Source organism: Phacochoerus africanus, chromosome 7, assembly GCF_016906955.1.
Source record: "Phacochoerus africanus isolate WHEZ1 chromosome 7, ROS_Pafr_v1, whole genome shotgun sequence".
NCBI lineage: Eukaryota > Metazoa > Chordata > Mammalia > Artiodactyla > Suidae > Phacochoerus > Phacochoerus africanus.
In genome coordinates, this window is record NC_062550.1 from 46877346 (window position 1) to 46938293 (window position 60948).

Sequence of the window (60948 nt, forward strand, 5' to 3'; positions counted from 1 at the left end):
GGTCCCCTCCTCTTGGGAAATGTAAGTCGTACAAATCTCTTGTCATGTTGATCCTTTCCATGTTGATACTCAGTCACCTCCATAAATTAAAATCTTGAGGGTACAAATGAGACAGTATCCAATTTTGAAACATAAACATTTTTTTTTTTTTTGCTGGGAGAGGATTGCAAGTGTAGGAGAATTCAAATTATCTTAGATGGTCTTCTAGCCCAATCTCTTCCTAGGAAGTCTGAGAATCTATGATAAACTGAGAAAGTAAGTGAATTAAGAAAATGGAGAGAACAAGATTGCTTTGTTTGTGGCCCAGTTACAGAATTAAACACAGGTGGGAGAAGGATTCCTGAGAGAAGGAAGAATAATATACCTAGAATAAATTATCTGCCTGGCAGCGAAGACAATACATATGCAATAAAACATAAGTTCATGTCCCTCAGGAGACATCTGCATGGTTAGGGCCTTCATTTGTCTTCTGTATATCCAGTGCTCTCTACCACAAGAGTATATAAATTTCCACTCTGACTGAACTAAACCCAGAACCCTTAAAAAACAAAACGAAACAGAACACCTTTACTAGGATATAATTCACAAATTATATGTTTTAGTTTCCTAGGGCTGTCATAACAAAATTCCACACATGAGGTGGCTTAGCACAAGAGAAATCTATTCTCTCAAAGTTCTGGAGAGTAGAAGTTCAACATCAAGGTGTCAGTAGGGGCATGGTCCTTCCAAAGGCTCTGGGGAAGAATCCTTTGCCTCTTCCTAGTTTCTGGTGGCTGACAAGCTTTGCCATTCTTTGGCTTGTAGCTTCATGGTTTTAATCAATATCTCTGTCTTCATAAGGCCTTCTTCCTTCCTCCCCCCGCCCCCGTTTTATATATATATATATACTTTTTCTGATTATTTTCCATTATAGGTTATTACAAGATATTGAATATGGTTCCCTGTGTTATACAGTGAATCCTCGTTGCTTATCTATTTTATGTATAGTAGTTTGTATCTCCTAATCCCGTATTCCTAATTTATTCCTCCTACATTCCCTTTCCCTTTGGTAACCATAAGTTTGTTTTCTAAGTGTGTGAGTCTATTTTGGCTTTGTAAATAATTTCATTTGTATACTTTTTTATATTCCATATGTAAATCATAGCATATATTTGTTTTTCTCTGACTTCACTAAATATAATATCCTCTGATCCATCTACATTGCTGCAATATTTCATTCTTTTTTATAGCTAAGGAATATTCCAGTGTGTGTATATATATATATATCTCTCCACACATCTTAAGCCAATCATCTGTTGATAGGCACTTGGGTTAATTCCATGTCTTGGCTATTGTAAATAGTCCTGCTATAAACATTGGGGTGCATGTATCTTTTAGAATTAGAGTTTTCGTCTTTTCTGGATATATGCCTAGGACTGGGATTGCAAGATCATGTGGAAATCTAATCTATTTTTAGTTTTTAAAGGAACTTCCATGCTGTTTTCCATAGTGGCTGCACCAATTTACATTCCAACCAAGAGTGCAGGAAGGTTCCCTTTTCTCCACACCCTGTCCAGCATTTAGTATTTATAGACATTTTGATGATAGCCATTCAGACTGGTATGAGCAGACACCTCATTTTGGTTTTGATTTGTATTTCTAATTATTAGTGATGTTGAGCATCTTTTCATGTGCCTGTTGACTATCTGTATGTCTTCTCTGGAGAAATGTCTATTTAGATTTTCTTCCCCTTTTTCAACTGGGTTGTTTGTGTTTTTGATATTGAGTTGTATGAGCTGTTTGCATATTTTGGATATTAACTCTTTGTTACTTCCTCATTTGCAAAGATTTTCTCCCATTCCATAGGTGTCTTTATTGATGGTTTCCTTTAGTGCGCAAAAGGTTTTAAGTTTGGTTAGGACCCATTTGTTTATTTTTGCTTTTATTTCCTTTACCTTGGGAGACAAATCTAAGAAAATATTGCTACAATTTATGTCCAAGAATGTTTTGGTTATGTTCTCTTCTATGAGTTCTATGGTGTTATGTCTTCTATTGAGTCTTTAAACCATTTTGAGTTTATTTTTGTACATGGTGTTGACTTACAAGTAGCTGTCCCGCTTTCCCAATGCCACTTGCTAAAGAGACTGTACTTTCTCCATTGTATTTTCTTACTTCCTTTGTTGTAGATTAATTGACAATAGGGTATATAGGTTTACTTCAGGGCTCTCTCTTCTGTTTCATTAATGTATATGTCCATTTTTGTACAGGTAGCACACAGTTTTGATTTCTGTAGCTTTGCAGTATAGTCAGAAGTCTGGGAGGATTATACTTCCAACCTTGTTCTTTTCCCTCAGGATTGCTTTGGAGATTCTGGGTCTTTTGTGGTTCTATATAAATTTTTGGATTATTTGTTCTAGTTTTGTGAAAAATGTCATGTATATTTGGATAGAGGTCCAAACCTGTAGATTGCTTTGGGTAGTATGGCCATTTTAATAATATTAATTCTTCCAAGAGCATGAGATATCTTTACTTTTCTGTGAATCATCTTCAATTTCCTTTATAAATGTTTTATAATTTTCAGTGTATAGATTTTTCACCTCCTTGGTTAAGTTTATTCCTAGGTATTTTTCTAATGTGGTTTAAATGGGATTGCTTTTTTTACTTTCTTTTTCTGATACCTCACTGTTGGTGAAAAGAAATGCAATAGATTTCTGTTCATTAGTCTTGTATCCTGCTACCTTGCCGAATTTATTTAGTAGTCCTAATAGTTTTTCTGTGGAGACATTAGGGTTCTCTACATAGAGTATTACGTCACCTGCAAATAGTGATGTTTTATCTATTCCCTTCAAATTTGGGAACATTTTACTTATTTTTCTTATCTGATTGTTGTGGCTAAGACTTCCAACACTATGTGAAATAGAAGTAGTGAGAGTAAGCATCCTTGTCTTGCTCTTTAATTTATCAGGAAGGCTTTCAGTTTTTTACTCTTTAGTATTATGTTGGCCATGGGTTTGTTGTAAATGGCTTTTATTATGTTGAGATATATTCCCTCTATATCCACTTTGGTGAGAGTTTTCTCCTCCTCCTCTTCTTCTTTTTGTCTTTTTAGGGCCACACCCATGGCATATGGAAGTTCCCAGGCTAGAGGTAAAATTGGAGCTGTAGCCTCTTGCCTACAGTACAGCTACAGCAGTGCCAGATCCAAGCTGCATCTGTGACCTACATGAAATGTCATGACAACACAGGATCCTTAATCCACTGAGCGAGGCCAGGGATTGAACTTTCGTCCTCATGGATGTTAGATTTGTTTCCACTGAGCCATGACAGGAACTCCATGGTGAGAGTTTTCATCATGAATTGATGTTGAATTTTGTCAAATGCTTTTTCTGTGTCTATTGAGATGATCATATGGTTTTTGTCTTTTCTTTTGTTGATGTGGCTCCACATTGATTGATTTGCTCATGTTGAACCATCTTTGTGACCCTGGAATGAATTCAACTTGATCATGGCATTTGACCCTTTTATGTATTGTTGGATTCAGTTTGCTAATATTTCGTTGAGGATTCTTGCATTTACATTCATCAAAAATATTGGCCTATAATTTTCTTTTTTGGTAGTGTCATTGTTTGGTTTTGGTATATAGGTGTTAGTGGCTTCATAGAATAAATTTGAGAGTGTTCCTTCCTCTTTGATATTTGGGAATAGTTTGAGAAGGATAGATATAAGTTCTTTTTTGTATATTTGGGGGTCGAATCGGAGCTGTAGCCACTGGCCTACACCACAGCAATGTGAGTTCCAAGCTGCGTCTGCAACCTGCACCACAGCTCATGGCAATGCAGGATCCTTAACCCACTGAGCAAGGCTTAGGATTGAACTTGTGTCCTCATGGATACTAGACCACTATATGTCTTTTGATTGGAGAATTTAGCTCATTGATATTTAAAGTAATTACTGATAGATACGTACTTTTTGGTATTTTAAGCTTTGTTTTTCAGTTATTTTTGTAGTTCTCCTTTCTTCTTTTTGTTTTTCCTTTTGGGGTTTAATAACTGTCTTTTGTAGAATGATTGAGTTCCTTTCTCTTTGGTTTTTATGATTCTAATGTATGTTTCTGATTTGTGGTTATCCTGGATTTGAAATATTTTGACACATAACTGTGTCTACTTGCTTTAAACAGATAGTAGTACAAGTTCAAACACATTCTAAAAGATCAATATTTTTATATTCCCCTCACCCACATTTTGTGATTTTGATGTCCTATTTTACATCTTCATGCTTATCCTTTTGCTGTTAGTTGTAGTTAAAATCACTTTTATAAAAAACGTTTTAGGGAGTTCCTTTTGTGGCACAGTGGAAATGAATCCAACTAGTATCCATGAGGATGTGTGTTCAATTCCTGGCCTTGCTCAGTGGGTTGGTGATCAGGTGTTGCCATGAGCTGTGGTGCAGGTCACAAATGCAGCTCAGATCCTGAACTGCTGTGGCTCTGGCATAGGCCAGTGGCTACAGCTCTGATTCAACCTCTGATCTGGGAACTTCCTTATGCCACTGGTGCGGCCCACCAAAAAAGAAAAAAAGAAAAAACAGAGTTCCTGTCACGGCTCAGTGGTTAATGAATCCAACTAGGAACCATGAGGTTGTGGGTTCAATCCCTGGCCTCGCTCAGTGGGTTGAGGATCCGGCATTGCCATGAGCTGTGGTGTAGCTTGCAGATGTGGCTCGGATCTGGCGTTGCTGTGGCTGCCGTGTAGGCCAGCAGCTGTAGCTCCAATTAGACCCCTAGCCTGGGAACCTCCATATGCCATGGGTGTGGCCCTAAAAAGACAAAAGACAAAAAACAAACAAACAAACAAAAAAAACAAGAAAAAACCCCACAAAACCCCAAAACCTTTTTATTATTTTTTAATCTATGTACGGGCTTAAGTGATCTTCAATGCTTTTATATATTTGCCTTTCCAATTGTAAATTTTCCTTTCTTTTTTTAAAGAAAAAAGAAATAGAAAAATCCTTTTTAAAGAAAAAAGAAATAGAAAAATCCTTTTCTATTTAAAGGAGGCCTTTCAATATTTCTTTTTGGTTAGTTTAGTATTGCTGAATCTTTTAGTTTTAATTTCTTTGAAAAATTCTTTATCTCTTCTATTTTAAATGATAATTTGGGGTAGCATATCCTAGATTGCAGGTTTTTCCCTTTCGGGACTTCAAACATATCATGCCACTCCCCTTCTGGCCTGCAAAATTTTTGCAGAGAAATCATCTGAAAGTGTTATGGAGGTTCCCTTGTAACTGACTCTTTGTTTTTCTCTCAATACCTCTAGAATCTTCTTTTTAGGTTTGCCATTTTAATTATATGTCTTGGTGTGGGTCTTTTTGGGTTCATCTGTGCTTCCTATGCCTGGATATCTGTTTCCTTCTTTAGGTTTAGGAATTTTTCAGCCACAATTCCTTCAACTACATTTTTGATTCCCTTTTCCCTCTCTTGTCCTTCTAGAATCCCTACTATGTGTAGGTTGGCGTGCTTCATATTATCCTATGTATCTTGTATGTTTCTTTCATTTTTTAAAATTGTCTTTCTGTCTGCTGTTTTGATTGTGCAATTTCCATTATTCTATCTTCCAGATCACTTATTCATTCTTCTGTGTCATTTAATCTGCTATTCATTGCTTTGAGATTGGTGTTTATCTTGGCAATTGAATTGTCTAATTTTGATTGGTTCATCTTTAAAGTTTCTAATTTCTTATTACAATGATCTACATATATTGATAATCTTTCTTAATACCTTTATCATTTTTATTACTTCCTTTTTGAATTCTGGGTCTAGTAGACTGGAGAGGTCTGTTTCATTATTTGTTCCTTAAGGGGATTTCTTTCTCTCTTTTTAAAAAAATCTTTTTATGGCCACACCTGTGGCATATGTTAGTTCCTGGGCTAGGGGTGAATCAGAGCTGCAGCTTTAGGCCTATGCCACAGCCATGGCAACACTGGATCCAAGTCGTGTCTGTGACCTATGCTGCAGCTTGTGGAAATGCTGGCTCCTTAACCCATTGAGCGTGGCCCAGGGATTGAACTTGCATCTTCATGGAGACTACCTCAGGTTCTTAACCTGCTGAGCCACAACAGGAATTCCATCCTGTTTTTAATTGGAAATAGTTCCTCTGCTTTTTCATTTTACTTAACTTTCTCTGTTTCTATGAGCCTATGGGAAACAGTTATTTACCGTGGTCTGAAGGGGTGTTTTTACGTGGAATTGTCCCTGTGTGGATTATGAAAGTCCAACATTTTTAGCGTAAGAGCTGGTTTTGGTATGAATATGAGAGCCATGTTTTTCTTTAGAGTGTGCTGGTCCTTATTGCCTTTATTGGGGGTGTGATTTGTGTTGTGTCCAGAGCCTTTGCTGAATGTGGTGTGGGACTTCCTTTTTGCTCCATAGCTGTCACTGCCCCATCAGGGATGGGATCTTCTCCCCAGCTATCAGAGTAGAAGCCCGAAGGGTTGGGTTTGATGAGGTTCCTTTGCCCTTGGATGTGTGCTCTGCCCCAAAGGAGGTGATTGCTGAAGCAAGTAAGGCCTGTGGGATCACAGTGAACCTATGTGTTGCCAGTGCAAGTGTTGCACATTTCTGCCCAGAAGCAGCCCAAGGTTGAGTCCCTTTCTCTATGGTGTTCATCCCAGACCTAGTGCTTGGCTGTGGAGTGGAGTAGGCTGGGGCTGGAGGCGAGTCCTTCATGGCAGCAGGAATCCAGGTGGCTGTGCTGCCCCTTGGGACCTGGGCTGCCTCTATGGCTGACTTCTCCCTGGGTCTGTCCACCTCAAGTCTGCCTCCAGGTGGTGTGGAGTGGGTGAAGCTGGAGTGCACAGAGTACATGGAAACAAACCATCATATACTCCTGCCAGGGCCTCTCTACCCAGCTGCTGTGCATTCTGGAACCACTGCTGCCATGCATGGGCTAACAATGGGGTCCCTCCGCAGTTCCTCCTGGACCACCCTCCAGGCCCTCAGGGCTGTCTCTGCACAGCTAGATCCTGTCCTCTCCCAGGGCCTGTCTGCTCCAGATTCAGTGCCAGGCCACTGTACATTCCTGGGGCACCACCCAGGGCCATGCTAACACTGGTCTCTGGGATTGGGCCCAGATCACACTCCAGGCACTCCAGTCTGTCTCTGTACTGCTAGAGTGACTCTCTTCTCTGATCTTGTGTGAGGCTGCAGCATTGAGTGAGTGGGGCCAGGGCACTCACCCCTTTGGACTGGAAGTATGGCAAGGCAGCAGCTGCCAGTGGAAGTCTCTCTCTGCCCTGATTGTTAGCAAGCCAATCTGTACACACTCCTTATGAGCAGAGTTTAGGCTTCTCCAGCCCTTCTATCTGTTCCAGCGGATTTCCCAGCTGGCAAGGGGGGCTCCCCAGGGTAAGGGTCTGCTCCTGTGGACCTTCTTTTCTTTATAGATCCCTCCCAGGATCTTATCTTAATACCTTTTATTCCCCATCCTTCCTCTTTACATGGAGATCTTTCTTGTAGCTTTGGTTGTGTAGGAGATCTGCCAGTTTCTGTTGGTTTTCTGTGGGAATTTTTCCATATGTAGATGTATTTTTGATGTGTTTTGGGGGAGGGGGAGTGAGCTCCACATCCTCCTACTAAGCCATCTTGGCCCCCCTCCCCTAGTGGTTTATTAAAAGTAATGGACCAGAAGCTCCGCAGATTATATCATACAAATGGCCTGGTAGCTCCGAAAGTGTTTGGCTTTAATCAGCTTCCTGACTGCAGCAGGATCAGATTCCATGACCTCCTTTAGCCAATTCTCTCCTCTTCCAGAGTCTGACCTTGCTGGTTTCTTCTCTGTGTCTTCAAATCTCCCTCTTCTTAAAAGGACACTAATCATTGGATTTAGGGTTCACCCTCATCCAGTATGTCCTCATCTTAACTGAGTACATCTGCAAAAAGCCCATTTCCAAATAAGGTTATATTCACTGGTATTAAGTGTTAGAATTTCAACGTATCTTTTTAGTGGACATAAATCAACCCATGACACCAAACAACTCACCCATTTAAAGTATACAATTCAATGATTTTTAGTATATTCACAGAATTGTGCAATCATTATTACCATCAACTTTACATTTTAATCCCTACAAAGAAACCACACATACAATAACAGTTACTTCCCATTTTCTCCTAGAATTTTCCCCATGCTCTAGGCAACCACGAATCTACTTTCTCTCTCTATAGATCTGCCTATTCTGGACATTTCATATAAATGTTAATATAGTATGTGGCTTTTTATGTCTGGATCATTCTTGTAGCATATTATTTTTAAGATTTGTCTATGATTTAAAAAATTATTTCTTTTTTCATCTATGCTTTTGCATGTATGAGTACTTCATTCCTTTTTATGCTTGAATAATATTCCTTTGTATGGGTATACTATATTGTATTTATCCACTCACCAGTTGATGGACATTTGGTTTGTTTCTAATTTTTGGTTAATTTGAATAATGCTGCTGTGAAAATTTGTGTTCACATTTTTGCATGGAGATATGTTTTCATTTCTCTTTAGTATATATCTATGAGTATATACTTGGAATTACTGGGTCATATGGAACCTGTATATTTAACTGTTTGAGAACTGGTAAATTATTTCCCAAAGAGGGGCGTGCAATTTCACATTTATACCAGCAGTGCATGAGAGGGACAACCAATTTCTCCATATTCTCATCAACATTTGTTATTACCTGTCTTTTTTTATTATAGCCATTCTAGTAGGTGTGAAGTTGTATCTCACCGTGTTTTGATTTGCATTTCCTCGATGACTAGTGATGTTGAACATCTTTTCTGGTCCTTATTGGCTATTTGTATATCTCCTTTGGAGAAATGCCTAATCAGATTCTTTACTTATTTTTAAATTGCTTTGTCTTTATTATCCAGTTATAGGGTTCTTTGCATATTCTTATATAAAAATGTATAACATTGTATATAATATAATATATATTACTGATGGTATAAGTACCTTTTCAGATATGTAATTTACACATATTTTCTCCAGTTCTATGGGCTGTGTTTTTTAAATCAAATTTATTTTTTATTAGGGTATACTTGATTTATAGTGTCGATTCAATTTCTGCTGTACACCACAGTCACCTAGTCATATATATACATATATATTTTTTTCCTCATATATTCTTCCATCATGCTCTGTCACAAGAGATTGGACATAGTTCCCCGTGCTAGGACGCCATTGCCTATCCATTCTAAATATAATAATTTGCATCTACCAACCCCAAACTTCCCATCCATCCCTCTTTTTCCTTCCTCCCCCTTGGCACCAAATGTCTGTTCTCCATATCCATGAGTCTGTTTTTGTTTTGTAGATAGGTTCATTTGTGCCATATTTTAGTGATATTATATAGTATTTGTCTTTCTCTTTCTTACTTCACTTAGTATAAGAATCTCTAATTGCATCAATCAACAGATGAATGGATTAAGATGTGGTACATACATACAGTGGACTACCACTCAGCCATAAAAAAGAACAAAACAGGAGGTCCCATCATGGTGCAGTGGTTAATGAATCTGACTAGGAACCATGAGGTTGCAGGTTCGATCCCTGGACTTGCTCATTGGGTTAAGGATCTGGCGTTGCCGTGAGCTATGGTGTGGGTCGCAGACGCAGCTCAGATCCTGCATTGCTGTGGCTCTGGTGTAGGCCGGTGGCTACAGCTCCGATTTGCCCCCTAGCCTGGGAACCTCCATATGCCATGGGAGCGGCCCAAAGAAATAGCAAAAAGACAAAAAAAAAACAACAAAAAAAAAAACCAAACAAAAAAAACCAAAATAATGGCATTTGTGGCAACATGGGCTTTTTCATTTTCTTGATGATGTCCTTTGAAGAACCAAAAGTTTTCAGTTTTGTTGAAGTCCAATTTATTTATTTATTCTTTTTTTTGCTGTGCCTCTAGTGTCACATCTAAGGAATAGAAATGTTTTAAGATGTTTTGGTTACTAAAAATGAGTAAATAATTTATGTGATAAATACTGAACTAACAATAAATAAGAATTAGTTTTTCTTTTTCTTTCTTTCTTTTTTTTCTGTCTTTTGTCTTTTTAGGGCCACACCCATGGCACATGGAGGTTCCCAGGCTAGGGGTCTAATAGGAGCTGTAGCTACCGGCCTACGCCAGAGCCACAGCAATGCCAGATCTGAGCCACGTCTGCAACCTATACCACAGCTCACAGCAATGCTGGATCCTTAACCCACTGAGTGAGGCCAGGGATTGAACCTGCAACTTCATGGTTCCTAGTCAGATTCGTTTCCACTGCACCATGACGGAAATTCCAAGAATTAGTTTTTCAAATGACAAAATAACTTATACTATTGTAGGTTTTCTTTTAGGGTAACTTTTTCATGTTTCATACAGGATACTTGTCCTTTTGTGGGGGAAGAATTATACAGATTACCATCTATTCAAATATTTACTATTATATATTATTGTTGTGGGTCCCATTTGGACAATTAACATTTCTGTTAAATAATGAGGTCTCTAAATGATACTTTAAGGAAAGCATTATTTACAGTTTTTCTAATTTCTTACTTGTTCGCAGGAAACTAAAAAGAAGATAATTAGAATCATATGAAATTCTAGCACCCAAAGCTAACTGAAACTTAAAATTTGTTTTAATAAAAAGATGTGTACCATGTTTTAAGTGAAAATGACAGAATTGCCAAATATGTGTAGTACATTCCTATTTTTATAAAAAGATTATATAGATATAATATATATAGAAGGATGTAAGCAAAAAATTAATAGTGGTAATTTTCATGTTCTGGGGAAATTTTTTTGGTCTCCTTTGCTATTTAAAATAAACATATGTGGAGTTTGCTTGTGGCTCAGTGGTTAAGAATCCATCATTGTCACTGCTGTGATGCAGTTTGATACCTGGCCTGGATCTTCCAAACGGTGAAGGCATGGCCATAAATAAAATAAAATAAAATAGAATAAACATATGATATACAAGTAAAGAGGTTTTCTTCTTTAATTTTATCTTCTAGCCTTTTCCATGAATTTTATTTATTTATATATGTTTTCTTTTAGGGCCACACCAGTGACATATGGAAGTTCCCTGGCTAGGGGTTGAATTGGAGCTATCTATAGCTCTGTGCCTGTGCCACAGCCACAGCCACAGCGATGTGGGATTGGAGCCCATTTGCGACCTACACTATAGCTCATGGTAACGCTGGATCCCCAGACCACTGAGTGAGGCCAGGGATCAAACCTGCATCCTAATGGATACTAGTTGGCTTTGTTTCTGCTCCACCACAGTGGGAACTCCCTCCCTGCACTTTAAAATTAAATATTTTACAAAATCACAACTGTACTAAATAATGTCATATCATGTTATTATCCTGCTTTTTAAAATTTTGTATGTCATTTAATAGTATTTAAAAAGATTTTTTGTACTTTCTGAATTATAATTCATGGGTTAGAGTCACCTTATTGAGGTATTTCCCTAGGCCAAATGCCTAAGTTTTTGTTTACAGTTTTTCATCACTTAAAAAAAGCTGTGATGAGCATTTTTATAAATAAATTATTGTCTGGACTGATTATTTCCATAGGAGAGATTGCTAAAACAAGGGCTATTGAATCAAAAGAGATATGACTATTTTAGGATGTCTAATTCAAGTAATTTCTTTGAAGATATGAAACTGACAGCACTAATGGCCTGAACCCAGCCTAAACCCAGATTGGTACTTGAATCCACAGTTTTAAATTGGAATCACTCACTCACTGTCTGGATTTACTAAGGTTCAGGTTCTTTATGCCTCTGGGCAGAAAGAATTCAGTGAGAGACAAAGTGATAGGCAAAAAAGAGATTTATTAGGATAGAACTCTTGTGAGAGATGCAAGCTGGCAGGCAAGGAGGCTCTGTCCCGGGGATCCAGTGGGCCACAGTTTTATCATCCAAGGGGAGTAGGGGTCAGAAAAGACCGCCTCTTCCTCTTTCTTGGAGGAGTAGCTCCTCCTTGGTATTTGGCATTCAAATCAGTAGAAGAGTGGTCCTTAAACTCCTGCCCTTGGTCTGAAGCTGAATGCAGGCCTCATCCCACTCCCCCACCCAATGACCTGAGGCAAATCTTGCCCCTCCACTAGTCCAGCAAGCCTACTTTGTTCTGATGGCTTTCTTGAGCAATTATTAACTTATAGTGATCTCTTCAAATTTCCCTAGTTTTCCCTCTCTATCTATGAGCCCTTATTGGGACTTCTACAACTACCTGTGCCTCCTCCATCCCTATCAGATACAGTAACACTGCATTGCTTATTCTTTTTGCTTCCAATTGTGTCAGTGTAATTGCCTATTTCTACACCTTATTTATTCTCTATGGAAGCAGTAAGGATGAGGGTTGATGCTGTGGGGAATGAACTTTGCACTAGTGCACAGGAGGCCTAGATTCTTCCTCAGTAAAGTCTGAAGTATCTAGAAGCTTTACTTACCATGTCTTTAAAATAAGGGGAGAGGTTTCACAGCCCTAAAATACTCTAGTTCTCCTCAGGCTACCAGGAGAAATGCCAGGCTCCACACTGTTGGAAAAGACGCAAATGAAGGTACCTCAGTAGAGGATGTGCCTTTTCATCAACAAAATGAGGTCCTTAACAACACCATTAAGCAAATATTATTACCTCTCCTGTAAAGCTGAAGGAACTGAAGCCCAGAGAATTTAGGTAACTTGTCCAAGATCACTGTGAACTAGTAAGAATCAAATCCAGGTGTGTGTGACTCCTAAGTCTGTGCTGTTAACCTATACTATTACTTCAAAATTGGACAGAAATAGTATTTAAAAACAATTTTTTCTTGTAACGTATAATTGATTTACAATGTTGTGCCAATTGTGGTTGTATAGCAAAGTGATTCAGTCATATATATATATATATATATCCTTTTCTGAAAATATTATTTTTCATCATGGTCTATCCCAGGAGATTGGATATAGTTCTCTGTGCTGCAAAGAAGGACCTTATTGTCGTTCCATTCTCAATGTAATAGTTTGCATTTTTTAACCCCAAACTCCTGGTCCATCCCACTCCCTCCCCCCTTCCCCAAAAATAGTATTTTTATGGGCTTGATATTATTAACCACACACACATTCACAAGTTCAACACTGATCATTTCTCTCCTAAGAACTTTTATTTCGAAGGGACTTACTGGTGAAGTACTATTAATGCATAAATTTTAATACAGAAAAAGAGCTTCAACAAAACCACTGGGAATATGGTGCTATAATTTCATGAAAAAAAAAAAGCCCACAAAAATATTAACCTTAACACTATCAGAATTATTGCAACTTCTTTTTTTCTACCTGAAGTCTATATTGGTCAGTCCTTCACTTACATAAGTTTCTCTCCTTAAGTATTTGAAGAGACACTCCATGAATTTGAAAATATGCGAAAGTGCAATATTTTAGAACAATATTTTATGTTAACTGTTCCCTGGGAATCTCTTTTTTAGGCTTCCTTCCCCCCCCCCCCTTTCTCTTTCTCTCTTTTTTTTAGGTGCAACATTCCACAAACCCTTGTAAGCCACTGAGAAGCAGACTTCTATCACCCATAACAAAATATCTAACGTATTCTCATATCTCCACTTAAATGTTACCAGTTTCAACATCCTTTGCTAAATTAATCTTTCCAGTTTCAACAACACGAAGCTGCATTTATTTTAATTGACTACAGCATAACTGTCCCAGCAGGAACCATGCATTTACCGGACAATGCGTATTTAAAACCATCACAATTTCAAGGGAGGTAAAGTGCAACTGTTTTTGAGAAATCAAATGGTCCACAGTAATTCTTTATTATTTTGTTTTTCTACTTTGAGCTGGTTGTTTTTGCTATTTATTCCTGCAGCATTTATTGAATACTCACTCAGCTCAATGAGGGCAGGGCTATATATGCCTCACTCACCACTGTCTGCCTATCACACAACACCTATCTGGTGCCCAACAAGTGTAGGCCCCTCAACTTTATTGAGATATAACTGACATAACAATCCATATTTTTTGAGTGAATATATTCTTCCCACAGTTATTTGAAACAACTTTTTATCGTATTTGAATTACAGTAATTCATTACTAAGCTTGGAGGTGGCTTTCCACAAATATTGCCTCATTGTTGGCAAAACAAATCAAGGAGTAGAAAATAGGGAATGGGGAGGGGAAAGTAAACAAAATCTCTATCAAATAAAAATGGGGGGGGGCATGTGCTTTCAAAATAAGCCAGATTCATGGGCTTCGGAGATCTTTTCTAGCAGGAAAGATTTTTTTTTCTGAATCACCTTCTCCTTTTCTTTTTTTCAGAAGATATCATTGAAATATTATCTATAAGGTACAATCTCCTACTATCTCCTATGCTGTGTTAATACAGACTGTACCTTACTGGGCTTGAAATTTAATTATTTTCACTTTTGCATTCTTGATTCATTTTCTAATCCATGTTGGGAAATAAAACTGTACAGATTTATTCAGAATTATTCCATTTAGTGGAATATTTAGGTTCTATGGTCACATCTATACGACCCAAGGGATAGTTTGTTCTTGGTCAATTAGAAGGCAATCATTTAATGATTACTAAGAAATACCATTCTTAGGTTCATTATTCTTTCAGGCTACAAGGGGCATAACTTGTGCTGTAACTTTGCGCCAGCTCATTGATCCTAAAGTGTGTCCTTCACCTTGTTTTGTTTTACTAGGCCAATTTTTTTTTTTTTTTTTGCTTCTTCAAGGGCCAAGGCATAGCCTTCCTTCTCTCAGTTTCAACAGTTTCTATTCTCTCTCTAGTTACAAACAATGAAACAATTGTACAGTCTAACATTTGTCTCACCTTCAAGGTCAGGGATTCAAAGCTAAACTGCAACAAGAAGGTATATTAGATTACTAGGGACTAAAAAGAACATTGATAATAACTGGCAAAATACTATCTCAAGAAATGGTTTTAAAAAATCATGATAATTTTTGGGTGGGTTCTTCCAAAACTTTTTAAACTTGACTTTTGTTTCCTTGATTACACTTCTGACTTTCCTCTGTTTTTCTCTTGCTAGTCTAAATAATTTTTATCAAAGCCCTAGGGACAGGATCTAAAACAGTTCTATTTGGTGTAATAGCTGGACACATGTTGGGGCTGAGGTAACTCCTGATTTTTGTTTTTCCATTTTTTTCTCTTCTTCTTTTGAAGTACAGCAGAAGAAACACTATCTTTTCCACTACTCGGCTCCAGAAACAGTGAGGTATTTCCAGCCTTTTCTCTTAATTTAATGCAACCTTACCAAGATTTTTTTATTGGCTTTTTTTCTCTGAGCGCCAACGAACTAGTGTTCAGAAGCAACAAATAACACAGCCTAAATAAACAAATATTACTGAAGGTTGCAGAGTCACCCACTCCATTTTTACAGCAATGATGGTTTGGAATATTCTGTTCTTATACGCCGAGTTCTTTCTGAGGAAACGGCGACTTTCTCCATCCTACCGTGAAGGATGGAGTCTAGGGGACAATGGCACCCCTGCATTTTAAGAGTGCCTACCGAAAACACCAGAGGCTCAAGCTCGGTTTAACCGGCAAGTCCACAAAGGGCGCGCGGCGCTTTCTGAAGAATCCAAATCACCTGTTCAAGGTCGCACATCCAGTTGCTACTGGATGCAATCAGCAAGGTCGGGCACGCTGCCGGGACTGCGGCCGGCGGGCTCTCCCATACTCAGCGGGTCCACCTGGTGCCCCGCAATCTGCGCAATCGCGAGGAGAACGCGCCCTCTCGCGACCGACTTCCCGCAGCAGCTGGGCCTGGTGCAAACGTCCCCCGGGCGGAGGCCCGCGGCTGCGGGGCCGAGGCACCGGAAGGAGGAGGCGGCCGCGGCCAGAGGCTGCGCGCGCGCGCGGTTGGGGTGCGCGCCTATATAAGCTGCGCGGCGTTGAGGGCGGACCTGGGCTAGAGCGGCGAGGTCGGCGGGGTGCCCGGCGCCGCTGACGCCGCCTGCGGGGACTGGGAGGGGAGAGGAAGGAGACGGGAGGAGGAGACGCGAGTGCGGGGTGGCGCCGGTCCACCTCCGCAGCTCTCCTGGCTCCCGCCGGGTTTCGAAGGCGGGCCCGGGCTGCGGCAGCGGCGGCGGCAGTGGCCTCGGCGGCCTGCGGAGGTGAAGCCGTGCTGCGGCGGCCTGAGTCGGCGTGGTGGGGGCCGGCGAGGGTGGGCAGAGTTGGGCGGCCGACGCCGTGAGGTGCTGGGCTGCTTGGCATCCTCGGGGCGGGGCCCTGGGAGGCAGGTGGCCTGTGCGTTTTCTTGCAGGAGGTACCTGCAGAAGTGGTCCCGGCCGGGTGCTTCGGCGTCCCGAGGACTCTGGGGAGGGCGGGGGGTCGCTGTCTTCGGGCCGCCGAGTGCCAGCCCCGTAGAGACGCCTCTCGCGCGGGCCTTGCGGGGGCTTGGGGTCCGCGGCGTCGGCGTGGGGCCTGTTATGCCCTTGCTTTGGGGATGCTACTCAAGGGGAGTGGGGGCCATAGCTCCGACGTGCGGGGGTGGGGGGGGTGTGAGGGCCACGGACCGGAACACTGTAAAGCTCCCTGGGATGAGCCCTGAAACCGGTTAGGTGTGAGTGGTTCTGGGTTAGTCTCCACAAAACGGAACACCAACTTGGGGCGCTCGCAGCTTGATAGAGTACCTTGCCTAGTAGGCCCCAGAACAATCACAGGGAAGTTAGCATTCTTGCTCAAGAAGTTTGTCTTAGTGAATGAGAGCTGTAAAAGAATTGTGTGTTCGGGATTTTCTTTTAAATGTCGTTGTTAGTGATTAGAGTTGGGGCTGGTGGTGAGAGGTAATGTAAACGGGTTGGAATGGCTGCCTTGTCCCAATGGGGAAAGCTTATTTTGTGTGTGTGTCATCATTTGACCATAGAAATTACTCAGAATGTGGATTGCCCTCAGTTCGGAAGCCATTCCTTGATAATAGCTGCTCTTCCTCCCTATGTGGGAAATTGAATTTCTGGAACCATCCCCCATGTTGTAGATTTTTGCCTACGTAAAGGCGCCAGTGCTTGGAACTAATTGCTTCCAAGACTGTGAAATGGAAGTACGGTATCTAACGCATCATTGGGTTTTGAGCTCACTTCTGTGGAAGAGAATTTTGACGGCGTGGGTCTGGACTTTTCAGGGGAATTTAAAGCCTCTAGGCCTAATTTACTTTTATACTTAACTTTTTTTTCCCCTTTCCCTCCTTCAGCCTCATCTGTTTCAATGGTGCAACTCTCTTCATCTCCTTTTGGTTACCAGTCACCTTCAGGCCATTTAGAGGAGGGGAAAGAGGGGAACATGAAGTCATCCAAGACCCAAGTGAACCACAGTCAGCATGGGGACAGCCAGAGGGCCGTGAGCCCCTTGCAGTCTACTCTCAGTTCTGCTGCCTCTCCTTCCCAGGCATATGAGACATATATTGATAATGGACTCATATGCCTTAAACACAAAATCAGAAACATCGAGAAAAAGAAGGTAACTTTTTTTTTTCTCCCAGCCTATATATTCATCACTTTAAATAAGGATTAAGGAACTGACATTTTTGCTTTCTATCAGGACGCATGGGTATTCCTTTCTAAAGATTTCTTTCCCCCAAATTTAAGTAACCTTGAGATTTAACTGGCTGAAAACATACGAGTAGGCTAAATAGTGGACATTATTAAACACTTTCTGTTTGGCTTGACAGGATACCTGAATAAAAATATTCTTCACAGTGAAATTATTATGCATGCTACTGTTGAAATACTTGAAGAGCTAGCTACTTTAGGTTGGATTAATTCCTTGAGTGTGGTATTAATGTTTCTTTTCATAGATGAGTAATAGCCTGATTTTTTTTAGCTTGTTTTCCTTGTGACTTTCTGCAGCAGTTGATATTGCAGTATAGCTGCTGCAGTCATTGGAAGCTTTAAGGATGGTAGAGCCAGAACATGGCTTAGCACTGATTTTTGTGTTGCTAGGTGATTGTTTAAGATTGGTAGGTGAAAGCATTGTAGAGAGCCTTGTAAAGATAGTCAGGGTTATAACCAGCCTGACGTTACAATAAATGCTGATGTAAAGGTCCACATCATTCCTCATTTCCTGAGTCATGTAGCCTGTGAAACAGTACTGCACATTGCTTTGTTGTGTCATGATTGTCTTTTGCTTGTGATAGTGAGGTGAGTTACTAATTGCCTGGACCTAGGAACTCTTAGATATTTTTATACCAAGATCTAGTTAAACCTTGGGAAAGTTGCTTTTAATGGAGGAGGGTAAAGACATTTTTTAAGAGTCTGGTTGACTCTCTTTTTCTCCCTCCCACCCCCCACCCCAACACACACACTAGGAAGATGGTGAATAAAGGACAGTTACTAGTAGCTTCTCTGTAGCCCTAGCTCTCACCAGTTGTCTTTTGAATGCATGCAGTTGATCACAAGTGTGATAAGGTGAATGTGCCTGGGTCAGCACAAATTTCCTGCCACTGTGGGAAACTAGTCAGAGCTGAATCTATTCAAAGCTGGACCTATTGATGGAGACATGTTAATGTCTTCCCCCAGGTGGAGGAACTACATGTACATGTATAATTATACTCTTCAGCTTAACTATGTTACTTTTTTAATTTTGAGTAACAATTTTGTCCGTACTCATAGTTTTGTTTCAAACTTCTGGGAAAGCATTTTAAAGCTATAAAGCCAATATGGAAGAAGCCTAAACATTGCTTTTAGAATATCATATAAGGTCATGTCATTATGGACAATAAATGCAGTTTATTTGTCATTTATTTATATCAAATTTTGTATGAAAAATAGCTTGAAGTCAAGGCTACTATAATTCTAGATTTCTAGTTTATAATTCTATAATTCTAGCTTCAATTTGAGGCTACCTTAATTCTTTTACATTTCTGTACTTCCATTAGGAAGTTTCCTATGGAGAGCCGCCTACATAATTCAACAGGTAACAGTTTAAGCATGAGATTAGAGCAGGATTTTTCAGCCTCAGCACTACTGACATTTTGTGCTGGGTAATTCCTTGTTGTGGGGGGAGGGGGGCTGTCCTGTGCATTGTGGGATGTTCATCAGCATCTTTGGCCTCTACCCAAAGATGCCTCCCTCTGCCTCCCTCCTGTCCCCAGAATTGTGATAACTAGAAATATCTGCAGATGTTGCCATGTATCCTTAGGGGGCAGATTGCCCCTGATTGAGCACTGCTTGGTTAGGAGCACATTAATTAGTTAAATCCCTGTATGTCAAGTAGTCTAATTATAAATAGGGGCCATTAACAGAAGAGGGTTTTACAAAGTTCCTTGATGGCTCAATGGGTTAAGGATCTGGCGTTGTCACTGCTGTGGCACAGATTTAATCCCTGGCCTGGGAACTTGTGCGTGCCACAGGCGCAGCCAAAAAAAAAAAAAAGGAGAGAGAGAGAAGGGTTTTATTTCTGCTTTTGTAATTGCAGACTAATGTTGATTGTGTGCAGTATCTTTTTCCCTGATTGGAACTCATCTACGATTGCTGATAGCTTCAAGAATTTTGTTTTCATCAGAAATGGTCTGGTATTTTTACAATAAAATTGTTATGGAATGTCATATCAGACTATAGTAAATACTGGTTTCTCTTTTGTAGCTCAAACTGGAAGATTATAAGGATCGCCTGAAAAATGGAGAGCAACTTAATCCAGACCAGTTGGTAAGTGATTTATGATCTTTTGGTCACACTTGCCGGTTTCCTTTTCATAATAAAACTCTAGATGAATTTAGGGGAGACCAAAGATTTGATAGGCTAAAAAAGAAGAGTGAGAATCCGCTGAATTTTTCAAAGGACTTTGTCTTCACCTATTCGATCTCATAGCTTTGATCTTACTTCTTTTACTCTTGTAGATGGTATGGATGGCACTGTGCATTGTTCAATAAGAGTGAAAATGTAGACTCTCACTAAGAGCTATCATATGGATTTAAATTAAATTTTCATCAGAGGGGACTAAAGAAGATTGGGGAATAATCTAGATTCCTACTGTTGACTGGTATATTCCAAACCCAACATCACTCTGCTCTAAAATGTAAAAGAGTATTTACTACAGCTTGCCTTGATTTTCGCTAGGTTGCTTCCCCTTAATTCCTTTGATGGTTTCTCCCTGTTTTTTTCTATCCCGGATTACCATAGTCCTTGTTAAGAGGCATGGTTATCTGTCAGAGATATATCTGGCCTTTAAAAAAAAAAAAACTTGCTATAAATATTTACCATTTACAGCCTTTAAAAATATTGTTTACCTTGCCCTGGAATTACCTGGTAATTGCACATTTTATTTAATATGGTGAAGGGGAGAGTTTCTGCAGTATGGAAATTAAAAAAAAAATTTTGTTGATATTTTCCATTTTGACCCGATCATATCTCCTACCTAAGAAGGGACACAATCTAAAAGCTATTTAATCTAGCTTGTAGATCTCTTGTCTTTTATCTTTTCTTAGCTAATATTTTTCACTGTATATCATAGATACTGGCATTCAAGGACTTTTCGCTTCCCATACTGGCTCTTCCTCACTGACCTAGAATTTTTGTGATGTAGTAAATTACAGTTTTGCTGAGGCACAGATTTGAATTGTCTGAGCTCCAAGAACGATGTGGTCAGAGAGCTGGTGAAAGGACTTTGCTGGATATCCGGTAGTTTTAATATGGCTTTGTTTTTAAGTAGTCATGGTATGTTCAGTAACTTTAAAAGTGAAGAAACTTTACTTTTTGTAAATATTCTTGGAAGAAGTGTTCTGTTATAGTAGTGTTTTTGACTTTGGGGAAATATAGGGGATGGAAGTGGAGAGGTTGATGGTTCTCACAGTAGCTCTCTAAGAAATGTTGATGACCTGCTATATTTCAGAGCTCCAGCTAGGCAAACCTACATCTCAGTATGTCATTAGTGCCTTCACAACTACATGTTGCTTCTGTAGTACTAACTTTGATTTCTTGAGTAATATCCTAACAGATGCCAAATTTATATTGCCAACAAATCAGTCCTTTGAACTCTAATTTCTAGGGCCAGTTGCCTTTGGCAAACTCTTACTTCACTCTGCACCCCAAAACTTTTTCCTCTAATCTTTGCTGTGCCAGTTGATGGTTTGATGACCTAGAAGGATAGAGTTGCCCATAACCTTGGAGAATATCTCATTTTTCTTCTCATAGTTCATATCTGGCCTACTGGCAAGCCTTGTCAGTTCTGCCTTCAAAATAAATCCAGAAGCTGATCATTTCTCATAAATTCTGTTTCTGCTTTCCTGGTCCAAGCCGTATCACCTTTCATCTGCGTTACTGTAACAGCCTCCTCACAGGTTTTTCTATTTCTGCTCTCTCTCCTCACGTCGATTCTCAACTTAGTAGCCTCAGTAATCATGTTCAAATACAAGTCAGGTGGTCATTTCTTTGCTCAAGAGTCCCCATTGATTTCCATCACAGCAGCAGAGTGTCCTATAAGGCCTTACAAAATAAGCTCCCTGCTTCCTTTTACATCTTCATTGCACTTCCTAGACTTCTCTCTCTTGCCATCTTCATCTCAGCAACACTGGCCTTTTTAGTGGTCCTCAGACGTCCCAGGCATGCTTCTACTTCAGGGCTTTTGCATGTTCTGTTCCTACTGCCTGGGATGCTTTTTCCCTAGATGTCTAAATGGTTCAGTTCCCAACCTCTTTCAGCTTTTTATTTGAAGGTCATCTCAGTAAGGCATGTCCTGACAATACCATACCACCATTCCCCCGTTCACACTCGTAACTCCTTCCTTGCTTCAGTTTTCGTAATAGAAGCACTTCTCTGACAAACTGTAAAGTTTTGTCTCTACATTCCACTAAAGTAGAGATTTTGTTTATTCATTTCTAGTACTTAGAATAGTTCATAACATTTAAATAGTTATTACATAATAGATTTACTAAATATAAAATGATTGAATATTGAGTTTTTAGACATGATTATATAGTTAGTGATACTTTTGGGAAATAACATCTTATATAATAAGCAATATATGCTTAAGGTAGAAATTTAGAAAATGCAAATGAACGCGAAGAAAAAAGTCTGTAATCTGATCCCTCAGAGCACTGATGTCAGTTGTATAGTACTTAATTAAAAAGCTCTAAGTTTAGTTTTTAAAGTTGGAATAATTCACATAGTTTAGAAATTAGGAAATTTTAAAAAGGGTAGTTTTTCTTCTACCTTGTCCTTCCTCTGTTAAGTTCTTAGTATTATGATTCTAATAAATTCCTTTGTATCTGTCCAGAGTTTTTTTAAGCCTGTGTAAACAAATACTCTTCTCCAATTTAGCTTGATAAAGATACTTTTTGGCCTTTATTTTTGCTCCTTTCTTTCTTTTTTTTTTTTTTTTTTAATATACCTTGTTTTTGGAGCAGGTTTAGGTTCACAGTGAAATTGAGCAGAAAGTAGAGAAAGTTCCTGTATACTTCCTGAGCCTACTCATGCACTGTCAACATTCCTTAACAAAGTGCTTCATTATTACAACTGAACCTACATTGACACATCATCATCACTCAAAGTCCGTAGCTTACATTAGGATTCAACTCGTTGTGTTCTACATTCTGTCAGTTTTGAGAAACAGGCATGTATCCCTGTTAGAGTAACATACAGAATAGTTTCACTGCCCTAAAAATCCTCTGTGTTCTACTTATTCATCCTTTTTAAATACATTGTCAGTGTTTCCGTAATACTTTAAAGTTTGGCTGAGATGTTCTCTGAAACTGGGAGTTCCCATTGTGGCTCAGCGGTAATAAACCCGGCTAGTATCCATGAAGATGCGGGTTTGATCCCGGGCCCTGCTCAGTGGGTTAAGGATCTTGGTTTGCCATGGTCTGTGGTGTAGGTCACAGCTGTTTGGATCTTTGGTTGCTGTGGGTGTGGTATAGGCCGGCAGCTGAAGCTCTGATTTGACCCCTAGCCTGGGAACTTCCATGTAACGTAGGTGCCATCTTAAAAAGCAAAAGAAATTCTCTGAAACCAAGCCTGGTTCTTTTTTGGGTGGAAGTTCATTGAAAAATTCTCATTTTTTTTTCTTTGGAAATTGATTTGGTTTTTCTTTTGGAGTGAACTTTTCAGAACTTTCCCTTTAAGCTACTTATCATCCAGTTTTAAAAAGTTATTTGCAGGAGTTCCTGCTGTGGTGCAACAGGATCGATGGTGTTTCTGCAGTGGCAGGGATATGGGTTTGACACCTGGTCCAGCCCATTGGGTTAAGGATTCAGCATTGTGGCAGCTGTGGCATAGGTTGCAGCTCCGACTCAGATTTGATCACTGCCCTGGGACTCCATATGCCATGGGGAGGCCAAAAAGAAAAAATATATATTTGCAAAGATTGGGGCAAAATAATTATTCATAACAAGTTTACTTCTCTCTCTCTCTCTTTTTTTCTTTTTGGCTTTTTAGAGCCGCATTTGCGGCATATGAAAGTTCCCAGGCTAAGGGTCAAATCAGAGCTACAATTCTGACCTATGCCACAGAAATGTGGGATCTGAGCTGTGTCTGAGACCTACACCATAACTCACAGCAACACCAGATCCTTAACCCACTGAATGAGGCCAGAGATCAAACCTGGGTCCTCGTGGATAGTAGTCGGATTAATTTCCGCTGCAGCACAATGGGAACTCCCTATTTTTTTCTCTTTTACTCCTTTTATCTTTCTGCTCTCCTTTGGTTTATTTACTGCATTTTCTAATTTTAAGCTGACTGCTTAATTGTTTCTTCCCCCCCCCCACTGATAAATATTTAAAGCTGTGACTATTCCTTCAAACACTACTTTTGCTGTGTACTATAGATTTGATTTGATACTGTCTTCAGTATTGTTGGTTAGAAATTTTATCACTCGGTTTGTGTTTCTTCTTTCACCCAACAGATATTTGTAATACTGTGATCTGCATGATCATTTCATCCGCATAGTTACTGTAACCTCTTTTAGTAGTCACTCTTAGGTAGCCTGTTGAGACTAAGCTATAGATTTCTAAGCTTTTGCTAAGATTGCTACATAAACCTAGATTTCTCCTTTAGAAGTAAGAAAAATGTCTTAATAAGTTTTTTAAGTCCCATTTGTAACTTTATTTTGATTCAGATCTGGATTTGAAATAGAGAACTGAGACTCAAGTGAGTGCTTGAGCTCCTACAGTTGTAGTCTAGGTCAGAGCTCTTGGGAACTGGCACCCAGAAAGTGGCAGAGGGGTTTTGAGCATAATAGCTGGATTTGAGGGGTAAAATCAACATAGCTTGGTAATTATGTAGGAATAGAGAGAAGAGCCAGGAGTGGTTTCCAGGCTTTTGGCTTGAACAGTTGGACGGATGGCAAAACCATTTATTGGGCTTTGAAACACTGGGCAAGAAGAATGTATTGGGAGGATAGGATAAAGAACTCAATTTTGGACCATTGATTTTAATGTGCCTGTGAAACATTAAGGACTGAGATATCTAATAAGTATTTAAGAAAAGGTCTGGAGCATAAAGAAGTGTAGTCTGTAAATGTATCACCTGTATGACTGCTGGTTGAAGCCATGAGAAAAGATGAGACTATCTTGGGTGAGAGTATAGAAAGCAGAAAAGAGGAGTTCCCGTCGTGGTACAGTGGTTAATGAATCCGACTAGGAACCATGAGGTTGCGGGTTCGGTTCCTGCCCTTGCTCAGTGGGTTAAGGATCCGGCATTGCCATGAGCTGTGGTGTAGGTTGCAGACGTGGCAGGGATCCTGCACTGCTGTGGCTCTGGTGTAGGCTGGTGGCTACAGCTCTGATTCGACCCCTAGCCTGGGAACCTCCATATGCCACAGGAGCGGCCCTAGAGAAGGCAAAAAAAAAAAAAAAAAAAGAAAAAGAAAGCAGAAAAGAAGCCAAGGACAGAATGCTAAGGAACTCTAATATTTGATGTTTGGATAATAATTGCTAAAAATATTTATAGTGAATTTACTTTAGAGCCAGGCATCATTCTGAATAATTTATAAATATGAAATTATTTAAATTGTATGACATTTCTGTGATGTGGGTCCTATTATCTTTATTTTATAAGTGCTTAAAACTGAGGTGAGAAAAATTAATGGAAAAATTGCTGGTAAATAAAAATCTGGAGAAATGGGAGAAAAATGGAAATTTAGTGTTATAAAAAATCGGGAGATGTTTTTAGAGCAGAAGGATGCCTTTATGTTAGTCTTCTGAGATGTTAATCTAAGTGAGAGCTATAAAAGGTCCATAGGTTTATTTATTTATATATTTATTTATTTTTGTCTTTTTGCCATTTCTTGGGCTGCTCCCGCGGTATATGGAAGTTCCCAGGCTAGGGGTCCAGTTGGAGCTGTAGCCAACGGCCTACGCCAGAGCCATAGCAACGCGGGATCCCAGCCGCGTCTGCAGCCTACACCACAGCTCACAGCAACGCCAGATCCTTAACCCACTGAGCAAGGCCAGGGATCGAACCCACAACCTCATGGTTCCTAGTCGGATTCGTTAACTGCTGAGCCATGACGGGAACTCCATAAAAAGGTCCATAGGTTTAAAGGAAGGGATTGACATTGCTGATTTTAGCCAGGACAGTTCTAGTGGAATGGTGGGGACAGTTCTAGTGGAATGGTGGAAACAGTTCAGGTTGATAAGGGCTGAAAGGAAATGGAGACGATGTAGATATTTTTGAAATTTGTCTGAGACTGGAAGGAGGTGGTGCCAGAAAGTTACTTTTTATTTTTCTTATTTGGGCTCGGGGAGACTTGAACTTGTTAAATGTTGGTTTAAGCATCAGCAGAGAGGGAGAAGCTCAAGACGCTAAAGAAGAATCATGGAATTAAGATTTCTTATGTGGAGTTCCTGTTGTGGCGCAGTGAAAACGAATCTGACTAGGAACCCTGAGGTTGCTGGTTTGATCCCTGGCCTCACTCAGTGGGTTAAGGATCTGGTGTTGCTGTGAGCTGTGGTGTAGGCCAGCAGCTGTATCTCTGATTAGACCCCAAGCCTGGGAACTTCCATGTGCTGAGGGTTTGGCCCTAAAAAGGCCAAAAAAAAAAGGTTTCCTATGAAGGCAGAATTGATTAGGATCCAGGGCACAGGTAGAAGGATATTTCCAACACCGTATAGAGAAAGGGAGAAAGAAAGGATGGATCCACATTTGATAGTGAGAAGTTGAGGTAATTCCCCTTTGATACTGCTTTTCTTGAGTCAAATACTTAACATTTGGGAGTAGATAAGAAGGGATATTCCTTTCTAGCTTTATATCCCTTTGAGGACTGTGTACTATGGTTGTTATCTGTGCATTCTTCGTTCTATAGTTGGGGGGCCTCTCTACCCTTTTATGTGGAATACGTAGTCCAAACAAAATATCACGTAGAAGTTATAATGTGTAATAAAGTGAGTGTTGGAACCCACCACTCAATCCAAATAGTGTATTACCAATGTAATTGAAGCTCATTTCCAGAACTCTCTCTTTCCTATAACCTGATCCTGAATTTTACCCCCTTTATTTTCTTCCTTTTGTTTTAGTAGAACTTATTTATTGTCCTTGTATCTATTAGGGTTGCTTTTTTGAAATTTTTTTTTCAAATTGCTTTTTTGAATTTTATAATAAACATTATACTGTATTTTCTGCAGTTTACCCTTTTCACTCATTATGTTTAGGATTTTTATATTGATGCAAGTTACTGTATTTCTTTTGCTTTTCTTTACTCAGTAGTAGTCTGTAAGTAGATGGATGTTTGAGTTGCTATTATTTTTTGGTGTTCTAATTTGATCAGTCTTATATATATTATTGAGATATAGGTGTAAGATTTTTTCAGGGTATATACCTATCATTGGGCTATGTAGTTTGCCCATAGTTAACTTCATAGTAAAAATGCCAAATTGTTTTCCAAAATTCTTGTACCAGTTTATGCTAAGACAGGTAGTACACACGTTTCTATTGCTCTATACCTTTATAAAGACTTAGATTATATCAGATTATTTTAAAAATAGCTTTATTGAGGTATCACAAATGTAACAACCTATTCTAAATGTGCAATTCAATAATTTATAGTAAATTTGTAGAGTTATAACTATAATGACAATCCAGTATTATTTATTTATTTGGTCTTTTTGTCTTTCTAGGGCCCCATCCACAGCATATGGAGGTTCCCAGGCTGGGGTCCAATCCGAGCTGTAGCCACCGGCCTACACCAGAGCCACAGCAACGCAGGATCCAAGCCATGTCAGCAACATACACCACAGCTCATGGCAATGCTGGATACTTAACCCACTGATCGAGGCCAGGGATCAAACCCGTGTCTCCATGGATGTTATTTGGGTTTGTTAATGCTGAGCCACAACTGGAATGCCACAGTCCAGTTTTATATCATTTCCATAACCCCTTCAAATACCTTTTTGTGCCCTTATTTGCTTTCTATGTCTATAAATTTTTTTTTTTTCTGGAGATTTTGTAAAAAGGTCTTGCATCTGGCTTCTTAGACTTTGCTCTTATGTTTTCGAGGTTCATCCATGTTACAGCATGTATCAATAATCATTTCTTTTTATTGCTAACTAGAATTCTTTTGTTTATCCATTTAACAGTTACTGGATATTTGGATTGTTTTTCTTTGGGACTATAATGAATAATGCTGTTATGTAAGTTTCTGACAAGTCTTCATGTGAGCATATGTTCTCATTTCTTTTGGACAACTACCTAGAAATAGGATATTATACTATTTTTAATTATGCAAGCTTTATAATATGTCTTTATCTGGTTAGACAAGTTCCCCACCTTGTTCTGTTTCATACTGACTGGCCTTTTGTCCTTTCATATAGGTTTAAGTTAAAGTCCCATAAAAAAAACTACCCTTTCTCTAATGATCACCTTTGTTCATCTGTAAAATCTCAAAAAATTTTGCTCCTTTAAGTTCACAGTATTTCCGTTATAATACTTACTTAATTTGTCTGTTATAGGTAATTATTTACAAGTCTTTTTTTTTTTTTGGCTGCCCTGAGACATGTGGAATTCCCAGGTCAACGATCAGATCCAAGACACAGTTGTGACCTAAACCACAGCTGTAGCAATGCTGGATCCTTAACCCACCATGCTTGGCTGGGGATTGAACCTGCAACTCAGATGCCCAAGATGCCACTGATCCCATTGTGCCACAGTGGGAACTCCAACAAGTCTTTTCTATCATAGTATAAATTTATTGAGGTTGCTTTCATCTGTGTGATCCTTATTGTACTATTTGTGTAGTATATTTGTATAGTGAATGAATAATGACAGAAGAATCCTACTGGCTTGGTGCTCAGGCCTCCCTGACTTTTGACTTTATAGATATGGACACAGCTTAATAATTGTAATAATAATTATTATTCAGATTTCTAGTATAGAAAATTGAATTTTTTTTTGGTCTTTTTAGCACTATACCCACAGCATGTGGAAGTTCCCAGTCTAGGTGTCAGATTGGAGCTGTGGCTGCTGGCCTATGCCACAGCCACAGTAATGCCAGTTTGGAGCCACGTCTGCTACCTACACCATAGCTCACCACAAACAACGCTGGATCTTTTTTTTTTTTTTTTTTTGGTCTTTTTGCTATTTATTGGGCTGCTCCCACGGCATATGGAGGTTCCCAGGCTAGGGGTCCAATCGGAGCTGTAGCCACCGGCCTGTGCCAGAGCCACAGCAACGCGGGATCCGAGCCGCATCTGCAACCTACACCACAGCTCACGGCAATGCCGGATCGTTAACCCACTGAGCAAGGGCAGGAACCGAACCCGAAACCTCATGGTTCCTAGTCGGATTCATTAACCACTGCACCACGACGGGAACTCCTGGATCTTTAACCCACTGCACAAAGTCAGGGATCGAACCCTCGTCCTCATGGATACTAGTCAGATTTGGTATCACTGCGCCACGATGGGAATGCCTGAATTTTTAAATTTAACTTTATGTAACTACTAAATACTTTCTCCTTACTTTTCTGAATATGTATAGTAAATGGCTAGTTCCTAAAGTCTTAAATCTCATATTTAATGACTACTTATTTTGACATATTTGTATTTAGAAGTTCACAGAATTGATATTTTCTCATCCTATTTGGTAGGAAGCAGTTGAGAAATATGAAGAAGTGCTACATAATTTAGAATTTGCCAAGGAACTTCAGAAAACCTTTTCTGGACTGAGCCAAGATGTGAGTATGTTTTCTTTGCTTTTCCTAAAGCCAATTAAACCACTGATTTTGGAGAAAAATGTCATTGTCTGATAATGGTATTTGGTTATCATTCATCTAACTGCTGCTAATATTTTATTGAGGGAGATGGGATTGCTACTGAAGAACTTGTGTTTCAGATTTCTAGAGTCTCAATGCATATGTTATGTGGATATGAGACATTGTGAATAAAGTATTAGTAATCTAATGGGTATTATTTCACTGTGAAATTATAGAAATCATTGAGAAGGGGGAAAAACTACCTTGACATAGCATTTATTAAAGATATTTCAGGATATAGGCTTGAAGTTTAATATAGGCTTGTAGGTTTAGCATTATTTAACATAATAAGAAGCATAATTGGTAGACTCTTCTTCTTAAGATCATGACAGTTATTACCAGGAGAACTTATAGTTTATGCTAAATTTAATTCAAGTCTGGTCTCATTGCTTATTAGATTCTGTGTGTTGGCAATTCACCCTTTTATCTCCTGCATATTTAATCAGTAATTAATATGATGTGTTCTTCATTGTTTTAGAATCTTAGTATTAGATAGATGGCCCTTTTAAAGATCATGTTCTAACAATTGAAATATTTTGGTAAATTTATTTCTGGGATAGGGCACATGCCTCAAAAAATAGTCTTTTCTACTTTTTTGGATACTATCTTATACGGTAAATTAAAATTCTATTTCTCTGGCATCATCAACAACAACAACAAAACCAAAAAAAACAGGGCCCAAAACATCTTTCTTAGGCTGAAGACATCTACCATCTTAACCCTTATAATATAGTTCTGGGTTGCTCACTTCTGGATGTCTGATTTAATTAACTTTTAAAAGGTAGTGTGAAATTTAAAATAGCCTAGTATAGATATAACCACCTTCTCTTTTATGGGTAATTCTGTTAATGCAAGTCTAAGATGATATTAGCTCTTTTTGTTACCCATAGGACACTAGCTCATGTTCACATATTCATTATTTAATGTTAACACTTTCTATTACTAAAGTTACTAAATATTTCTAGGCTATTTTAGATTTAATACTTCTTTTGCGGTTTTTTTTTCTTTTTTTTTCTTTTTTATTTTTCAGGGCCACACCCACAGCATATGGAAGTTCTCAGGCTAGGGGTCAAATCAGAGCTGCAGCTACTGGCCTATGCCACAGCCACAGCAGTGCGGGTCCAAGCTGCATCTGTGACCTAGACCATAGCTCATGGCAACACTGGATACTTAACATACTGATCAAGGCCAGGGATTGAACCTGCATCCTCAGGGATCCTAGTCAGGTTTGTTTCTGCTGAGTGACAATGGGAACTCTTAGATTTAATATTTCTAAGCCTTTTTTTTTTTATTATTCTTGTGTGATTGATTCACTCCCCCTCCCCCCATCTGTTAAGTTTATTTAGTATTGGTCCATTGTACTATAAAAACATCTTTCTTTTTTTCTTTTTGTTTTTGCTTTTACCCATGGCATATGGGGGTTCCCAGGCTAGGGGTTGAATTGGAGCTACAGCTGCCAGCCTACCCTACAGCTATGGCAACTTCAGATTTGAGCTGCATCTGTGACCTACACCACAGCTCATGGCAATGCCAGATCCTTAACCCACTGAGCAGGGCCAGGGATTGAACCTGCAACCTCATGGTTCCTAGTTGGATTTGTTTCTACTGTGCCATGATGGGAACTCCCTATAAAAAAAATCTTTCAAATCTACCGTTTGCTTGGAAGTTTCAAGTATCCTTCTATAATACTTAAACATTCTGTTAACTCTCTTTTCTCAGAGTTACCCTATCAAATTTTAGTTTTCCATTCAGTCATTTTTTTCAATATATGATGTTCTTTTCTTCTTTTTAAATCTTTTTTTAAAACCTCATCCATGTACCAGGCACCTATGTAGGTTAACTATTTTTATAGCAAAGTATCTTCAAGCCTAGTAATTTGGGGGCTCTTTGTTACTAAAGTCTTTCTTTTGCCAGGCCTCTTCTATGATAGCCTGTTTTGAGTTTGTATAACATTGTCTTCTTTACCTTCAAACTAATGTTGAAAGTCTTTCTGTTCAGCCCACCACATCTTCTTTATCTTCATGATAAGACTTTCGCCCTTTGGTGGGGATTTATCATTCTTAGTCATAGTTCAGAAAATAAATTTTATGATTCAATACTATTGGTTGATAGAAGTTTATTTCAAATGTTCTCCTTTCTAAACCAGTCCTCAGTTGGAAGAAGAGAAAGCAACTGTCTTCTTAGTTTCCATATCAATAGGGAGAAATAGTCTGCTGTCAATGGTTTTTGTGACATCTGATTATGACCTAGGAGTCAGCATAATTCTTACTTGATACTTGATTGAATGGATAAATTTCTTGGAGTCTGTCATGTGTCAGACAGTGCTGGGTACCAGTGATATACTAGTGAACAACAGAGATATAGTCCTGTCATCATGGAGCTGAAGCCTAAGGGGATGCAGCTAAACAAAATGATAAGCATTTAATCTAATGCATCCTTTGATAGGGGAAGTTCAGGGTGGGCTGGGCCCATGTCCACCCTGAATCCAACCTGGGAGGTGGCTAAAGAGAGGTCTGAGGTAATCATGTGGTATAGTCCTGAAGATGTCCTCAGCACCAAGTGCCTTTCCCTCCTCCATCATGAAACTATGTCCAGGAGAATCCGATGTCCTGGAGAGCTAGAATTGCCACCTTTCCCAACTTTCCTCTTCTCAAGCACAAACTGAGTTTGGTAAGTGTTACTGGTGTGTGTCCTGAAGAAAATATCCTTGCCCACATAACCCCCAGCCAGTTCATCTCTCAGTCTCAAATCTTCACCCATTGTCCCTTGCCTCTCGTAGAAGCACAAGTCACATTTATTAAGTTGCTTTCATACCCTGTAGAAAGAAATTAATGATGCCATAATGAATCTTTTTCTTGAGGTCCCCTCCTCCCATCTGAATTGAATAGGAGAATGAATATCTCTTTTGTAGAGTTTTAAATATTGATGCTGTATCAGAGTACTTTAACTCATCTATAGGAAAAGTCTTCTTTTAGATTTTTTTTTGTTCTCTTAATCTTCATACCTTGAAAAATATCTAATAGGATAGAAATATTACAAACAGAAAAATAGCTATGGGCAGAAAAGGCCTTTTAGGTTTCTCAGTGGAAGCAGATGGTACTTTTTATTATTGGTATTTTATAAAGGAGAAGCCACTTTTGGGACCCAGGTATTATATCAGACTTTAGTATTATAGTTATGAGCTTTAAGACAGACTTAGGACTACTCAGTCTACACAAACATACATTTATTTGAGGAAAAACTTAAATTCCAGTAATTTTCCACGTATGTTTTGTTAGCTAAATATTGGAAGATAAAGCTCCATACAGATGGGCAAATTATTATGAATATCTTTTAATTTCACTTTAAAAAACTGTTGACTGTGGCTTTTTTGGCATTATATTTGTAAGATATTTTATTTCTGTTTAGTTTTCAATTCCTTATACTTTAGCCAATCATCTTTGGTTTGTTGAAAATTAACCATTTTAGTTTAAATATTCGACCTCTGGAACATGAGATTTAAAACAAAACGAAACCCTAAATGGAAGCATTTTCTTAATATAGCCTAAAAAGGCTTGATACACATAATGTGGGAAAGCAAAACCTTGGGTTTAAAAGGGACCATAGTGGTAGGGACTTTGCTTCTCATCATGGTGATAGGAGTTGGGAGTCAGATATTTGTACTCTTCTGCTTCAGTTAGCTGAGACAAACCAGCTTATTACTCAGTGATTTACTTGGGTCAAAAACCAAGCAGGGGGTTAAGTGACCTTGTCAGTTTCACAGTCAGTGTTACATATTTGAGATTTATCATCTAATCTCAACTTTTGGGATTAAAATTTTGTAGACTAATGGGTTGCTAATATAGGGTTGTGGAGAGTTGTCAGCCTTAATTAGCTTTGTTTTAACAGCTACTTAAAGCGCAGAAGAAAGCCCAGAGAAGGGAGCACATGCTAAAACTTGAGGCTGAGAAGAAAAAGCTTCGCACTATACTTCAAGTTCAGTATGTATTACAGAACTTGACACAGGAACATGTGCAGAAAGACTTCAAAGGGGGCTTGAATGGTGCAGTGTATTTGCCTTTAAAAGAACTTGACTACCTCATTAAATTTTCAAAACTGACCTGTCCTGAAAGAAATGAAAGTCTGAGGTAAGTTAATGAAAACATTTTCCTGAAATAGGACACATAACACTTTAGCTAGCTCTTTAGTTACATATATATGTGTGTGTGTGCATATATATAACTGTATATATACATGTATGTATATACACACACAATATACATATGTGTATGTGGTTATATATGTTTATAAATATAATTTTAAATATACATGTAATTAACTAAGAAGGCATTAATTTGATTCATCATTGGAAACATTGGCCTACCCAGACTCAAAGTGGATGACTGTCTAGAAGGAAAGTAAATTTGAACGATCTGCTTTGTTATTGTAATATGGATTTTAAAAACAATGTCTGATCAAGTTTTAACCTTATTCAGGTATTAACCACCATGCTAATTTTGTTTCTTCTTCAAGTTTTTTTGGTAATCATCTCAGGGTTTTTTTTCTTGTTTTTTGTTTTGCTATTTTAGGGCTGTACCCATGGCATGTGGAGTTTCCCAGGATAGGGGTCGAATCGGAGCTGTAGCTATAGCCACCAGCCTACACCACAGCAGCAGCGCCAGATCCCAGCTATGTCTTCGACCTATACCACAGCTCACGGCAAGGCCAGATCCTTAACCCGCTGAGTGAGGCCGGGGGATGAACCCAAGTCCTCATGGATCCTAGTTGGGTTCCTTAACCACTGAGCCATGAAGGAAACTCCCATCTCAGGCTCTTTTACCTGAGAGTCTTTGCCTCATTATGTACCACTGCTGTACTTAAGTGGAGGTAAATAAAGTTTAACTTGGCCAGTATCATTAAACTGTCAAAGTGAGAATTATTTGGTGTTCTTATACTGTGAAAAAATACTAAGAAACAAATCTGATAATTTAAAATATAAAACCAGCAAATTAAGGCAACCCAGTTTTTTTCTCCTCTAGCTATTCATTTGCTGTTTTTGTTTAGATTGAGTAAACTAGCTAATGAGCACAGCTCTATGCTTTTGGCTTATTATATGAAGGTTGTTTCAATATTGTATCTGTTAGCCATGCAAAAGCAGAGTTAGATTTCACTTGTCATTAGAAGTTAGTCCTATCAGTTTAGAAAGAAATCAGATACTCTTAATTACTTATATGGCCATATATTTATTTATTCCCATTCCCATAGTCCATTCCATCATCATTACCTATTTGATTGCTTCCTTCTCCTGCTTCACTTTGGTAGATCCAAGGAATGTAGCTTACTTTAATATGTGAAATATAATTTGAAAAATGAGCTGCTCTCTTTAAAGTCAAATGTGGCTCTTAATATTTCCATTCCACTCTTCTTTTATCTAGGGCATATGCTTGATAATGAATGATACTACATTGATTGCTTTAAAGCTATTTTGGTCTATTCTTTAATAGTTGTGCTTGGTAAAAATCTTTATTTTAGATGTTTTAAAGAAAAAAATGCATACATTTGAGATCCATAAGTGGGCATTTAGTCATTTTTTATAAAATTTCAATTTTTCATTTCCAAAGAGTTTAAAAAAAAGCCACAAAATTAACATTGACTGTCTTAACTGTTGATGGATTATATTGTATAAATTGTACTGCTCCATATATAAATATATGTACCTCTAAAGCCACTTTGTTCTGCTGCTGCTTTTCCTTGTCAGTGTTGAAGACCAGATGGAGCAGTCATCCTTGTACTTTTGGGACCTTTTGGAAGGTAGTGAGAAAGCAGTGGTAGGAACGACATGTGAGTTTTCTCTACTCTGGACTTATGCAGTAAATACTAAACTTTATGTCTAGGAGTTTAGTATGATATTGAGGGCTGAAACTGTGTCAGTCCATCAGAACTTACATGTCTGACAATACCAGATTCATTGGGAGAATGACATCTTGTTTAGTTCTGTTAAAAGCAGCTATTATATAATTGTGCTTACTAAAATGGAACCTAGGGAGAGTTTTGAAGTGGCAAGTCATTATGATTTGGGGACAAGAGCTATGGACTAGTGCTTGATCATTTTGGGGTGTTTATTCCATATTACAGTACCTATTCTGTTTAAGAATCTTAAGTCCACACATTATTAATGTCAAGGCTTATATGTCATATCTGCTTTAGAAAATAGGCATGGTTTGGCTACATAGTCTATTGACACATTGTTGTCTGTTGGTCTGGAAATGATCTGGAGAGAAAGAGTCCTTTTGCTTTCTAAATAGGCTTTGGCCAAATGACCAAGTACAAATGGCTGGACAATGAAATACGTAGTTTTGTGTACTAGTATAGGATAATGAAAACTCTCTGGAAGCTGTAAACATTTTTGTTACAAGTGATTGCTTCCTCTTTAAAAATATTTAAGTGTGAATAATTATCTCAAAATTTCTAAGTCCTTTCAAGTTTAAATCACAGAAATTTATTTCTTGGTTAGAATGAAAAATGATACAAATACTTTGGAAACTAAATACTAGTTTAATTTTTATAAAATTAAGTGTACACTTACGGTACAACCAAGCAATTATACTTCTAGTACTCAGGAAAATTGAAAACATACGTTCACATAAGTACTTGTACATGAGTGTTTATACCAGTTTATTCATAATAGCTCCAAACTGAATGCAGCCCAATGTACATCAACTGATAATTGATAAAATGTGATATAATCCAGATAATGGAATCTACTCAGCAATAAAAAAGGAATGATCTATTGATGCTGCAACAGTGTGTATGAATCTCAAAATAATTATGCCAAGTTAATTATAATTATTCTGAAAGAAGCCAGAAAAAAAGAGTTCATATTGTATGATTCCATTTATATGAAGTTCTAGAAAAAAGATAACTAGAGTGATAGCAAGTCAGTGGTTGCCAGAGAGTAGGAGGAGGAAATTGATTACTAAGGGGGCATAGGGGAACTTTTTGACTTAATGAAAATGTTCTATATCATGGTTATGGTGGAAGAAACATGACTGTTGCATCTGTTAAAACTGTACACTTAAAATGTGAATTTTGTTGTTTGTAAATTATATCTCAAAGCCGATTTAAAAAAAATCATAGTATTGTCATCGTCTTCCTACGAGAAGAATAATAGGCCCAAATCAAGTATGAGAACTTTGATTAATTTGGGAATTATGTTTTTAGTGGATATTAAGAATGAAATAGACTTTAGATCTATTTATGTTGAAGCAACTTTAACATCATTTTAAGATTTTTTGGTGATGTGCTAAGAGTGAAATACAGCGTAACTAAGAGTAAAATCTTAATCATAGAATTTTGTACTATAAAAATTCTTTAGAGATTGTCCAAGCTAGGTTTTTCTAAAGGTTATGTTTCAGAAACTATGTCGTTTTACTTTAAGTACTTAGGAGAGATAGAGTAATTGTTAGTTCTGTTGTCTTGGGGGCAGATGGGAGAAGTGACTTTTCTCCCAGCTCAGGGAATAGATGTGTGCTTTTGTATTGTATGAGATTCTTTGATTGGATTCTCTGATGTTTAGTCATTTTTCAAGTGGTCTAAATGGAAGCCCAGAGAAACTTAAGTGACTTGCTAAATTTGGGGATTCTGATTTTTAAAATTTCTATTGATTCAGTATGATGTAGAGATGAACTGCGTATTTTTTTTTTCATGGTATAACCAGTTCTTTGAATACCCCCAATGTAAAATATTATAAGGATGTACTACATGTAGGATAAAATTATATTAGGATTTCTTTTCCAAATAATTTTCCAAAAACTATTAGGTTATGTGATAACTAAGTCTTAATCACTCTTTCTTAGACAAACACATGAAAGATCTACTGTCTAAATTGCTGAACTCAGGCTATTTTGAAAGTATCCCAGTTCCAAAAACTGCTAAGGAAAAAGAGGTATCATTGGAGGAAGAAATGCTAATAAAATCAGAAAAGAAAAAACAATCATTGAAGACTGAATCTGTCAAAGAGTCAGGTTTGTTGTCATCTCTGAATTTCTTTATAGTGGTTTCATTTTTTAACACTTAAAAATGAGTCAGATTATTGTAAAATGACTGCTTTAGTTTAATTTTATTTTCTACATGCATGGAAATCTTTACTTGCCCCTGGGTAAGCCTAGGTTTAGGAAACATCTCAAGGGTTTACTGCTGTGATTTGCAGAGTGAACCTTAATAAAAAATTAGGTTACACTTTGTTACAAAAGAGTATACTGTTAAAATGAGGCATTTGTAGAATTTGAATGAGTCTCTGTTAAACTATTAGGATAATTCCATTTAAAATTGTTTGAAACATAAGTTATAATAGAGTCCCATACTATAGCAGAACAAGAATGTAAATAACCTGAGGTTAACATTTGGAAAAAAAATTGCTAAAATCAGTAAAAGGATGTACATATGTATAATTTTTTCTTTTTTGCCTCACCCTTAGCATGCTGAAGTTCCCTGGCTAATGATCAAACTGAGCCACAGTGTCACTGAACAACAACAGTGACCACACTGGATCCTTAACCCTTGCCACAAGGGAACTCCATATTTTTCAAAATTCCACTTTTCTTGGGAAGAAATATTTTGAGTAAATGGCACTTTTGCTATTTATTGTTAAGGCTGGATTTATTTAAAAAGTATCACTTCTAAGGAGGTAATTTAGGCAGCATTCTGGTAACCACTAGCAAGTTACAAGTATTTCTTTTCAAGTATTTCTTCCTGTGGTGTACGGAAGTTCCCAGACCAGGGGTCAAATTGGAGCCACAGCTGCTGGCCTACACCACAGCCACAGCCACACATGATCTGAGCCACATCTGTGACCTAGGCTGCAGCTTGTGAGCAATGCCTGATCCTTAACCCACTAGGCGAGGCTAGGGATTGAACTCGCGTCCTCATGGATGCTATGTCGGGTTCTTAAGCTGCAGAGGCATAAAGGGACTCCGATAGTCTTATTTTCAATCAGAAAACAGTTTTTACTGCAACTTGACTTTAGAAAAATGTCTTATATAAGGAGAGCTTCTAGCTTCAGACCACATGGTTTTGACCAACACCCAACAGTGAGAATTACTTCTGCCATGGATATACTTAATTGTACTATTTTTCTATTGCTCCTCTGAAATTTGTTGCTAGAATGAATTATAGTGTAATCAGTCTAAAAACTTTAGTTTACTTATTTATTTAATATTCCTTTTATCTTCTCAGAGTCTCTTTTGGAACTTGCACAGCCAGAGATACAACCACAAGAGGTAAGGTACTGAAAGATAGCTTTCAGTCAGTTTTGGTTTTTGAGACTTTTATATCATTTTGTGCCTAGGACCTGAGGCTCTGGAGCTAGAATCCTGACTCTGCGGCTTATTAGCTCAATAACCTTGGGCAAGATATCTAGCCCAGCTGTGTCTGTTATCTTCCTACATTAAAATGGGTGTAATAATAATGCCTGTCTCATATGGTTATTGTGAGGATTAAAGGAGTTAACTTAAATTCTAAATTACTTACAATTTGGCCTAGCACACAATAATTGCTTGTTAGATGTTGTTGTTGGTTTTGGCCTCTATATTGGAATTTAAAGATGGGTGGGATTTTGCTCTGTCTTGAATTTATTCACATTGGAAATAGATGAGGGTGTTTGTTCTCTTTCTGAAACAACATTGGAATTCATGGAAGCAGAAAAGAATGAAAAGAAGCAAAATCACAATATGATTGCTATATAATGGAAATAAGGAAAGGCTGGTAATTCAGGAAACATAAAACTTCAGGTTAAAGGGTATAATTTTGTGTAGTTGAACTATCCTCTGCCTTAACAGAGGAATCAGGTGGGTGGAGTGGTCCTAAGGCTGGCAGAGGCAGAATAACCCTGATAAAAGAGCCCCAATCAAGCCAATGTGGTACCACCATGTGCACTGCTTACTAGTCTTAGGTGAGTCAAATATAGATTGGTGCTTTTGAAGTATCAAAGTTTGTATTTCCGTTAATCAAGGGGAAAGAATTGACAAAACAGGATAGTCTTCAAGTAGAATAAGGATAGAAGTTTCCTGTTAGCCAGTGGCTCAGACCAGTGGACAGAGGAGTGTTAGTAGAGTTCAGTATTACCCTCAAGGTCTTTTACAGACTTTGTGACTTGAGCACAGTTTTTTCTCTGGTCTAGTTTCTTAACAGACGCTACATGACAGAAGTAGATTATTCAAGCAAACAAGGTGAAGAGCAATCTTGGGAAACAGATTATGCTAGAAAACCAAATCTCCCCAAATGTTGGGATATGCTTACTGAACCAGATGGTCAGGAGAAGAAACAGGAATCCTTCAAGTCCTGGGAGTCTTCTGTTAAGCACCAGGAGGTATCAAAGCCTGCAGTTTCCTTAGAACAGAGGAAACAAGAGATTCCAAAACTCAGGTCCACTCTGCAGGAGGAGCAGAAGAAGCAGGACATCTCCAAAACCAAGCCAACTCCTAGCCAGTGGAAGCAAGAAACTCCTAAGTCCAAAGTAGGATATATTCAAGAGGAACCGAAGAAGCAGGAGACACCAAAACCTTGGCCAGTTCAGCTGCAGAAAGAGCAGGATCCAAAGAAGCAAACTCCAAAGTCTTGGACACCTTCCCTGCAGAGTGAACAGGACATTACCAAGTCATGGACCACTCCCATGTGTGAAGAACAGGATTCAAGACAGCCAGAGACACCAAAATCCTGGGAAAACAGTGTTGAGAGTCAAAAACACCCTTTAACACCACAATCACAGATTTCTCCAAAGTCCTGGGGGGTAGCTGCAGCAAGCCTCATACCAAATGACCAGCTCCTGCCCAGGAAGTTCAATACAGAACCCAAAGATGTGAGTTGATTTGTATTAGTCTGTTCCTGTCAGTATAGACATAAATAAAGATTTGTGATAATGGTAATTTAAAAGTTCTCTTTAGGAGAAAAATCAGTAAAACTTATGTTAAATTAATATATTAAAGCATTTCACTTAACTCTTTAATGTGTAATTTGTTTTCCTTAGAAAACTGGAAACAGACTTAGTCTGTCTTTTGTACCTAATCCGAGAGGAAATTTTCAGTTAGAAAATACTGTTTCAATGCTCAAATTTTAATGACGTGGTGTGACATCAGAAGAATGGGTGGATAGTTCAGGAATTCTCTGGTGGCTTAGTGTGTTAAAGATATGGTGTTGTCACTGCTGTGGTTCTGGTTACAGCTGTGATGCATGTTTGATCCCTGGCCCAGGGACTTTTGCATGCTGCAGGTATGGCCAAAAAAAAAAAAAGTGGACAGTTCAGAGAATACCATCATGTGAACAAGTGAGAAATGTAAGTGCATGTCACAACATGGGAGACCTTTTCCTGACAGAAGTTACATTTTTCTGTATTCTCTTCCTTCTCTTTCACTTATTTGCATTCACTCAGATTAACCTGTCCTGTTTGAAGAAGGTGAAGAGAAGAAACAGGAATCTTTCATGTTTTGTTTTTGAAGGAGCAGTAGTTGGGGAAGGATCTGAATTAATTCTCTATTTCTGTTCCAAAATAAGAATTTTCTGGAGATGAAAAGTACAGGTGTTAAATAGTCTGTAATTAGGTTTGGAGCAGGAGATTTAGTTCAAATATAAGGCCTTATTCTGTTTAACGAAAAATAACCCTTATTCTGTTTTAAGAAAAAATATTATCTTCTTACCTGAAAGCTTATAATGAATAATCCTTGGATAGAATCCTAGCTAGTGTTGTCTTTTACTAAAGTGTGAGTTATTTACAAGTGTTTCAATGCAAACTTGTTGAAGACGTGTTGCCACCTTGTTTGCTAAGAAATGTGAACTTGCTACCCTTTCAGTGTTCTCATCTCCATCTAGTAATGTGCCCTGGACTTCCATGCCATTTCAGCCAGAGGCTTTCCCATAAGTCTCTGGTTCTCTAACAGTCTGAAAAACATTTTGCTTAGGAAATTCGAAGTATTGCATTTTATAAATAAATTACCCCACCTCAATTTTACCCTATGGGGAGAGAATTTTAGTTATTCGTCCCCTTTAATTCTCCTTTCTTCCTCTTTTCTTTAAGTGGTAATGTAATTTTAGCTTCTTTCTTTCTTTTTTTTTGTCTTTTTTTGTTGTTGTTGTTGTTGCTATTTCTTGGGCTGCTCCCGCGGCATATGGAGGTTCCCAGGCTAGGGGTTGAATCGGAGCTGTAGCCACCGGCCTACGCCAGAGCCACAGCAACGCAGGATCCTAGCCGAGTCTGCAACCTACACCACAGCTCACGGCAACGCCGGATCGTTAACCCACTGAGCAAGGGCAGGGACCGAACCCGCAACCTCATGGTTCCTAGTCGGATTGGTTAACCACTGCGCCACGACGGGAACTCCTAGCTTCTTTCTGACACTGATTGGTAGCGTACTAAGGTACTAATTTTCTGACTGGTAGCCTTATTTCATTGGCCAGATATCACATGACAGTAATTGTAATATGACTGTTTTAAGAAATTTATTTTTAAAAACCCAGTTTAACACTGCAATAAAGCTGTTTAAAAAATGCAATTAAAAATTCCACTTGGTATAGCAATGCCAAGTCTTTACCACACCAGAGTGATGATACCATGCAATTTGCTGAATAGTATTTAAAATAAGGGTGTTTACAGAGTTCCCTTGTGGCACAGTGGGTTAAGGATCTGGCTTTGTCACTGCAGTGGTTTTGGTCACTGCTGTGGTGCGTGTTCGATCCCTGGTTTAGGAAATTCTGTATGCAGTGAGTGTGGAATAAAAATGATAACGACCAAAAAAAAAAAAAGAAAAAATCAAGAGTATTTAGTTGGACAGGCCAAAACTCCTTTAATTTGTTTCATGGCAGAGACATCATTTTATTGAAATTGCTGGGTCTTTCAGTGACTGAGAGCAAGTTTCTCTATATAGTGCAATATTTGTCTATATTGCAATCTTTCTCTATATAGTACAGTATTTGTATTGCAGTCTCAGCTGCCTGGAGCATGCATGCCTAAGTACAGTCAAGGGCAAAATAGAGTTCAAAGCCAAAAGACTAGATAACATGAAAGAAATCACTGAAGTTTGTACTTTTCTCCCAAAAGAGCCTTTGATATGTTCCTGTAGGGTCTATTTACTGTTATTTTATGACACCATTGACAAGCTTAGCTGTGTGACTTCCCAGTGAATTTGAAGGTGGAGAAGAGGCTCTGGTAGGGACAGGCTTGCTGATATCTATAAGAAATAATTATAAACATTAGGTCTATTTCAGGCTATGCAACAGTGTTAAGAAATTTAGCATGAGGGCTAACCACCTTCTAAACATCTATAGCCCACCCCCCGCCACCCCTACAAAGTATACTTACTTTATGACAAAACATAGGAGTTCCCGTCATGGCTCAGTGGTTAACGAATCCGACTAGGAACCATTAGGTTGCGGGTTCGATCCCTGGTCCCGCTCAGTGGGTTAAGGATTGGTGTTGCCATGAGCTGTGGTGTAGGTTGCAGAACACGACTCAGATCCCACATTGCTGTGGCTCTGGCATAGGCCAGCAGCTACAGCGGCAATTCGACCCCTAGCCTGGGAACCTCCATATGCTGCACCCCTAGAAAAGACAAAAAAAGAAAATACAATAGTGAATTGCCTCAGTTTTAGGATGTATGTATATACATTTTTACATCTTAATGTTTCTGAAATCAAATATGTCCTAAAAATGGGATGGATATTCAATGTGGTAGTAGTAGTTTCTTTCCCCGGGGGGGAAAATCATTGATGTGTTATAGTCAGTAGCATCTTATAGAGGATGCAGGGTAACTGCTGTCCATAATGAGAGAACTTGCCATCAAAAAAGTTCTGTTGTTCTGAGCCTTCCCTTTAAAAAGGTATTTAGAAAGATTTCCCATTAATGTTCTGAAAAGGGAAATGTGTTTAACATTTAATTACTTAGAAATGCATTTATGTGGAGATTCTTTACCTAAGATAAATCTCTAAATGAACAATGCTATGTGTTTTGATTTCATTAAGATGTATTAATAAGCTGAGTTTCCTGAATTAGGCTATTGAATTTGGATTTCACTCTTACACATTATGGATTTATCTTGTAGGTGCCTAAGCCTATGCATCAGCCTGTAGGTTCTTCCTCTACCCTTCCAAAGGATCCAGTATTGAGGAAAGAAAAACTGCAGGATCTGATGACCCAGATTCAAGGAACTTGTAACTTTATGCAAGTATGAGTCGTTCTTAAATGGATCTTAAGTGATATGATACTAGCTTCTGATATGAAGCATTATAATGAAGTTGTTGTTAAGAGCATAGATTCTGGTGTCCAGAATGAGTAGAATCTTGACCCTGCTACCTCCTAACTCTGAGAGTTTAGGCAAGTTACTGAACTCTTTGCCTCCATTTCTTTTTTTTTTGAAAAATGAGGGTAATTGTTCCCAGTCCTGTTTGTTGTGAGTAATAAAATGAATTAAACATGTAAGAAGCTTAAAGTGTTCAAATGACATTACTGCTGTAGCTCATCCATAATTTCCACTTAGATTATGGGAATCTATGCTATGTTTGTCATTCTGGTAGGTGCCATTGTGTGTAGATGATTATGATATTCATTGCCTTCAAGGAATTTATATCCCAATTCCATATAATTGTAAACTTGTGTTAATAGTTAAATGCTAAATTCTGTTATGTAGACTCTTACAGAATTTCAGAATAGTATGATATTCCTGAGGGATGAAGTAGGCAAATAAGAGGTTTTTGTACAGTGAAAAGGTTTGAGACTTGTATAATCTGTGGCAAGTTATTTAGCCTCCAGCTTTCTACTTATTTGTAAAGTGAAGAAACTGCTTACTTCATAAGATTATTTGATGATAAATAAAAGATCTAAAATGATCAGTCTATGTATGTAAGTTAAACACTCAGAATGTTGGAAATGTTTCTGGGAGAATGAGGATACACAGATGTGGGAAGAGAATGGCTTCTTGTCATGAAACTGTCTAGGAGCATGAGTTAGTTTAGTGGCTGAGATAAAATAATTAGACCCTCTCAATGGTTGGGTATAATAAAAATGAGAGTTCAGTCTCATTAGAATTGATGTTTAAGACCTCAAGTTAGGAATTTTCATTTCCTAACTTTGCCTTTGAATTAATTTATAGTTTTGATACTTGGCACAGTCTTCAGGTTTGACTTTCGATTTCATTTTTAACTCTTAATTTCTTCTCCTACGAAGATAAGTTATTAACATCTTGAGATAGTTAGTAGCTAGATTCCTAGAGCTGATAAGCAGTGGACAACATCATAAAAAATTTAATGGTAATAGCTTTACCAGCAGACAATAAGCTTTGTTTCTACTCATTATTTAAAATCTTGTCTTTAGGAATCTATTCTGGATTTTGACAAACCTTCAAGTGCAATTCCATCATCACAGCCGCCTTCAGCTACTCCAGGTAGCCCAGTAGGTATGTCATCATTCTTAAGACTTGGAACAAACAGCTCTAGGTCTAACAATTATTTCTTTTACAAATGATTTTGCTGCAGATTGTCTTAAGGGTAAACTATATCTAGGTATTAATTTATTCTAAATGTGTCCATCTGTTATTAGAGTTATATATGAGTGAATTACCAATAGGATGTTACTGTGCTTAACTGACCTGTTTGCATTTTAGAGAAAATCTCCAGATGGGTGAATAGAAGTACACAATAGCTGTTTTTGCTATTTCTTATGTTCTTTGAGTGAATTCTGACTAGAACTTGCCTGACCCGCATTTGACTCTATAAATCTAGAGTGGAGGCTTTTGAATTCTAACTATGAGTAAAGTTACATCAGTGGTATTTATTGTACTGATTACCACAATAACTAATGATGGAACCCAGATATGAATCTGGATCTGATGCTTCAAACTTTAGGCTTTTTATTCTATACTGTTTTATCTCTGGGGAGGAATAGCATAATCAAAGCCATAGTCCAGCTGTAGTGACCAGTATGCACCAACCAGAAGACTGGTGCAATACTTTCTGGGCAAGGTAAGGAGAAAGAAGTGAGAGTAATTAACAGAAGTGATAGACATTAACGAGAAGCTAAACTGGAACTAAGTAATTGAAAAGTATATTATTTTAAATAATCAAAAAGAAAAAAACGGAAGAGACAGATGACTCCTGCTAGGACTTATTTTGAAACTTGTAACTTAAAGTGTATCAGCTAATTACTACTCATGATAGTTCAGATTTTTATCTTCTATGTTACAATTACCATTATTTTTTAAAGTCAAAGTTCTTTTCTCTTGGAAGCCTTGAAATGCTGCTTTTACCCATTTAACCTTAAAGCATCATTATGTATCAGAGTTGGAACTAGTGCCCTATTCTGTAGTCCTCTCTGACTCTTTTTAGAGCTTTAATAGAAAGGACTTGACACATAGTCCTTCCAGATACTGCTTTGTTTTATAAAGCATAAGCTTTAGCTTCCACCCAGTTGATATACGTAAACTTTTCTCCTCCCCAGTAATTTACTGTTGTTGATTTCACTCTTTGCAGCATCTACAGAACAAAATCTATCCAATCAAAGTGATTTTCTTCAAGAGCCGTTACAGGTAACTTCTCCAGACTAATCTCTCATTTACTCTTGTTGCTATTCAGGGAAGAAACTTGGCTTTGGCAAGAATATTCAGATTCATGCATTCTAACATACCTAACTCAATTATTGAAAATGTTCTATGAGTATCTAGTTTTTTAGATTAAGTATGAGGAGGCTGATTTTAGTAAGGAAAGAGCCAGCCTGAAGAATTCAGAGGTAATTTGGGAACCTAAATCACTTAGTATATTGGCATAGTAAAGGGTCCAAAGAGAGAAACTAATTTTGTTTTAACTCTTGGTTAGCCAGTCCCACATATAACAGCTAATATCCTGATGAGCTAATTTTCACAGAACACACTTAGAAAAATAAAGGGGGCAAATCATTGGGATCTTTAAATGCCACATTTCATTTTCATCAATAGTAAGTTCAAGGTGTTTTCTGGTCATTACCTTAAAATTTTTTTCTTCCTCAGGATCTTTCTGAAAACCTTATGGCAATTTTCTAGATGGTAGCTGCTTGACACTATGTTAAATATTTTGACCAGGTGGTTCCACAGTTACTGCTTTCCCTTCCAAAACCTTCTGAGTAAATACCGTTTGTTTACAGTGGTTTATATTTAGTTTGATAAGATGTAGTTCAGTTTTCAAAACGTATTTATTGAGCAAGATCCCTCACCCCACTCACTGCTTTAACTAAAGAATTTCATTTTATCTGTTCTAGCTATTAGGTTCTATATGAAGCTTTCAATTCACAAGTTAAAAATTTTTGATAAACTATTAGTCTAGTTTAGTAGATCTCAGGGGCAGGCTTGTAGGATGGCTGCATCAGAATTATTTTGTCACTTAAATAAAAGTATAAACCATTGACCCTTGAATGAGATGGGTTTGAACTGCTTGGGTCCACGTATATGCAGATTTATTATTATTATTATTTTTTTTCTAAATACACACAGTACCACATATCTGAGGTTGGTTTGAACTGAAGTTGTGGAACCACAGGTATGGAGGGCGCACCATGGGACCTGAGTGTCTGTGAGTTTTGGTATCTGTAGTGCCTCCTGGAACCAATCCTCTGTGGGTGCTGAGGGATGCTTGTGTAGATCTGTAGGATCAGAATTTCTAGGCATGTTGTTTAGTCATCTGTATTTTTAATCTGCTCCCTGGGTAGATCGGCACATCCATTTTTAGGAACCACTGACCTCCAACATCATGTTTATTCACCAGCACCTAAAACTAACTCCTGCTGGGCAGTCTGCCTGAAAAAGGGCAATATATTTGGAAGCAGGAACTGCCATAGCTTCTAAATAAATACTAATGTAAAGAATGTTTATCTTTTTTGTTGAGATAACCTTTTAACTAAAATACAAAGGTCCTTTAAAGCTTAAGTGGCCTAAGTTGCTTTAACTTAGCACCTGTGAATCTTTTTTGTGATAATGGAGTTAGTTATAGCCCCATAACAGCCAGTCGCACTTATTTTGAGCAGTCGTCTCATTGTTTTAATGAGAGGGCTAGAAGAAAGGCCTAGTTTTAGAAACACTCTGGTTTTATAATGGCTCTAATATTTTTGTCAGGCCGAAATTATACCTGTGTATTTAGGTGTATAAAATGTTCTAAAGGATTTCAATTTTTTTTTTTCATAAGACCTTTTTAAAACTTGGTCCCCATCTCCTTCCCAAGAAGTGGCATATCCTGATGAACTGTTTTAGAAGGTCACTGAAACATAACTGTTCTGATATTTGGTTGCCATTAATTAGATTCCACTTCACCTGTTTTATTGCTAAGGCTTCTGAGAACTGCATTGAAGCTTTTAGATAAAAGGGGTGGATTCACTGACATTTCAGAGCTTGTGATTGGTAGAATTTTATAGATCTCTGTTACCATAGCATTCCCTCTAGCTTCTCTCTTTGTTTTTTGTTGGTTATAGTTGTCACAGCCTTAGTTCCTACTGTGCTTTTTCCCAGTTTTTGTTTTATACATATTATTAGCTTTAGTTTTTTTTGTTAGAATTTTCATGCCACGGTGATTTATGTAGAGCTTATCCTTTCTGTTATATCTATTTCTACCTGCTTCTTTAAGACACTAAGAGCACTTAGAGTAAAAGCATAGTTACCATGATCCCTGGCAGACCCATGCCTCGAGTGTTAATGTACCCTGGGCACATCTCCCAGTGAACTGCTATTGAGTGCCTGATGGGCGGTCTGGCCCCAGGTTTCCAGGGCCAAGAATCTTGGTAAATGAGAATGGGATTTGATGTGTAGCTTTGGTGACCAGGCCTAGAAAGGCAATGTAGCTGGCTGCTTACATTTGAGTCTCAACTCTACCACTGAATTTTAGTGTGATCTTGGGCAAATTACTTACCTTTCTTTGCTTCTGCCTGATTATGAATAAGATAGGAATTGTTTTACCCCCTGCACAGGGCTATGGTTAGGAGTTAATATACACACGTTAAAGTGTTTAGCATAGCATTTGGCAGTAGTGAGTGCTCAACAAGAGTAACGTGTGAGGGAGCCCAGGGTTCAAGAACTATCAAGTGAGCCAAGCGTGCCTTTTACAACATTTTATATCTTCTTGTGTCTAGGCTGCTGCTTCTCCAGTAACTTGTAGCTCAAATGCTTGCTTGGTTACTACCGATCAGGCTTCTTCAGGATCTGAAACAGAGTTTATGACCTCAGAGACTCCTGAGGTAATATGAGACCAATTGTCTTAATTTCTTTTCTGTCTTAAAAAGAATAGCAGAACCAGCTTATTGTATGAGTTACAGGCATGATCAGTTTAATGATTTAACATTTATACCTAACTAATGTTTGCTTTCTATAGATGTTGTAGTCCTGGAACCCAACAGGTAACTTTAACATTGTGACCTTGCCATATAAATAGACTTAATAGCGTATTATTGCCTTATCCGATACAATAAATATGTCCAAACTGTTAATGGCAAAAAGATGAATATTTCTAGGTAGGAGTATGCTTAGTTTGAGTTTCTCACTGAATTTTTTTTTTTTTTTTTTTGCTTTTTAGGGCTGCACTCGGGGCATATAGAGGTTCCCAGGCTAGGGGTTGAATCAGAGCTACAGCTGCCGGCCTACACCACAGTCACAGCAACGCCAGATCCAAGCTGCGTCTGCAACCTACACCAAAGCTCACAGCAGTGCCTTATCCTTAACCCACTGAGTAAGGGCAGAGATCGAACTCACAACCTCATGGTTCCTAGTCGGATTCATTAACCACTGAGCCACAACGGGAACTCCAGGTTTGGCTTTCTTTTTTTAGATGTCTAACTTAGGTATCTACTAGTAAGACTTTAAAATAGAGACAAATTGGAGTTCCTTCGTGGCTCAGTGGATTAAGGATCCAGCGTTGTTGCTGCTGTGGTGCACATTCAGTTCCTGGCCTGGGAACTTCCACATGCCATTGGCATGGCCAAAAAGAAAAAAAATTAGAGACAAATTAACACTGACTAAGCAACTAACTCAAGGGTTTTCTTAAGCCTGATTCTCTATAAATTTGGAGTAATATTAGATTCCAAACTGGAAATTACCATTATAGGGTTTGAAAAGGACTAGTTACTCATAAAAAGTTTAGCCCCTCCTCTGTTAGACCGATTAATAGTAAGACTCACACTTAGTCAGCAAGCTGTGCAAAGCAAATGCTAGTGTGCATCCTCAGCAACTGAGAGTTGAAATTGTAAGCAAAAGCTATTCTTTTGCATTCCTTTGTCCAGATGTCATTCTGTAGAACTTGCTGACTTATGCCAGTCTGGGGTTTAGTGTAAGTTAACTGCTTGTTGTATGGCAGGTAATTGACTGATACTGCATTTCTCCTCCCTAGGCAGCAGTTCCCTCAAGCAAGCAGCCGTCTTCACTAGCTTCTCCAAATCCGCCCATGTCAAAGGGCTCTGAACAGGGCTTCCAGTCACCTCCAGCAAGTAGTAGTTCAGTAACCATTAACACAGCACCTTTTCAAGCCATGCAGACAGTGAGTATGAAACATGAATGATGATTGCAATTCATTATTCCTGTTAAAAAGGCATTGTTTTTCTTAATATTGGGTACTATGTGAAAAAAGATGCCTTTGTATTACTCTTATTTGGGCTGGTAGAATTTGCATTTGTCCAGTGTTTGTGATGGAAGAGTATTAAATTCAAAGCCTTAATCATTTCGAATGGCTATTTTATCAGAACATTTTCTTCTCTGAAAATTAGTAGTAGACAAAGCTGAGGACCCATATTAAGCAAAGGAAGTGTGGTGAGGAACATACTTTTCTATAAATAGCTTAATAATACTAGCCATTACTGATATCATAGTAGTGATGTTCCATGGCATCAATAACCTGTAATAGAGGACACTTACTTGTATGTTCTGTCACTGTTAAACCTTTCATTTGATTTCATCTTGATGTCATGCTAGATTTTGGAGAATTGGTCAAGTATTTTGAATTACATATTCCTTTACACATTGTAGTTTAAAACTTAAGGTAATATTACAACGAGGTTTGTATGTTTCTTCTATAAACCCAGAATAGTATAAAACTGTTCTTTAGGAAAAAAGCAAAAACTCTTGGCCAGTAAGTACCCTTTCTGATGGTGTTTAATGTCCCACTCCAGGTAATTTTGGGTGATGGTGGTTGGCTGGAGCCAGTGGAGGGCAATGGAAAGCAGGCACGATGCAGAGCAATGGGCTGGAGAATTTAGACACCAGAATTCTCTAATCTTATTACTTCCTGCTTGGCCACCTAGAAAAGTTTAGTGTCCTTGCTTTCCCTTTATCTCCTGTCAGTCCATCCTACACAGAATTGCCACATTGGCTTTACTGACTTTTTCTTATTCCTAATTAAAAGCAACTAGTGGTCCATTACAGAAGGAAGTTGAAAATTCTTTGCCTGACACTCAAAAAAGTAGAGACTCTGGTATAACTTCGCAGACTGGTCTCCTGGGCTTGCCTTGTACATTCTTGTCACAATGTCTTTTTTGCTCATACTAGTTGGTCTTCTCTATCTGCATTCTATCCAGTTTAAATTGGTTCTCATTTGCTCCTTCACTCATTTATTCAGCAAACATGAAGCCAGTGCTGTTCTTAGGGGTTGTAACAATGGAGAATAGACAGATCTTTGTGCTTAAGAAGCTTACACTTTATTGTGGAGGTGGGAGGGCTAGAGAGAAAAATACTCATGTGTATATATGTGTATATATATATGTGTGTGTGTATATATATATATGTATTTGTGTGTATATATGAATTTATATAATATCAGATGCTGTGTGTTGTAAGGGAAAATAGAGCAGAATAAGGGGGCTAGAGAGTAATAGAAGTGCTGTATTATAGACAATGACCAGAGTGTGGACAGATCATTGCCTGCCACATGGTAAAACGTCAATAAATGGCAGATTTTTTTCATTCATCTTCAGTTTCTGAAAAAGTACCCTCTTTCCCTATGTGGTTTTCATTCTCAGTAAGCATTATTATGATAATAGCAGGAGAGTTAATTTTTGTACTTGGTTTAATTTCTGTCATAAATCATAGATTTTTTTAACTGTGGTAAAATATAACGAAGTGTACTGTTTTTACTATTTTTAAAAATTTTATTAGAATATAGTTATTTTACAGTATTGCGTCAATTTCTGGAGTATGGCATAGTGACCCAGTTTTATTTATATATATATACACATTCTTTTTCTCATACTATCTTCCATCATGTTCTACCTCCAAGATATTGGATATAGTTCCCTGTTCTGTACACTAGAACCTCACTGGTTACCTGTTTTAACCATTTTTAAATGTATAATACAATGGTAAAGTACATCCATAGTGTTGTACAGCTATCACCACTATCTATTTTCAGAACTTTTTCATCATCTCAAACAGAAACTGTACCCATTAAACAATGGCTCCTTGTCCCTTCGTTTCCCTAAGCTCTAGAAACCTCTATGTTTGTTTGTTTTTGTTCTGTGTATTAGGACTGTACCTGTGGCATATGGCTAGGGGTTGAATCGGAGCTGCAGCTGCTGGCCTACGCTACAACACCAGATCTGAGCCACATCTGTGACCTACCCCACAGCTTGTGGCAATGCCCCACAGTGAGGCCAGGGATTGAACCAGCTTCCTCATGGGTACTAGTTGGATTTGTTATTGCTGAGCCATAATGGGAACTCCCTTGTCTCTATGAATTTATCTTTTCTTAGGTACCTCATATAAGTGGAATCACAGTATTTATCCTTTTGTATCTGGTTTATTTCAGTTAGCATGATGTTTTCCATGTTGTGACATGGATCAAAATTTCTCTCTTCTTTATGGTAAACAAAAAACATTCCATTGTATGTATATACCACATTCTGTTTATCCATACATCTGCTGATGGACACTTGGGTTGCTTCTACCTTTTGTCTATTACGAATTATGCTGTGAACATTGGTATACAAATATCTATTTGAGTCTCTGCTTTCAGTTCTTTGGGTATATGCCTAGAAGTGGAATTGCTGGATCATATGGCAGTTCTACATTTAGCTTTTTGAAAAGCTACCGTATGATTTTCTACAGTGGCTGCATCATTTTCCATTCCTGTGAGCAGTGCACAAGGGTTGCAGTTTCACACCTCAGCAACCCTTAGCTTTTCCGTCTTTTTTTTTTTTTTTTTTTAAATCATGGCCATCCTAATGGGTATGAAGCGGTATCTCATTGTAGTTTTAGTATATATTTCTCTAATGACTAATGATATTGGGCATCTTTTCATGTACCTATTGGCCATTTATCTTTTTTGGAGAAATGTCTTTCAAATCCTTTGCCCATCAAATTGAAGTTTTTGAATGTTGTAGAGTTTTGCTGAATATCACCCTTAATTTTTTGTATGAAACTTCACAAATGACTTAGTGTACCCTCTCTTTTAAGGTATTTAATGTTAATGCACCTTTGCCTCCACGGAAAGAACAAGAAATAAAAGAATCCCCTTATTCATCTGGCTACAATCAAAGTTTTACTACAGCAAGTACACAAACACCACCCCAGTGCCAACTGCCAGCTATACACGTAGAACAAACTGTCCTTTCTCAAGAGACTGGTAAGATCTTTTGTATGATATTTTAAAGACTTAGATGAAAGCTAATTAAATGGAAAGCAGATCTATAGGGACACTTGAGAAGTTATTTCCTGATTAATGAACATTATTTCTTCACACATTCAAGTGTGAGAAACAGTTATTGCCTTTTCCTCTCTTTAGTTAAGTTCACCTATTACCTTTAAACTTTTGTAGAGGCAGAACTTAGATGGTTGATTTGACCTCAAAGTGGGCTCTTATTTTTAAATCCAATTGCCTTGATTACCATCGACAGTGGTAGAAGTACATGGGCATTATCCAGCGGCTTTTATGAAGGTTTTGAAACCGTTCTATTAACACTCTGTCAACACAGACAGATGGCAGTCTGGCCTTTTTTCTTTTTTTCCCCTCTTATAATAAAGCATTGATTAATGTGAAGATATAATTTAGTATGCTTATTCTACTGTTTGCTTAGAGATGGGAGAACCTTTTGATAGTTTATACTGTTCTAAAATGTACATTAAAGAATAGGCAACTTTGTAGATATTTCCCAATTTAAGAAGCCCTTGTAGATTTTTAGTGTTGGTATTTCAGACTCCTTTAGGGTTTTCTAAAACTTAAGCCTGAGCGATTATTTGAACATTTTGGGTACTTGGTTAATCACAAGAGGCGGTTAGTGTAAATCCCTCGACCTAGCCACAAATGACCTAATTCTGTTCTCTCACCTGTACTATGAAAACATAGGGCAGATGATTTACATTAAAGGATATTTTTGCCATATGCCTTTTTAATTAATTTAGAATATTAATAAAAATTCGTTTTCTTTTACTCCTTGATTGGATTATTGAACCTTTTTTTCCCTTTAATTGTGGTAAAATGTGCACAATATAAAATTCACCATTTTAACCATTAAAGTGTACAGGTTTTATGGCATTAAGTTTATCCAGGTTGTTTTGCAGCCATGCCCACCATCCATCTCTAGGGAGTTTTCATCTTCCCCCTTTAACACTAACTTCCTCTTCCCCTTTCCCTCCAAACTCTCTCTATGAATCTGACTATTCTAGATATTTACCTTGTATAAGGAATCATACAGTCTTGGTCCTTGTGTAACTGACCTATTCCATTCAGCAGAAAGTCTTCGAGGTTCATCCATGTTGTATTGTAGAATGTGTCAGAGTTTTCTTCCCTTTTAAAAAAGTTTGAATAATTTATTATTTTATATATATATGGAGAGAGATCTCTCCATATATATATAAATGTGCATATGTAGCACCTGCTTTTTTTTTCTAAAAGGGAGAAAGTTGTATTAAAAGTTTTGATATACACTGACTTTGAAGTGTAAAGAGTATTAAATTTTTATTACCATTTAACTTTTGGACTCTAAAACTGTTTCCTTAAGCAGCAAGTTATCCTGATGGAACTATTCAAGTAAGCAATGGTAGCCTTGCCTTTTACCCAGCACAGACGAATGTATTTCCCAGACCCTCTCAACCATTTGTCAATAGCCGGGGATCTGTTAGAGGATGTACTCGTGGTGGGAGATTACTAACCAATTCGTATCGGTCCCCTGGTGGTTATAAAGGTATGCTCTGAATAAAATTTAATTATACTGAATTATTTTGTCTGTATAAACTATTTTTACTTTATACCTTGTTCCTTTTTATGGATGTCATTTATAATGTAGTAGAGAATTCCCTATTTCTGTGAAATACAGTATTTCTAATATATCTGTTGTTTATAGCAGAGGAACTTTTTGTATGAAAAACAGATTGATCCTACAACTGAAGTGAAAGGTTGAGCATTTTGTTTTTTCCAGGGATGAATTTTGGTTTTCATATTTGAATAATGTCTTTCTTTTGTTAATTGACTTGACTGGCTCAAAACATGTCATAGTTAGACAATGCTCATTTTCTAGTTGTTTATCAGAGTATACCACAGATAAAAACATAAACTTTGAGCCTATAATAGTGATATTCTCTTAAGTTAGATATGGTTCCAAGTGTTCTGGTCACTGCTTGGTATTAGTAAAGGTAATTTAGACTGAGGCCTTAACCACCATCCCAATCCCACCTGCATCCCAGCAGTAGTAAATTTCTACAGTTGGCTTATTTGAAGTCTGTGATATTTTATAAATGTGTTTTATTGTGGAAATAATATTATAGAGTTTGCTTAAAGAAGGCATAAATCCAATGATGGCATTGTTAAGATCTGTTTAACGTTTAAGGTGGTATAGAATAGACAAATTTAAAAATTTAGTACAATTTTGCCCATAATTTTATGTAAGTTGTTTATTTATTAGGTTTTGATACTTATAGAGGACCTCCTTCAATTTCCAATGGAAATTATAGCCAGCTACAGTTCCAAGCTAGAGAGTATCCCGGAACACCTTATTCCCAAAGGGTAAGAATAATTGTCATAAGCGAATCAGAGTACAGTTGTTGATGTTACGCTGGAGATTAAACTATAGCAGAGTCATAATTTGTTTTGTAAAGGCACTCTTAGTTTTAGAACTACTTGTAAGTGCTATGGAGAGTTTGCGTTGGAAGCTTTTCTCCTAACTCAAGTAGGATTAATGACCAATGCCTGTTACATGGAGCAGGTCTTAAGGATTTTATTAAGTTTGAATTAACTCATTTATTTTTCCACCCTATAAGAGAAACAGGGGTTCAGAAACCAGTAACTTGTCTAAGGTCCCTCAGCAAGTAAATGTTAGAACTAAGGTTAGATTGCAAGTTTCTTAACTCCAGAGCCCATGGTCTTTACTATGTTGCCCTCGGTTTAACTTTTCTAGATATAAGAGATCAGAGAGTCCTTTTTTATAAGCTTAATTTTTTGTTTATTCTTTAAAATTTTTAATGTGTTTTTTATTAAAGTACAGTTGATTTACAGTGTTGTGCTTATTTTTGCTATAGAGTACAGTGATCCAGTCATGTATATACATTCTTTCTCATACTATCTTCCATCATGTTCTATCCCAAGAGACTGGATATAGTTCTCTGTGCTGTACAGTAGAACCTCATTGCTTATTCATTCTAAATGTAATAGTTTACATCTACCAACCCCCATCTCCTGGTCCATTCCACTCCCTTCCCTGTCCTCCTTGGCAACCACAAGTCTGTTCTCTGTCACTGAGTCTGTTTCTGTTTGGCCTGTAATTCTTTTTTTTTTTTTGTCTTTTTGTCTTGTTGTTGTTGTTGCTATTTCTTGGGCCGCTCCCGCGGCATATGGAGGTTCCCAGGCTAGGGGTTGAATCGGAGCTGTAGCCACCGGCCTACGCCAGAGCCACAGCAACGCGGGATCCGAGCCGCGTCTGCAACCTACACCACAGCTCACGGCAATGCCGGATCGTTAACCCACTGAGCAAGGGCAGGGATCGAACCCGCCACCTCATGGTTCCTAGTCGGATTCGTTAACCACTGTGCCACGACGGGAACTCCTGGCCTGTAATTCTTGATTTGAATAGCTCAGCAGATTTTCTTTACTATATATGATAAAAGACTGATAAGAGGATGCTAGGCATTCCACTTTAACAAACTTTGGGAACTCCCTGTCACTGGTCATAGATGGATATGAATTTATACCACGTCAGCATTTTCTGTTTTGAAGTTTTACAATCCTTTCAGTATGTGTATGGTATTTTACTGAGTACTGCTGGTAATGTGTACAGGACCTGTACTTGAAGAGCTTAGAGGTACGTGAGGGAAGATAGATGTCTGTACAGAGGCAGTATTGAAGAACACACCTTGGAGAACACACTGAGTCACCTAAATGATATGGATTTGACCCCTGATCTCACCATTTCCCTTGTTGTGTGGCCTTGGACATGTTACACTTTCTGAGCTCTAGTTCCTTATCTGTTAGATGAAGACTCATTTGTTTGAGTTACTTATCTTACTCTGAAGTGTTGAGGATTACTCTCTGAGAGATCCTGAGGATTAGATGAAGTGCTGTACATAAAAGCTTAGCACGCAATGCCAAGCTTATATCAAGGATGCAAATATTAGCTGTTATTATTTGATCATGAGGTACCCTGTGTGAAGGGAATACGTTGATTAATACCGACTTCAGTAACAGAGTGATCTGTTCTTAATACCAGTCAGTATTCTAGTGTTTTTGTGTGTTGCTTTAAATAGGATGGAAACATAGGATGTTAATGATAGTAGTAGTGTTGGGAAGAGGACTAGGGGGTTTAGGATAGGAAGCTTCATGATTATTTTTATTGTATACTTTTTTATCCTGTTTAAATTTTTTATTACATGTGTTAATCTTATTGCATCACTAATTATTCTTTTTGTGACTTTGGTGGAGGCTGACTTTCACTATGCTTGGGAGTCTGTTTGAAATATTGCCTCTTGAACATTTTCCCTTAAAAGATTCCAAGCAGTAACATGTTCATACATTATAGTTCTTACCAATTTCCCCGTCAAACAAAACAAAACACTAGCATAGTTTGTAATTGGTCTTCATATTTTGGTTGATAAATAGAGCAAGATTGGCCACACATTTTTAATATTTTAAAAGTGAGGCCATTGGACAAAATCATCTAGATCCATCTAGATTGAAATGGTCTGTACTTTTGCTTCATTATCTCCTCTTACACTGAGATGAGGAATAGATGACCAGGCCGTATTTATGAATTTCCCTCATTACCTAGCATTATATCTTTTACATAGTGTTCTCTAAGTGCTTCATTGCTTTTGCAGATATTAACATATCTAATCTGTCGGGTTAATTCGTGGATGAAGCAGTATTGCTATTGTGGCCCTTGGTTTATTTGTTTTTCTTGGTGTCCCTTTGGTTGTTGGAGGAGGCCAGATCAGGTGCTCAGAGCAGTACTTAGTCTTACAGATTTATTTGTAATCCTGGGTAATAGGTAATTGTTGTTTTGCATTTTCGGCACTAAGGTAAATATTATGTGTTCATTTTAGGATAACTTCCAGCAGTGTTACAAGCGAGGAGGGACATCTGGTGGTCCTCGGGCAAATTCTAGAGGTAAGAATAATTAACTGAGGAGTTTATTTACTCAAAACATACTACTAGATCTTTCTTTATCTTTTGTCAGGTTCTCCCCAAAGTGCATTGTTTTCAGCATTTATCTTTTGAGGTTTTCGGCTTGCTTAAATGTAGTACTGAAGACCTGTGGGAAATAATAGACTACTAGAAAGGCTGTGAAAATCAAATGTCAATTTAAGTGTGTGTGTTTAAAGTTGCTTGCCACCAGAGCATAGTGTTACCTTGCTATATATTCACTATGCTGACTTGTAATAGTTTTGTGTGATGCTTCAGGATGAAGGTTTTAGAATAATCAACCCTCCTAAATACTCTAGTGTCACTACACTGATAGATAGCAGTAAGGAACAATTAAGACACAATGACTTGAACAAAATCAGGATACTTTTAATTCTTCTTAAAATGTGAAGGTACTATTAAAAGATTCAGTGTAACTTAGAAAATCAAGAATTACTGAAGACTAACTTTGTCACAAGAAAAGAGAATCTTTTCCTTTTAAGAAATCCCATTACCCTGGCCTTCTGTATAATACTGAAAACATTAAAATTTTCTATCCTATTAACTTAGAAATAAAGAACAAGCATTTATCATGGGGCTTAGTACCATAACAAAATACGTTCGAATGTCTAGTGGCTAGTAGTTCCAAAAGTTGAGTTGTTTATGTAATCTCAGTTTTCTTGAGTCCTTTGACATTAGATACTTGGAGTGAATTTGTCACTGTGAGGAGTTAAGAACTCAGTGAGAATTATGAGAGAAAGATAAAGAAGTAAAAAGAGAGTGCATACCTGGGTATTAGACTTTGCTAACTGTAACTATGGTTGAGTTATCCAACCTTTGGGGGCCACATATTTTTAATATTTTCAAAGTGAGGCCATTGGACAAAATCATCTAGATCCTTTCCGGCTTTAGAATAGTAGTGAAAAAGCCTATTGCCAGAGAAATCTAGAAAAATAACCTGTATTTCTACTTTATTGCTTTTTAAACAAATTTACTATAAAATGTATTTTTATCTGTTTCAGTAGCCGACTAATGTTAAATATTGTGTTCAAAGCTAACTGCTTCATTATGAGAAACTCACTGTTGCTAATAAAACAGCAGGGTGGAGTGATTCTTCTCAGGTGAGCAGCCCAGAAAGAGACAACGAAACGTTTAACAGTGGTGACTCTGGACAAGGAGACTCGCGTAGCATGACCCCTGTGGATGTGCCAGTGACAAACCCAGCAGCCACCATACTGCCAGTACACGTGTATCCCCTGCCTCAGCAGATGCGAGTTGCCTTCTCAGCAGCCAGAACCTCTAATCTTGCCCCTGGAACTTTAGACCAACCTATTGTGTTTGATCTTCTTCTGAACAACTTGGGAGAAACTTTTGATCTTCAGCTTGGTAGATTTAATTGCCCGGTGAATGGCACATATGTTTTCATTTTTCACATGCTAAAGCTGGCAGTGAATGTGCCACTGTATGTCAACCTCATGAAGAATGAAGAGGTCTTGGTATCTGCCTATGCCAATGATGGTGCTCCAGACCATGAAACTGCTAGCAATCATGCAATTCTTCAGCTCTTCCAGGGAGACCAGATATGGTTACGTTTGCACAGGGGAGCAATTTATGGAAGTAGTTGGAAATATTCTACGTTTTCAGGCTATCTTCTTTACCAAGATTGAAAGTCAGTACAGAATTGACAATGAAAGGAGATGGTGTTCAAATTAGTGGGAATAAAAGAAAGGTAGTCCTTGCCCTTGTGATTGATGGTTTAGGAAAATGTTTTCATTCCTAGAGGAAGGAGGAGGTCCTTACTTTTTTGTTTTCCTCCCCATGGTGAAAAATATCAAGCTGAATGACAATTAGCACTAATCTGGCACTTTATAAATTGTGATGTAGCCTCGCTAGTCAAGCTGTGAATGTATATTGTTTGCACTTAATCCTTAACTGTATTAACGTTCAGCTTACTAAACTAACTGCCTCAAGTTTAGGCGAGTTATAATGCCTTGTTGTGCCTCAATAAAAAAGTTACATGCACCTTCAGTGTTTTTATTTGATCAAACATTTAGTTAAGAGGCAAAATGTTTAATTTTTAGTGTTCATCACTGATAACTATTGAATGGGAATTTATTCATGGGTTCATACTATTATTTTAAAATAAGCCTTATTTATATATAACTGCTCCTTTTAGAGTTATTTTTCTCTGTTACTATATAAATCGTTCATCAAAAATTTTTATCTGTTTTCCACTGGCCAAATCGCACATTCTCCCTGAAGCTGTTTTGCAGTAGGATGTGCTATCCTTCAGTTAGCTTTCTTCAAGTACCTACTATGTGATAATACAAGGTACAATAGGGGATACACAGGTAATACGACTAGTCCACCATCACTCAGGCGCATAGTGGTGGATTCTTAATTTGAGCAGACAAAATGTTTAGTCATTAAAAAGCGTAAGTCTGGGGTCAGGCAGTGCTATGTTTGAGAGCTGATTTTGCCTCTTAGTAACTGATCTTGGGCAAGTTTTTATATTGTTGTTTTTTTTCCTTTTTTGGTCTTTTTATGGCCACACCCATGGCATATGGAGGTTCCCAGGCTAGGGGTCGAATCAGAGCCATATCTGCTGGCCTACACCACAGCCACAGCAACGCGGGACCTGAGCTGTGAGCTGTGTCTGTGACCTACACCACAGCTCACAGCAATGCTGGGTCCTTAACCCACTGAGCAAGGCTAGGGGTCGAACCTGCATCCTCATGGATGCTAGTCAGATTAGTCTCTGCTGAACCACTCCAGGAACTCCCTATACTGATTTTTTAAAAGACCATTTCCCAAAATATAAAATGGGCATGGTAGATCAGCCTTATAGGGCAATAGTGAGGTTCAACTAAGAATTCATCTAGAAGACCTTACACAGTGCCTGGCACACGAGCATGTAATAAACATTAGATGCTGTAATTGTGTTTTTCTCATTCTGAAAACTTTAGGGTTCTGTGTGTGTGTGTGTGTGTGTATTCTTATATGCATGGTAGCAGACATTGCCAGAGTTAAGTATCCTTTCTAGACATACATCCTCACACATCTCAGTTTAAGTTTGTATGTTTCTCACTAACAAGAACTCCATACACTTCTCACTGTAAAGAAGAGTTTTTTAAAATAAACATTTTGATTGTGGTATTCTAGAATTTATTAAGGGTTGGGCAAAGG

The 60948-nt window shown here is 38.0% G+C and overlaps 1 protein-coding gene across 16 annotated transcripts; it reads left to right on the forward strand.

The window, feature by feature from the left end:
- Window positions 1-15905: 15905 nt before the first annotated feature.
- CAPRIN2 (caprin family member 2) lies at window positions 15906-59784 on the forward strand. Of its 16 annotated transcripts, none has more exons than XM_047787283.1 (19): window positions 15906-15950; window positions 17219-17484; window positions 19608-19670; window positions 29038-29124; window positions 33091-33329; window positions 34940-35022; window positions 37038-37205; window positions 38416-38459; window positions 39359-40036; window positions 43269-43391; window positions 44537-44618; window positions 45691-45746; window positions 48308-48412; window positions 49558-49704; window positions 52611-52779; window positions 54155-54337; window positions 55055-55155; window positions 57684-57747; window positions 58861-59784. In XM_047787283.1, the coding sequence occupies exons 2-19, from the start codon at window positions 17233-17235 to the stop codon at window positions 59427-59429; spliced, it is 3213 nt and encodes a 1070-aa protein (XP_047643239.1). In that variant the 5' UTR covers window positions 15906-15950; window positions 17219-17232; the 3' UTR covers window positions 59430-59784. The 16 variants fall into 16 exon arrangements, with proteins under 16 accessions (XP_047643239.1, XP_047643248.1, XP_047643246.1 ...); XM_047787292.1 differs by lacking the exon at window positions 15906-15950 and adding an exon at window positions 15957-16142 and having other exon boundaries at window positions 58785-59784; XM_047787290.1 differs by lacking the exon at window positions 15906-15950 and adding an exon at window positions 15957-16142 and having other exon boundaries at window positions 58817-59784.
- Window positions 59785-60948: the final 1164 nt, after the last annotated feature.

What these genes read in the sequence shown, in the direction of transcription:
- CAPRIN2 (XM_047787283.1), top strand. Translation starts at nt 17,233, where the DNA reads ATGGTGCAACTCTCTTCATCTCCTTTTGGTTACCAGTCACCTTCAGGC. An exon ending in GTCCCCTGGTGGTTATAAAG is followed by an intron (nt 54,338 to 55,054) that starts GTATGCTCTGAA and finishes TTTATTTATTAG; the next exon opens with GTTTTGATACTTATAGAGGA. An exon ending in TCCTCGGGCAAATTCTAGAG is followed by an intron (nt 57,748 to 58,860) that starts GTAAGAATAATT and finishes CTAATAAAACAG; the next exon opens with CAGGGTGGAGTGATTCTTCT.